The sequence below is a fragment of the Papio anubis genome, chromosome 1, assembly GCF_008728515.1.
Source record: "Papio anubis isolate 15944 chromosome 1, Panubis1.0, whole genome shotgun sequence".
Lineage (NCBI taxonomy): Eukaryota > Metazoa > Chordata > Mammalia > Primates > Cercopithecidae > Papio > Papio anubis.
In genome coordinates this window covers 119,666,442-119,738,530 of record NC_044976.1, presented here as the reverse complement: position 1 = coordinate 119,738,530, position 72,089 = coordinate 119,666,442, and the positions used below count along the sequence as shown (strand labels likewise).

Sequence of the window (72,089 nt, the reverse complement as noted above, 5' to 3'; positions counted from 1 at the left end):
CCCACTGCCTGCAGTTGGCCTGTAAGTCCACAGGACAGGGACCTGGTGCCCTTTGCTCCAAGATCCCCAGGCTGGCAACAAGGAGAAGGTACAGAATCATCATCATTATTGTCATGTACTTCTGTGCGAAGAGACCACCAAACAGGCTTTGTGTGAGCAATAAAGCTTTTTAATCACCTGGGTGCAGGCGGGCTGAGTCCGAAAAGAGAGTCAGCAAAGGGAGATAATGGTGGGGCCGTTTTATAGGATTTGGGTAGGTAAAGGAAAATTCCCGTCAAAGGGAGGTTGTTCTCTGGTGGGCAGGAGTGGGAGTCACAAGGTGCTCAGTCGGGGAGCTTTTTGAGCCAGGATGAGCCAGGAAAAGGAATTTCACAAGGTAATGTCATCGCTTAAGGCAAGGACTGGCCATTTTCACTTCTTTTGTGGAGGAATGTCATCAGTTAAGGCGAGGCAGGGCATTTTCACTTCTTGTGTGATTCTTCAGTTACTTCAGGCCATCTGGGCGTATATGTGCAAGTCACAGGGGATGAGATGGCTTGGCTTGGGCTCAGAGGCCTGACATTCTTGCCTTCTTACATTAATAAGAAAAATAAAACAAAATAGTGTTGAAGTGTTGGGGCAGCGAAAATTTTGAGGGGGCAGTATGGAGAGAGAATGGGTGATGTTTCTCAGGACTGCTTCAAGTGGGATTAGGGGCATCGTGGGAACCTAGAGTGGGAGAGATTAAGCTGAAGGAAGATTTTGTGGTAAGTGGTGATATTGTGGGGTTGTTAGAAGAAACATTTGTCGTATAGAATGATTGGTGATGGCCTGGATACGGTTTTGGATGAATTGAGAAACTAAAGGGAAGATACAAGGTACGAATAAAAGAAGGAGAAAAAACAGGTATTAAATGACTAAGAATTGGGAGCACCTAGGACATCTAATTAGACAGTGCCCAAGGTGGCTCAGCATAGCTCTGCCAGCAAAGATTATTTATTTACTTTAAGAGGGAATTTTGAGTGGCAGTTTGGGATAGCACCAGGAGATATGAGCTGTGATGGCTTGGAGAAACAGTGTAAACCAGCAGTGTAAATGTGAGCAGGGCATTTATGAGTATTTAAGCATGGTGAATAGGAGTATGACCACACAGAAGACAGCAGGGATGACAAGTTTTTTGGGGTGCAGTCCAAGTTGGTCTGGTATCTGGAATGAGACTGGGACCTAATAAAAAGGAGTGTCCACCCAAGAGCTCAAATGGGCTGTAACCTGTAGCATTCTGAGGACAGGCCTGAATTCTGAGAAGGGAAAGTGGTAAAAGTATTGTCTAGTCCTTTTTAAGTTGGTGACTGAGCTTGGTGAGGTGTGTTTTTAAAAGACCATTAGTCCGTTCTACCTTTCCTGAAGATTGAGGATGGTAAAGGATATAAAGGTTTCACTGAATACCAAGAGCCTGAGAAACTGCTTGGGTGATTTGACTAGTAAAGGCTGGTCTGTTATCAGACTGTATAGAGGTGTGAAGGCAAAACCGCCTTCTCAGACCTTGTGGGAAAGGCCTCTACCTATCCAGTGAAAGTGTCTACCCAGACCAAGAGATATTTTAGTTTTCTGACTCGGGGCATGTGAGTAAAGTCAATTTGCCAGTCCTGGGCAGGGGCAAATCCCTGAACTTGATGTGTAGGGAAGGGAGGGGGCCTGAGAAATTCCTGAGGAGTAGTAGAACAGCAGATGGAACACTGAGACGTGATTTTCTTGAGGATAGATTTCTAGGATGGAAAGGAAATGAGAGGTTCTAAAAGATAGGCTAATGGCTTATAACCTAGATGGAAGAGGTTATGAAATGATGACAGAATAGAATGGGCCTATGAGGTTGGAAGGAGATATTTTCCTTGGTCTAAGAACCATTTGCCTTGTGTGGGAAGAGACTGATAGGTGGAAGTTTCAGCGGGGGAGTAGGTGGGAGTGACCAATGTGAAGGAGGAAAACTGCCATGAGGGATAGAAGTCGGAAGGCTAGCTGCTTTTTTAGCCAACCTATATTAAGCATTGTCCTGAGCGATGGGATCTGATGCCTTTTGATGGCTGCTTTTTTAGCTACCTTATCAGCATAAGCGTTATCTTGAGCGATGGTTGGGGGAAGAAAATAGATTTTGGAAGTTGTGAGAACTGTAAAGAGTTGAGCATAGTTTGTGATTTTTAGGGCCTCTAAAAGTATTAAAGCAGTGGCAGCTGTTGCACACAGACATGAGGGCTAGGCTAAAACAGTAAGCTCAGGTTGTTTGAACAGAAAGGCTACAGGATGCGGTCCCAGCTCTTGTGTAAGAATTCTGACCACACTAACCATTCTTAGGAAGGAAAGGAGTTGTTGTTTTGTAGAAGGGATTGGGGTTTGGGAGATTAGCCGGACACAATCAGCAGGGAGAGCACGTGTGTTTTTATGAGAATTATGCCGAGATAGGTAACAGATAAGGAAGAAATTTGGGCTTGACTGAAGTAATGGGGGCTGCCCGTGAAGTCTTGTGGCAGTACAGCCCAGGTAATTTGCTGAGCCTGATGGGTGTCAGGGTCAGTCTAAGTGAAAGCGAAGAGAGGCTGGGATGAAGGGTGCAAAGGAATAGTAACGAGAGTATGTTTGAGATCTGGAACAGAATAATGGGTTGTGGAGGGAGGTATTGAGGATAGGAGAGTATATGGCTTTGGCACCACGGGGTGGATAGGCAAGACAATATGGTTGATAAGGCGCAGATCCTGAACTAACTTGCAAGCCTTGTCTGGTTTCAGGACAGGTAAAATGGGGGAATTGCAAGGAGAGTTTTTAGGTTGTAGGAGCTCATGCTGAGCAGGCAAGTGATAACAGGCTTTAATCCTTTTAAAGCATGCTGTGGGATGGGATATTGGCATTGAGTGGAGTAAGGGTGATTATGTTTTAATGAGATGGTAAGGGGTCCATGATCAGTCGCCAAGGAGGGAGTAGAGGTACCTTATACTTGTGGGTTAAGGTGGGGGGATATGAGGGGATGTGAAGGAGACTTTGAACTGGGGGAAAAGGCAGCAATGAGGTGTGGCTGTAGCCTAGGAATAGTCAGAGAAGCAGATAGTTTAATTAAAATATCTTGGCCTAATAAGGGAACTGGACAAGTGGGGATAACTAAAAAGGAGTGCATAAAATAACATTGTCCAAGTTGGCACCAGAGTTGGGGAGTTTTAAGAGGTTTAGAAGCCTGGCCGTCAATACCCACAACAGTTGTGGAGGCAAGGGAAACAGGCCCTTGAAAAGAAGGTAATGTGGAGTGGGTAGCCTCCGTATTGATTAAGAAGGGGACGGACTCACCCTCCACTGTAAGAGTTACCCAAAGCATCTGTGATGGTCCAGGAGGCTTCCGAGGCGATGGGGCAGAGTCAGTCTTCAGCCGCTAAGCTGAGAAGATCTGGGAAGGAGTCAGTCAGAGAGCCTTGGGCCAGAGCTCCAGGGCCTCTGGGAGTGGCTGCCGGGTGAGTTGAACAGTCCGATTTCCAGTGGGGTCCTGCACAGATGGGATACAGCTTAGGAGGTAATCCCAGGCTGTGGGCATTCCTTGGCCCAGTGGCCAGATTTCCAGCACTTGTAGCAAGCTCCTGGGGGAAGAGGTTCTGGAGAAACCCTGGCAGCTGCGGTTCGTTGTGTGCTGGAGATGTGGCTAGGGTTTGTCTCACAGTGGAGACAAGGAACTGCAACTCAGAAATAAGTTACTACTTGGCTGCCTCTACTCTATTATTGTACACCTTGAAGGTGAGGTTCATTAAGTCCTGTTGTGGGGTTTGAGGGCCGGAATTTAATTTTTGGAGCTTTACTTAATATCAGGAGCAGATTGGGTAATAAAATAAAATGCATATGAAGAATAAGATGGCCTTCTGACCTTTCAGGGTCTAGGGCTGAAAAGCGTCTCAGGGTTGCTGCTAAACAGGCCATGAACTGGGTTAAGCTTTATATATTTGATGAAAAAGAGCCTAAACGCTAACTGATTTGGGAGAGGTCGGATAAAGAAAAAGGAGCATTAACCTTGACTATGCCTTTAGCTCTAGCCACTTTTTAAAGAAGAAATTGCTGGGCAGGTGGGGGAGGGCTAGTCAAGGAACGAAACTGTAAGCCAGACCGGGTGTGAGGAGGGGAGGTGATAAAAGGATTATAGGGTGGGGAGCAGAAGCTAAGGAAAATTGGGACCTGGCTCAGCTTGGTGAGGAGGGGAGAGGTCAGATGGGTTTGCAGAAAAGGAAGACTGGAAAGACTCAGCGACACTTGGGGTTGGGACTGAGGGGACAGGCAGGAGGGAAAGAAGGAAGATTTGGGACGAGTTGCATTGGGAACAGAGACTAAGGAGGGACCGACGTGTAAAACAATGCCTGGACATCAGGCACCTCAGACCGTTTGCCTATTTTACGACAAGAATTATTTAGATCTTTTAGGATGGAAAAATCGAAAGTGCCGTTTTCTGGCTATTTGGAACTACCGTCAAGTTTGTAGTGGGGTTAAGCGGCATTGTAGAATAAGGCATTTAGGTTTTAGGTCAGGTGTGAGTTGAAGAGGTTTTCAGTTCTTGAGAACACAGGCTAAGGGAGAAGAAGGAGGAATGGAGGATGGAAGGTTGCCCATAGTGAAGGAGGCAAGCCCAGAGAAAAGAGAGAGTAGAGACACGGAGAGAAGGAGTTTGGGAGTTCTTGCCCTCCAGAAAAGCGGGAAAGGGGTTGGGGCATGGAAATAAGGGGTTGGGGCGCAAAGATAAGAGGTTGGGGTGTAGAAATAAGGGGTTGGGGCACAAAAGTAAGAGGTCGGGGTATGGAAATACAGGGTTGGGACGCAAAAATAAGAGATCAGGGCATGGAAATAAGGGGTTGGAGTGCAAAAATGAGGTCGGGGCATGGAAATAAGGGGTGGGGGGTTCTTGCCCCCTAGAAGCGCAGGGAAGGGGTAGAGATAGGGAGAGAAAGGGTTGGGATTCTTTCCCCTTCCCCAGAAAAGCAGAGAAGGGGTAGAGACAAGGAGAGAAGGGGTCAGGGTTCTTGCCCCTTCCCCAGAAAAGCAGAGAAGGGGTAGAGACAGGGAGAGAAGGGGTCAGGGTTCTCCCCCTCTTTTTAAAAGAATTTTAATAAAGCTGCAATAAGAGCAAACCCGGGAAGGGTGAGGGAACTCCTGGTTCTGAACCTTCCTGTGCCCGCCCTGCTGTGCACTCAGCACTTTCTGGGCATCATTGCCTCTTCCTGGGCTTTCCTGGACTGGAGACTGAGGCAGGGCAGGGGCAGGGAGGCCTGGGTGGCACCAGCCCAGGGAGGAGGAACAGGGGAAGTAGGGGTTCTTCCCAGGACTCAGGGTGGGGTCGCTCCTGACCTCTTCAGAGGAGGTTGAGACTCTGCAGCTGTGTGCCACACCCCCACCCCCTGATGGGCCACCGCATCCTACAACTCAGGACTCTCCTACCTCACTGCATCCCTGGATCCCTCCCTCTCCCAGCCAGGCCCCACCCTCACTAGCTTAATGAAGTTCCCAGCTGACATTTCTTAATTTCCTAATGATTAACTTCCAGCACGTTAGAACCGGGACAGCTATTCAATCAACATGCAGGTCTGAGATTACTCGGGACTCATTAAGACTCCGTGATTGACTTGTTAATGTGCGAGAATTCAATTACTTTCCTGGCACTGAACTCCTGGCCAGGGCCTGGGGGAGCAGCCATAGGGCAACAAATACCCCGCCCTGGGAGCCCTAGTCTGAGGGAAGAGACAGTCCAGCCCAGGGGCAAGGGGCTGGGGAGGTCTAGTCTGAGGGAGGAGACACAAGTTGATCCCAGGGGAACCCCAGTTCCTCTGAGGAGGGAGACACAACCCTTGTCTTTGGAGAGCCCCAGACTGCAGGGGAGAAGCTACAGCCTCTCTTTGAGCATCTCAACCGTGAGGGCAGAGATGCATTTCTGACCCTTAAGGAGCTTCCTAAGGGGGAAGCCCCAACTCATGTCTTTGGGGGTCCAGGTGTGGGGAGGCACAGCCTCTCTTTGGGCATCCCCCATTCTGAGAGGAACAGCACATCCCTGCCCTGGGATAGCCCCTGTCAGAGGGCAGCCTTGCACGTGTTCTGGGAAGGCTCTGTTGTGGGGAGAGGCAGTCTTGTCGTTGGAGGCCCTGGTCTGAATGGAGGTGAAGTCAAGGCTGGAGGAGTCTAGTCTGAGGCAGGACATGTGGTTCCTTCCAGGGGATGCCCTGGTCTGAGAAGGGGTCAGGCAAAGGACCAGTGTCTCCGTAGCACCAACCCAGAAGCCCAAAAAGACCACACAGTCACAGCGCCAGCAGGGGTGCGTCAAGGAACCATTCTTCTTTGGGAGGGGCCAAGGGACCCCCCTTCCTCAGAGGACAGAGCAGGCCAACCCAGATTTCTTCTCTCCAGGTCTCAGCTCCCCCATCTGTCACTGCCTGGGTCTCTGGTTGTCCCACCCCCAACCCATACCAGTAACCTCAAGGGTGGCCAGTAACCAAGTCCACCCACCACTGCAGACCCAGCAATGCCCTGCCAAGCCCAGGACCTGAATTGTGCCATTGGAGAGAAACTAATTGAGGAAATTGATAAGAGAGGAGGGTCCAGGCCACCGAAGTCTGACAAATGAGGCTGGGATGATGGTGCATTTACAGAGCACCTCCTTGACACTGGCCATTTCCCATACATCGTCTGTAATTCTCCCCACTGTAGAGATGTAGGGACTGTAGTTCAGAGAGGTTAAGTAACTTGTCCAAGGACACACAGCAGGAAGGGATGGAACCCGGCTGGAATCCACGAGGCCTCACTCTGAGCCTGTACTCTTAATCATTACCCTTTACTACACTATCCCCAGTCCCCATAAGTCCTGTTGGCTGTGACCACCAGACTCACACCTGCTGCTGCAGTTCCTGTGAATTAAAACTCTTTCCACAAAACTGCCTTAAGAAGATTCACCAGGGAGAAGTGTGGGCCGCCCAGCGAGTGAAGCACCCTCTGGAGCCCAGTGAAGAGGAGACCCCCAGGGCCTTGTCTCTGTGTGACCTTGGCTGACTCACTCCTCTCTTGGAGACTCACTCTCTCACCTGCAAAATGGGAATAGCAATTTCTCAGTTGTCTGCCCCAACAGGTGGATGGGAGATGTAAATGGGCTGCACATGGGAGGGCTTTGTGAGCTGTGACCCCCCGCCCACACGAAGCAGCATCTATAACTGTGCTGACTCAGGAAACCAACCCCGGCCTGAAGGGCCCTGGCTTCCCCTACCCACACTGGGCTTCCAGGCTGGGTCTACCATATGAGCAGGGCTCTGGGCTTCTGGGTGGGGTCTACCATATGAGCAGGGCTCTGGGCTTCTGGGTGGGGTCTAACATATGAGCAGGGCTCTGGGCTTTAGGGCTGGGTCTAACATATGGGCTTCCTTATCTCTTCTGCAGTTTACCTTGTCAAGCCTCTCTGACTCCAGCATGTTTCATCCTTAAATTCCACTGGCTGGATTCCATAGCACCAGCACCTTGTCTATCTTAGAAAGACTGCCAAGATGGCCCCTCTTGTTGCAAAAGACCATCCAAGGAAGAAACTACAGACTCTCAATCATCTATTTTAGAGCCCACTCCTTTGGGAAGTCCTTCCTAATGTCTAACTAAAATTCACTTTGCTTCAATGTATTTTCACTGCAACCTCTGCCTCCTGGGTTCAAGTGATTCTCAAGCCTCAGCCTCCCAAGTAGCTGGGATTACAGGTGCTCACCACCACACCTGGCTAATTTTTGTATTTTTAGTAGAGATGGGGTTTCACCATGTTGGCCAGGCTGATCTTGAACTCCTGGCCTCACATGATATGCCAGCCTTGGCCTCCCAAAGTGCTGGGATTACAGGCGTGAGCCACCGCACCCGGCCTTGTTTACTCTTTTTGTGGCCCAGTAGGATCCAAGCCTAGTTGACCAAGGACTATCATTTTCTGGCAAAGAAAATTTCTCACGCCCCGTTCACAGAGGGGAGGCTGCCTAATGAATTTTTAAAGCACTGGAGTCTGCAGTTCAAGTACCCACTCTGCCACTTACTGGCTGTGTGATGTGACCTTGGGCAAGTTACTTTGGGGCTCCATGGCAGCTCCAGCTCCTTCCCCTCACCCCAGCTCCAGTCTCCCCCACAGGGGTGAGACTTTGTCTCCCAGGAGCAGGAGGGAGGTGATTTGAAGGAGACGAGAAGAGCCGCTCACTCTGCCCAGAGTAACTGGTGGTAATCCCGCAGCCGGGCCTATCTCCTCACTCCCAGCTGCGCAGACACTGTGGCCTCATCATCCATCATTAGCTGGGCTCCCCTGGTGGCTCAATTGTACAACATGATTTTAGTAACTCTGGCAGGAGGGGATTATTTTTCTTTTGTCACTTAACTCCGATTCTGTTGGAGAAAGACAAGACACGAAAAGAGAGAAAGACAGGCTGACAGAGTAAAATGGGGTACTAGGGACAGAGTCAGGGAGGGAGACGCATCTAGACAGCTGAAGAGGGCAGAGCTAGGGAGAAGCAGGGTGAGGAAGTGGCCCGGTGTAAAAAGAGTGGACAGAGAGAGGAGCTGGGCACTCCTTTCCACCCTGTGGTTCCCAGGGTTGCTCTCTCATCCTGGTCCCCGTCCCTGGCACCAACAGCAGAATGGAGTGGTCAGGTTGCGACATCCCCTCCCCCATCACACAGGCACACTCCTCCCTTGGGCTCAGCTTAGGGCCTTGAGTGGCTGGACAAAGAATCCCAGTGTTGGGGTGAGGGAGGCTAGGAGAGTTCCTGATTTGGGACTTTTAGTCTAAGAGCTATAATTCCTCTGGGATGCAGCTATAGTCCAGTGCAGGGGTTGATAACACACAGGGGCATCCGACAGGCGTGGGCGGCACTCCCAGCCCTGCTACATGCTAGCTGAGTGGCTTTGCTGGCCTTTCCTGACCTTGGTGTTCTCATCTGTACGACGGGCACCTACTTCACACAGTTGCTGGTGAATATAGGATCTGATGGGTGTGCCGCGCCTAACACAGTGCACGTTACAGAGAACAGACACTCTGGGCAGCCGAGAGGCCTCTCAGGGCAGCGTGAGCTGGGGCAAGGAGCACGCAGGGAACCTGTATTCAGACTTCTTGAGGCCTGGCTCCGCTAACCCTGAGAGGCATCCTGCCCCACCAGATACCACCAGCAGAGGCAGTAAGGGGGCCACAGAGGGACTTTGGCAAGATTCAGGGGGCCCTCCAGGGCTGCACCCGAGCCTCCCGCCTGGGCAAAGCAAACTTGCAGAGCCGAGACCCGAGGCCTGCAAAGCTGGGGGCACAGCGCCTCCTGCTGGCCATTAGGAGGAAACTACAAGAGACCTTTGTCTCCCAGTGGCCAGCTAGGATGGGGAGACTGGAGCTTTAGGAAGGCACTAGATTGGATCCCTGGGTCCTTCTCCCTGCCTCAGACCCCACCAAAATCTCCTGGACAGGCCCAGGGGAAGGTGGTGTCCAGGCTCATGGGGCAGGTCACAGTTCTCCCAGTCTGCATATTTCCTTCCAAGTCCCAGGATCTGGGCCCAGCCCTGGAAAAGAAACATCTTGCATTCAAGTCTGAAAGACTTTTCTGTGGACAGGGGGCCACCCAATTTCTAACATGGGGAAGCCACAGTCTGGTTTGGGAGAAGAGACTGAAGGCAGCACCTGGGGGTCAGGGGGTTCTGAGGCGTGCAAGCCGGGGAGCACACAAGCAAAGGCCTGCCCGGAGGAAGAGCCTGGACCTGGGGCAGTCGGGGTGCAGCTGGGGACGTTGCAAGGAAGAGGGACCCCATCGCGAGCCACTAACTCAGGAAGACTCATTTCCTCCGAGGGCCAGGCCTGTGGATGGGTTAGCCCCTGCACTATCTGGTGACCTGAAATGACATCCCCTCTCTAGGTCTGTGGCATGGGTGTGATGGGACAAGGTGGAGGCCGAGGTCTGTGTCCTGGGCCCAGGGCTCATAGCCCAATGGTGCCATCTCTGATTTCTGCTTTCTCACATCCAGGAGGAAGCTGTGCTGCTCTCAGACCTGCAGGTAATTCCTCTTTCCCAGGAAAGGCAGGCAAGCCCTGCAGTGGGCCGAGAACCCTGGGCAGGGAAAGACGTAGGTCTCGAGGGGAGTGGCTCTGATGTCCATCAGGGCCGAGGTCTGAGCAGGGGTGGGGAGGGACTGACCAGCATAGCCACAGGTCAGGCAGCAAAGGCTGGAGGCCCGCAGACCAGTGGAGTGGGGTCCCTATGCCTGAGGAGCATGGGTCAGGGTATCCTAAGATGCTGGAGAACTTCAGGGACCAGATCGGAGCACAGGCATCTGGCCAGCTGAAGCCTTCATCCCCAGGCTCAGGCCAGTGGCAGGCCTTGACTTGTCAGACTGGGACCAGAGCTCCAAGGGCTCACCCATACCTTTCCATCTGTGTGGGGCTCCCCTGGACACCGCCACCTGCCCCTTGACTCCAGGGATCTGGCAGCCCAGAATAGGGTGGGAGGCAGCCTCCACAGCTCCACTTGCCCCTCCCCCAGAGCCTGCTCTCCCTGGAAGCTTCTCTGAACCAGGCATGATGTGTGACATAGGGACTTGCCCTTAGAAGCCCCTGGGGGTGTGGCTGCCTACATCACACACGGGTACCTGGGACCATCGTTGTTTCCTCCTTCTATTTGACAGAAAATGTATCCCATGTCATGTTCCCCTGGTCGCAACCAATCAGTGTCTAAGTCCTACTGATTCTCCCTCCTTGAAATCTCTCAGATCCATGATTTTCTCTCATCCTATGGCCTGGGCCACCTATAATCGCCTCTGTGTCTTGTCCAGTGTCTCCCTCCACACCACTACAGAGGTACCTTCCAACTGCTGTGCCCCTGTCCAGTCACAAAGGACAGCTCCAGGAGCTCCTCTGCCACCTCTCCCAGGCCCACCAGGTCCCTGTGGTCCCCCGAGGGTTTAGGGAATCCTGGAGGATCGCACACTCACGATGGGTAAGGACTGCATGCCCCGGAGGATCACACACTTGCGGTGTGTAAGGACTGTGTGTCCCAGAGGATCACATGCTTGTGCTGTGTAAGGACTGTGAGCCCAGCAGGGACCTCATCCCCTACCAGGGAGCAGGGCACCCCCAAGACACGGCGGACACGGGGCTGGGTCAGTCCTCTGGTCCTAGGCCTTGGCAGGACACTCTAGCAGCCCACAGGCAATGCCCTGGTATGCACCACAGTCGGGAGATAGCCTGCACTGCCAGTATCCCCAACAGCTTCTCCTCCTGTGTCTCCCCATATCAGTGCCAGACCTGTGTGCCCACAGAGCCCCTCCTTGGCCTTTCTGTACTCTAGCGGGAAGCTGATCCCTGCAGGCTGTGTGTCCCAGGCTCCTGGCCTACGGGCTTCTGACTGGATTTGGCCAATCAGAAAGGCCTTGGTGGGAGATTGGAGGATGGGAAGAAGGGCTGGGGCATTTCCCAGCCTCCCTCCCGCCTCAGGTAGCACCTCTGACAGCCACTGTTTTCCTCCTCACTGCCAGGCCCACCACGAGGCTAACTCAGCCTTTGCATTCCAGGAACCTGGCCTCCCTTTGTCTCTCCTGCCTGAGAGTGGCCGTGGCTTCCAGCTGTTCATGGCCTCTGGGTTTGCCTCTCTGTCGCCTGGTTGGTCATTCCCTCTGTAGGGCTGCCCCCCACACAACCCTAGTTCTGCTTCTTTCCTCTCACAAAAATGCTCGAAAGAGAATTTAAAGGATCATCAGAAACCCCCATGACCCCCAGTCCTCCCAATATGAGTGTGCACACGCACACACTCGCTCCCTGAGTGCTGAGGGACAGCTGACCCTTAGAAACAGGAAGGGTCCTGGCTCCTCCGTGGAGGTAAAGGAATATCTTTCCATTTCTTCCTGCTGATTCTTCACCGCTGCTGCTGCCACCACCCCCCCACCAGGACAGGTGAAAGGGCTCCGGAAGAGAAGAAAAATGCTCCCGCCGTGTTAGACTGTCTGCAAGATATCATCTCAGCACCCTGCAGAGAACGTCCACTGCCTCTCCCATAGGCCCTGGGAAGAAAGAGCGAAAAAGGGTGGTCGTCCAGGCTGGACACCAGAGTCCCTCTTCTCAGCTGAGTCCCCCAAGACAATCACTGCCACGCAAAACAGAGGACCTCGTCGTGTGGCCACTCTGCCCCGAGGCCACGGGGAGGAGAAGGATCCTTATTGGCTTTTTTGGCTCCCTGATCTGGAGGCCTTTCCTCATCCTCACTGTGAGGAGATACTCCCCTGTCAGCCATGAGTTCTGCTATTTTCCCATCCACCTAGGTGGGCACTTCCGTTCAAAAGGGTTAAGCTGGCCGGGCGTGGTGGCTCACACCTATAATCCCAGCACTTTGGGAGGCCGTGGCAGGCAGACTACTTGCAGTCAGGAGTTCGAGAACAGCCTGGCCAACATGGTGAAACCCCATCTCTACTAAAAATACAAAAAAAATTGACAAAGCATGGTGGTGTGTGCCTGCTGTGATCCCAGCTACTTGGAAGGCTGAGGGAGGAGAATCGCTTGAACCTGAGAGGCAGAGGCTGTGAGTCAAGATAGTGCCACTGCACTCCAGCCTGGGAGACAGAGCAAGACTGTCTCAAAACAAAAGCAAAAACAAAAAGAAGAAGTGGGATTAAGCCACTGCATGGAGAGCAGGAGGTGCCCAGCCTAAGAGGTCATTGCCCCCATATCACAACCCTGACTCTCACTGGCCTGTCCTCACCTTTCGCCTTCCACTCCCTACAGGGTTGGGGTAACACTTCTCAGGTTCTATCTAGGGGTACCCCCATTGTCCACCATAACGGACCTCATCTACCCTGAGTTACTTAGAGGTACTTTCTCATCCTCTGGGCAGTTGGTCACGTTTCCTGTGGCTCGCCCCAATCTGCCGTGTCCCCCTCTACCAGCCCTTGAACACGAGCAACGTCCGAAGTCTCCCTACCAGGTAAGGGGCAGCTGCTAGTGCTGAGTGGCTTTGTGCTTCCTGGGCAGCCCCAGGTTCTGTAGCAACACTCATAGCCCTTCCAGCAGTGACTGGCATCACCTGGGCTTGTCTTGTTTAGGCTGCAACAAGGGACACTCAAAGCCCAATAGCGCGGTTTCTTAGCTGATCCCAGAGATTGGTGGCCTGGGTAACCCACCCTCCAGCCAAGTGAAGGGCAGCAGCGGAATCCTATGGCAGCAGCCCCATGTGGGTGACAGAATAGTGCAGGAGATGACAGCACACACCTTAAATCGACTGCCTAGGTTCCAGTCCTGGCTCAGCCACTTACTTGCTGTGTAACTCCAAGTATTTCACTTAAACTTACTTGTCATCTATAAAACAAGAGCCAGCCAGGCACACCTGTAATCCCAGCAGTTTGGGAGGCCAAGGCAGGCAGATCACCTGAGGTCAAGAGTTCCAGACCAGCCTGGCCAACATGGTGAAACTCTGTCTCTGCTAAAAATACAAAGAAAATTAACCCGGCTGTGGTGGCAGGCACCTGTAATCCCAGCTACTTAGGAGGCTGAGACAGGAGAATCACTTGAACCTGGGAGTCGGAGTTTGCTGTGAGCTGAGATTGTGCCATTGAACTCCAGCCTGGGCAACAAGAACGAAACTCCAACTCAAAAAATAAAATAAAATAAAAATAAAAATAAAAATAAAAATAAAAACAAACCCAGGAGCCACTGCTAGTTGTTCCACAGACTCTTGAAAAGGTTAAACAAGTTAATACATGGAAAGTGCTTAGTTGGAATGACTTAACACATAGCAAGCAATATACGAACATCATATGAATTTTAAAAACTGTGGCAATGGGTCCCATTGTTTTATTTGTTGAATATGTCTTCTACATGTTTATCAAAATTCCATTAAGCTCCCCCAGTTGACACATGTGCTCTCCTCCCACATAAAACCCACATGTCCTAGCCTCTCTTGCAGCCAAGTCTGGTCATATCACCATGACTCTGGATCTGAGTGTTTTGTTCTTTGGGGTTTTTTTTCGGGGGGGGGGGGATTGGGGGAAAGGGTCTTGCTCTGTCACCTAGGCTGGAGTGCATTGGGGGTGATCATGGCTCACTGCAGCCTCTAATTCCTGGACTCAAGTGATCCTCCTGACTCAGCCTCCCAAATGGCTGGGATTACAGGTGCACCACCCTGCCTGGCTAATTTGGGGGGGGTTATATTTTATTTTTGTAGACATGGGGTCTCACTATGTTGCCCAGGCTGGTCTTGAACTCCTGGCTTCCAGTGATCCTCCTGCCTCAGCCTCCCAAAGTGCTGGAATTACAGGTATGAACCACTAAGCCCAACCTGGATCTGAGTGTTGTGTGGCAACTTCTGGAACCTAACTACAAAGAAGGCTGGGGCTGGCCTTTTGCACCTCTTCTGCACACTATCCTCCAAGCTGTTTCTGGAGCGGCCATCTGCGACCACAGGAAAGAGTCCGCACCTTGGGGATGAGAACAATAAGCTGGAAGGAGCCTGTGCCAGGGACACTGCAGAGCCCCTCTCCAGCCCTGGGCTGCTCCGAATGGGCGTCTACATGACATAGACAGAAGCTTTCCTTTTTGTTTAAGCCCCCAAGCAAATACACTTTCCCAGTAGCCACGAAGATGAAAACAGTGGCCCCAGACTTGGGCATTCCGGCTGGGAACGCCAGTCGGGAACCCACACGCCACAGGACAACTCTCTCACACCACAGGAGCCACTGCGCGTGGCTTCCAAATCCCAGAAGGACAAACCTGGGCATTGTAGGCAAGCCACCTGCCTCAACCCCTGGGCTTTGACTCTTACAGACGAGAAATGTAAGGACTCATCCTCTGTGGCTCACTGCCTCAGTGAGTTTCTCAGGTGGGCCTCTGCCTTTAGAAGTCAGGTTTTGGCTGGGTGTGGTGACTCGTGCCTGTAATCTCAGCACTTTGGGAGGCTGAGGGCAGAAGGATCGCTTCAGCCCAGGAGTTCAAGACCAGCCTGGGCCACATAAGGAGACCCCTATCTCTACCAAAAAAATTTAAAAAAAGAAAAGAAAAAAAAATTCCCTATAAGTGTTTGGGGTCCAGGTGGTGTCTGGTTACATAAGCTCTTTCGTGGTGATTTGCGAGACGTTGGTGCACCCATCACCCGAGCAGTATACACTGCATCCTATTTGTAGTCTTTAATCCCTTGCCCCCTCCCGCTCTTCCCCCCAGTCCCTAAAGTCCACTGTTATCCGTCTTATGCCTTTGGGTCCTCATCGCTTAGCTCCCACATATCAGTGAGGACATACGATGTTTAGTTTTCCATTCCTTTTTAAAAATTATCCAGGGGCCGGGCGCGGTGGCTCAAGCCTGTAATCCCAGCACTTTGGGAGGCCGAGGCGGGTGGATCACGAGGTCAGGAGATCGAGACTATCCTGGCTAACATGGTGAAACCCCGTCTCTACTAAAAATACAAAAAACTAGCCAGGCGTGGTGGCGGGCGCCTGTAGTCTCAGCTACTTGGGAGGCTGAGGCGGGAGAATGGCATGAACCCGGGAGGCGGAGCTTGCAGTGAGCCGAGATCACGCCACTGCACTCCAGCCTGGGAGCACAGCGAGACTCCATCTCAAAAAAAAAAAAAAAAAAAAAAAAAAAAATTATCCAGGTGTGGTGGCATGTGCCTATGATCCCAGCTAGGGAGGCTGAGGCAGGAGGATCATTTGAGCCCAGGAGGTCAAGGTTGCAGTGAGCCATGATTGTGCCACTGCACTCCAGCCTGGGCAACAGAGCAAGACCTTGTCTTAAAAAAATAAATAAATAAATAAAAGAGGAAGTCAGGCTTCTTCCCATTTGTGTTTGACATTCTCTGTCACCTGGGAACAGAAAAACTGAGGCTGAACTCGCTGGAGTTCTGTCCCTCTTTAGATGGTCAAAGTCATCTTGTGGGGCTCATAAGGTCAAAGGATGGTATTTGGGGGCATCTCCATTGTTCCCGCCACCCTTCACACAGTTTCTCATTGTGTGACTTTGTCTGCCCCAGTGCCCACAATGACATGGCAGTGCACCTAGGGAGGGTCCTGAGCCTTCTGGCAGGCCCCTGCCCCTCCCTTTGATCCACACACTCAGAACAGAAGGGAGCGTGAGGGGTCTGGCAGCTCTGAGCAGTTGCTGTCTGACCACTCCTGAAACTCTTGCTTTTTTTTTTTTTTTTTTTTTTTCTTTTTTTCCAACAGTTTCTCTCTTATTGCCCAGGTTGGAGTGCAAATGGCATGATCTCGGCTCATGGCAATCTCCGCCTCCTGGGTCCAAGCGATTCTCCTGCCTCAGCCTCCTAAGTAGCTGGGATTACAGGTATGCTCTATCACATCCAGCTAATTTTTATATTTTTAGTAGAGACAGGGTTTTACCATGGTGGCCAGGCAGGTCTCGAACTCCTGACCACAGGTGATCCACCCACATTGGCCTCCCAAAGTGCAGGGATTACAGGCATCAGCCACCATGCCCAGCCAACTCTCACTCTTTCAAGAGCCCCATTTACCCTGAGGATTCCATGAGTGGCCTGTGAACTAGTCAAACAGAACAGAGCGGCAGCACCCCCATTTCCGAGCCTACACTGACATGTTTGACAGCCCAGGAGCTTGCTGGACCTAAGAACCCTCGGGTCCAGGACGCCCCTGAAGTGAGTGGAATCATCACTCTTCTGTATCATGAGACCTCACCCACCATCCTTCTGGTCTTCACTTGAGAGGAATCCACACTCTCTATGTGTGTCAAGTCCCTGCTGCTTAAGCTCTTTGGCCTCCCTAGAGGACAGCCTGGCAGGACTCGCCAGGCACTCATACCCTAAGGGTATCAGCAGCCACTTGGCAGGATGGCTGGAGGAGTGGATCCCTGTATCCATCACAGGTGCCACAGTTAGGCTGTTAGGGCACCTGAGGATCTCGGGGGCCATCCAAATGACCATGAATGTGCACATCTTGCCACCACCCCTTATCCTGCCCATCAGGGTCCCCTGCATGGAACTATCCTCCTTGCTTCCTTCAAACTGGGTCTTTGATCACTAGAAGATGGGCAGGGAATGGGGATGGCATTATTCATGCTGTATGATTGCGAGGAATCAACTAACTAGAATCATGTCTGGGCGAGAGCAGAGATGTGGAATCTCTCCACAGGAACTAGCTTGTGGCAGGAGGTACTAGCCACTTTGTGACTTGCAGGGCTTTATGTGAGGTGTGTCAGGTTATTGGCCCCATAAACCTACCTAGGAATCTGTTAAATGGGAAGCCATGAAAAGTGAACTACAAACTCTTCCCTGTTGAGGTGGTGATACGGTCTGGCAATGTCCCCACCAAAATCTCATCTTGAATTGTAGCTCCCATAATTCCCATGTGTTGTGGGAGGGACCCAGTGGGAGATAACTGAATCATGGAGGCGGTTTCTCCCACACTGTTCTCACGGTAGTAAGTCTCACGAGATCTGATAATTTTATAAGGGGAATCCCCTTTCGCTTGGTTCTCATTCTCTCTCTGCCTGCTGCCATGTAAGACGTGTCTTTTGCCTTCCACCACGATTGTGAAGCCTCCCCAGCCAAGTGGAACTGTGAGTCCATTAAATCTCTTTTTCTTTATAAATTACCCAGTCTTGGGTATGTCTTTATCAGCAGTGTGAAAACCAACCAATGCAGGTGGTCTGCCTAAAAAGGGTGATCTCATTTCTGGCTGATAGAGGGATAGAGGAAGTTTTGTTATATTAATTCATAGTTGGTCCAGTGGAGACATCACTGCACCAAGACCTCCCTCAGATAAATTATTCCTCTTGACTTCTCTCCTCATACAGAGAGCTGTTTGTGGGAAACGTTGAGGCTATTTTCTTGTTTCCCCTTCAACTCCTAGTCTGTTGCTTGTCTTTTGACTTTGTTTATGGTGTAGTCTTATTGAAGATTTTTATTTTTATGAGGTCAAACCTGAAAGTACCTTCCTTTATGACTTCTGAGTTTGTGCCTTGCTTAGAAAGGCCTTCTTCATCCCAAGAAGACATTTTTCAGGAAGCATCACTCCAGGTCCAGGGGAGGTACCTGAACCCTGTCGAGGGCAGACAGGCTACCAAGACGCTGCAGGGAGGCTCCCCTGGGACATTCTGGAGGCTGATGGAACATCTCAGGGGCCTAGAAATAATGACAGTGATTGTAGCAAAATGTGCGTTCTTCTTTTCAAAAAACTTTTTATTATGGAAAATTCCAGACAGCAGGGTAGCAGAGGACTCTGAGCTCCTATGTTATCCCTGCTCTCACAATTCTCTGGGCAGGTGAAGTCCTCCTTATGTTACACACCCTGCCTCACACTTCCCCTCACAGTCTTTCTGCAAGTGTGTGGCTCACACTGGCCTTCCTGCTCAGATCCACTCTGACACCCAGCTCTTTTGCTTCTCCCTTGTGTCCTGCCTTGGAGCACCCAATCTCTGCCCCAGCAAGGACCTCTCTGATGGTTTTGTTCCCCACATGTCACCTGTTGGAAAAATTCTGCCTTTTCAGCACCAGGCTTGGGCCCAAAGGGACTCCTGATCCCATTCTCGATTTCTCAGAGTTGCTCCACCAGCCCCCACCACTCCCACCCCACCAGGCTGCCAGTCAGAGGAGTGTCCCATGCTGGTCTTCCTGGTTTCCCTGGATCCCCATCCACCATCAGACCATGAAAAGCTTGCAGCCTTGGGGAGCCATTGGAAGGTCTGGGGCACGGGAGTAGGCCCCTCCACTGGGGCACTGGCGATAGGGTCGGGACTGTTGAAACAGGAGCAGAATGACGTAGGCCTGGCCCTCTCTGTCAGCCCTCAACTCGCCCTCCCCAATACCAGCAATCTTTCTAAATTAACCCCTCCCAAATGAGGTTCACAGTCCTCCATCTCAGTGCTCAGCAGGTTCGATGGGCACCTACTCTGGGCCACACACTCAGGGGGCAGGGGCCACACTCCAAACTGCCCCTGAAACAAATCACCTGCCCCATCACCCACAGCTTTGCTGTTCCCTCTGAGCCTGGTGTGGACCACTCCCCTCTGTTCTACTGCCCCACATCCTCTCCCACCTGTACCAGAAGGCGTCCTTCAAAAAGCCAGCTTTGCTCAGCTGCCCCTCTCCTCCAAATCCCGAGGGCACCCTGGGATTCAGCCTATGGTGTCTGCTGCTCAGTTCCTCTAGAGACTGCCTGGGTCGCCCAGTGAGACCGCAGATTGCCCTCAAGGGCAGTGGCAGCCTTCTACCTTTTCATGTACCTGTCCCCCGAAGTCCATCCCCTCCACCATTATCCCCACATATCTTGGCCACACCACTGAAAGAGCCGTTGGTGCAGCTATAGCAAAACCAAAAACCAAACCCAAGGCCAGATGAGGAATGACTCTGACTCTCCATTATCCACCCCTCACGAGAAAGAGTGGCCCAGCTAGGAGTTCCAGGAGGGCTGAAGGGCACAGACTGGGAGGGGCAACTCACTCCAAATGCCCACTCCCCATACCCTGTCTAGCAGGAGCCCTGGACTTTCTCTCCACCTCTCCTCCTGCTCCTTCCCCTGCCCCATGAGGTCAGCACCTGTGACCCCTGATTCCTCCCCTTCTGTGCCCAGAAATAGCTCTTGCGTAAGTCACCTGCTCCTCACTAAAGCTGTTCTCTTTGTCTTTAACATCCTTTGCTTCTCTTCGGAATTCTAAGAGCTTATTTTACAGATGTGCTGAGGCCCAGAGGGGGCTGCAACTAGTTACTGGCTCCCTGGTACATTAGCTGAAGGGCTGGGGCTCCACCAGACACTTGCACACAAGCCCTGAGTGAGAGGCAGAGCTAGGATTTGCACACAGGCAGTCTGGCTTCAGCTCTCAATAGTATCCTATATGGCTTCCATTGACAATGCTATTGTCATAATTTTGAAACGCATGTATTCTTTAACTTTTTCCCAAAACGACACGAAATGGCATTACAATAGGAAAGATTAGTTCATTCAATGGATTCTTACTGCTCAAGAGGAAAAATAGCAATCTTAAGGGTTGCCACAGATGCTGTGATTAATCTGGAAATTTGGATTTGAGCTTCCTGGCAGCAATGGCAAAAACTGAAACACTCTTACTATCAGAAAACAGGAAGCAGATCAGTTCCTCCACAGGGACAAATATTTCCAGGAACAAATTCTGAAAGAGGCTTCTCACATGGGGACTCATGTTGGGACATGGTGTGACATCATAAAATCTTCTAAATCTTCTAAACAATTAGACAACAAGAACAGATGGAGGATTTTCAGTATAAGCAGAGGGTAGGCACTGGGCACTGTGTAGGGCAAGATTGGAGATGACAGGCTCAGGGATCCCAACATATGGACTGCCTGTTGCCTAGAGCTCAGAAAAGCTAGAATTTTCTCTACATGTTTCAGCTCTTGGCTAGATTTTATCTTTTGAGAATAGACAACTGTAGTTGGTCTTCTAACAGCTTTCAAAGTACTGCCAGGGGTGGGGTGGGGGCTGCAGAACCCCAGGCTATGGAAACTAGAAATGCTCCAAGAAGGGTAGTTCTGTTTGGAAAGATGAGATGTCATGCGCACATTCACTTATCAGATCTCTGTTAAAGGTCCCTTTGTGCCAGATGTTGCACTAAGTGGAGTGGAGACCAGTGAAATAAATAACAAAGGATTCCAGCCAGGCACGGTGGCTCACGGCTGTAATCCCAGCACTTTGGGAGGCCAAGGTGGGTGGATCACCTGAGGTCAGGAGTTCGAGATCAGCCATGGTCAACATGGTGAAACCCTGTCTCTACTAAAAATACAAAAATTAGTAAGGCGTGGTGGCGCATGCCTATATTCCTGGCTACTCGGGAGGATGAGGTAGGAGAATCACTTGAACCCGGGAGGGGAGGTTGTAGTGAGTCGAGACTGTGCCATTGCACTTCAGCCTAGGTGACAAAAGAGAAACCTCATCTTAAAAAATAAAAATAAAAATATTTTTAAAATAACAGGGTTCCTAACCTCAAATAATTTAATTCTTAACAAGAAAAAACAAAACAAAACATATGTTTTGAGTAGCTACTACGTGTCAGGCATTGAGCTGAGTGCTTTCCATCTAGTATCTCACTTATTATTTATTTATTTATTTATTTATTTATTTATTTATTTATTTTAGACAGAGTGTCACTCTGTTGCCCAGACTGCCGTGCAGTGGTACAATCTCTGCTCACTGCAACCTCCACCTCCTGGGCTCAAGCAATTCTCATGCCTCAGCCTCTTGAGTAGCCGGGATTACAGGTATGCACCTGTAATTAGCACACCCAGCTAATTTTTGTATTTTTAGTAAGACATGGGTTTTTGCCATCTTGGCCAGGCTGGTCTCGAGCTCCTGAACTCAAGTGGTCTGCCCTCCTCAGCCTCTCCAAGTATTGGGATTACAGAAGTCAGCCACCATGCCCAGCCCCATTTAATATTTCTAACAATCCTATATAATAAGCACTATTATTGCTACCCACAACATAGCACCAGGCAGCAAACAAAGCCTCTCTGAAGGACAGCATCCCCAACTTAGGCACTCAAGATTGCCAAAGAATATACAGTTATCTCTTGGTATCCATGGGGAATTGGTTCCAGGACCTCCACAGATACCAAAATCTGTGGATATGCAAGTCTCTTATCTTAAGTGACATACTGGGCTGGGCATGGTGGCTCATGCCTGTAATCCTAGCATTTGGGGAGGCCAACGTGAAAGGATGATTGAGTTCAGGGGCTTAAGACTAGACTGGACAACATCGTGAGACCCCTGTCTTTAAAAAGTAATTAAAAGTTAGCTGGATGTGGTGGTGTGCACCTGTGCCCCTGTAGTCCTAGCTACTTGGGAGGCTGAGGTGGGAGGATCACTTGAGCCTGGGAAGTAGAGGTTGCAGTGAGCAACCGGATTGTGCCACTGCACTCCAGCATGGGCGACAGAGTGAGAGTCTGTCTCAAAACAAAACAAAACAAAAAGCCATAGTATTTGCATATAACCTACACACACCCTCTCACATACTTTAAATTATCTCTAGGTTACTTATAATACCTAATACAATGCATATACATTACTCTGTTCTGATGGATTCAAAATAGTACTTGGCACACAGCAAATTCAAGTTTTGCTTTTTGGGACTTAGTGGAATTTTTTTTCCAAGTATTTTCCATCCTCATTAGGTTAAATCCAAGATGCAGAACCCACAGATACAGAGGACCAACTATATATATAAATCCACAATTTAAAAAAAAATCACCAAACACACAAGAGGCAACTGTTAGCAGAAACAACATACAATAGATATAGATCCCTAAGGATAACAGAAATTGTAATTATTAGAATTACAGTAAATGAAATAACTATAACTGAAGCTTTTAAAGAAATAAAAAATGAAATCACAAAAGTGATCAAATCACAAGAGATAATTTTTTTAAATAGATCTGGAAAAGAACAACATAGAACTTTTAGAAATGAAATAACTTGTTGAAACATAAAATTCAACAAATAAGTTAAACAGCATATTAGACACAGTTGATGAGACAGAGTGAGAAGATTAATCTGAAGACATTACACAATTTTCAGCACAGAGACAAGCAAATGGAAAATATGAAAGAGAGGTTAAAAGCAATAGCAGGTAGAATAAAAGTCCCAGAAAGAGGATAGAGGGAGAAAGAGGGAGAGGTAATATTTGAAGAGATAATGGCTGAGAACTTTCCAGAACTGGTGAAAGGCATGACTTCACAGACACTGGAAATGTAATATACATCTAATAATGTAAATAAAAGGAAATTCACAGCTAATCACAGTGTGGTGAAACTGCATAACACCAAAGACAGAGATCTTAAAAGCAGCCACATAGGAAAGACATGCCACTCACAAAGGAAGGATAATTAGATGACAGGACACTTCTCAAAAGCAACAGTGAAAGCTAGAAGACAGGGACGAGCTTCAAAGTTCTGGGAGAAAATAACTGTCAACCTAGAATTGTGAACTTAGCAAAACTATCTTCCAAAGCTGATGGTGAAATGGAAACATCTGGATTTTTTTTCAGAGAAAGAAAAGCAAAAAGCATTTACCAACAGCAAATCTTTACTGAAGAATGTGCTACAAGAAAAGAGGGAAATTATGCCAGAAGGAAGGACTGGCATGCACAAAAGAATAGTAAACAAATCAATTGATAAACAGATAAATCTACACAAATATTATATAAAATAATGACAACAGGCGGGAACAGTAAGGAAATAATTCAAAAACTGCACCAAAAAGAGAGTATGTAAACCTGTAGGGGAAGATCACAGCCAAAGGGTTCAAAAGTCTTCCTATTATTTAGGAAGGTGGTTGAGATACTAATAAACTGAGACTTCTTTAGGTATGCAGGATAGAATTTCAAAAGCAATCAAAAGAATCTATCTATTTTAATAGAAATATAGAAGCAATCTATCTATTTCAAATAGAAATATACAAGTAGGATATATAAATTCCAAATCAATAAAGGAGGTAGAAAAGGATAGAGTAAGAAAATAAACAAACTCAATAAATCCAAAGGAAGGAAGAACAAGTAGCAAGAGAAAGAATAGGGGGAGGGGGAATAGGATAAGAAAGATAACAAAAATAACTCAAGATGTGTCTGTAATCACAATAAACTAAAACTCTACGTGTGCTATTTAAAATACATTGTTAGATTGGATTTTTAAAAATCCAGCTCTGTGCTGCATATGGTATCATATCTAAAACACTAAAACATAGATAGATTGAAAGACCACACAAACACTAATCAGAAGAAAGCTGGAGGCCAAATGCGGTGGCAGAAGCTTGTAATCCAAGCACTTTGGGAGGACGAGGTGGGAGAACTGCTTTAAGCCAAGAGTTTGAGGCCAACCTGGGCAACATAGCGAGACTCCCATCTCTACAATAAAAAATAATTAGCAGGCATGGTGGTGTGTGTCTATAGTTCCACCTACTCGGAGGCTGAGGTGGAAGGGTTACTTGAGTCAAGGAGTTTGAGGCTGCAGTAAGCCATGATCACACCACTGCACTCCAGCCTGGGTGACAGAATGAGCGAGATCCTGTCTCTAAAAAAAAAAAAAAAAAAAAAATTAAGAAATTTTTTAAAAAAGGAAGCTGGGAGAGCTACACTAAAATCAGAATAAAAACAGACTTTAAGATGCAAAGCATCTTAAAAGGGATAGAAAAGTTAGCTTTTTCTGGAAGGCACAGCAATTCTTAATCTACATGTAAAGTAGCCTCAAAAATTAGAAATTAGCAGTGTGGATCCTGACAAGCTAATTCTAAAATAACTTAGGCAAGCAAAGGCACAAGAATAGGCAAAACCGAGGAGAAAAACAAGGTGGGATAGCATGCCCTATCAGATATCAAGACTTATAAATATAATGTAATTGAGACGGAATGAGATTGACACAGTAGACCAATGGAATAGAATGAAGAGCCTCAAAATGAGTCACAAATATATGGCAACGTGATATATGTCACAGAGGTAGTATTGCAGATACATAATGCATTTTAAAATCTATATCTAGGACAATCTGAATAAGATCTGAAATCTGAATAAAGTCTGTAGACTAGCTAATAATATTGTAGAAATAATGACTTCCATACTGTGGTCATATGTGAGACGATGTCCTTGGTTTTTAGGAAACACGCAATGGAAGAACTTAGAGTGAAGGAAGATCACATACACAACTTACTGTCAAACAGTTCAGAAAAAAACTTTACGTATGAACACATGTATACACACACAGAAAGAGATAAAGCAAATTTGATACAATGTTGGTAACATTTCAAGGATTTGGGTGAGGAGTATACAGGAGTTTTCTCCCACTATTCTTGCAAATTTTATATAAACCTGTTATGTCAAAATCAAGCACTTAAAATCATATGTGTATATAGTTATACACACTTATAGGTACGGTTAAAAATTGCAATTAGAATTTTACAACGGTGTATATACCTTATTCATCAATAAAAGTTTACCTTAAGAGTTCAATCCAGACCAGGCATGGTGGTTCACACCTGTAATCCCAGCACTTTGGGAGGCCAAGGTAGGAGGATTGCTTGAGTCCAGGAGTTTAAGACCAACCTGGGCAACATGGCCAGAACCCATCTGTCCAAAAAATATATATTTTTTAATTTAGCCAAGCATGGTGGTGTGTGCCTGAGGTCCCAGCTACTCAGGAGTCTGAGGTGGGAGGATCACTTGAGCCAGAGAGGCCGAAGCTGCAAGGAACCATGTTTGTGCCACTGCACCCCAGCCTAGGTGACAGAATGAGACCCAGTCCAAAAAGAAAGAATCCAACCCATGAAGCTCTGCTGGGCAGGGAGATGGATGGACAGGACTGCACAAATCCTGGAGCACAAGTGAGAGAATCTTCAGTGAATTAATGCTGGGCTCCCCAGCAGGGAAGAAAGGAAGGGAAGTGAGGAGGAGGTGATAGATGAGGAAATAGAGGGAGCAGAGCCTGGAGGCCTCTCTGAGTTTAGAGAGCAGGAGCTGTCAGGGTGAGTGGGTGAGAGATGGGCAGAGGGAGGCCTATGGTCAAAGAGGAGGTGTTGGATGGAAGGTTCTAGAGGTTGAGCAGATCCAGGTGATGGCAAGGTCCATGATGTAAACAAGATATTGGGTGTCTAAAATGGAAAAGCCCTTAGAGATAACCCAGTCAAGGAATTGAAAAGCAGTGTGCGAGCACAGCACCCTGTGGCCAGTAAAGTTCCCCCAGATGGTGGCAGGATGGGAGTAGAGAGAAAGACTATGAGGGGATACCTGTGTCAAGAGATAGAAGCCGGCCAGGTGTGGTGGCTCACGCCTGTAATCCCAGCACTTTGGGAGGCCGAGGCGGGTGGATCACCTGAGGACAAGAGTTTGAGAACAGCCTAGCCAACATGGTGAAAACCCATCTCTACCAAAAACACAAAAATTAGCCAGGCATGGTAGCAGGCACCTGTAATCCCAGCTACTTGGGAGGCTGAGGCAGGAGAATCGCTTGAACCCAGGAGGTGGAGGTTGCAGTTAGCCGAGATCATGCCACTGCACTCCAGCCTGGGTGACAAGAGCAAAACCCCATCTGGAAAAAAAAAAAAAAAAAAAAAGGAGAGAGACAGAAGCCAAGTAACTGGAGGCCAGCAGGAGGGTGATGGGGAGCCATAGAGGGTGGTGCAGCTTCACAGGACAAGAGCTTTAAATGAGGATACTGAAGTCACATCTGCATATAACACATCTGGAATCAAGAAGAAATCCAAACACATTTCTAGATCCTGTCATTTCTGGTTCCTGGAGTTTGGGAGAAGGGGCTGCCTCCATTCATAAGGGCTGCAGAGAAATAGTGTGGTATCCTTAGGGATGGCAGGCATTCAGAGGTCCTGTGAGAAAGTTTGCTTGTCACACACCATTCTAGCCTGGGGCTTTGTTTACACACTACCCTAAGGTCCAAGTGCAGGACCTGATTGGTGGTAGGTGCTCAAAATTTTTTACTGGATTAATGACTGGATGGGTGGATAGGTAAGTGCATAGGTGGTGGTTGGGTGAATGAATGGATGGGTATGATGGGTAGATGGATGGATGGATAAGTGGTGGATGGATGAATAGACATATGGACAGATGGATGCATGGATAATGAATGGATGAATTAGTGGGTGAATGGATGGGTGGTAGGGTGGATGGATATATGGATAGACAGATGGATGCATGGATGGTGGATGGATGACTGAGTTGGTAGTTATGATGGATGACTGGAAGGATGGATGGGCAGATGGATGGAAGGACAGATGGATGGAAAGATGGACAGATGGATGGATGGATGGATGGATGGGTAGGTGGATAGATGAATGAATGGGTAGGTAGATGGGTGAATAAAGGGGTGAGTGAGAGGATGAATAGAAAGAAGAGCTCGTGGGGCATGGGAGTGGGTGAATTAAAAAGTGCATGAATTGAATAAACGGGACATTGCAGGAAACACAGAATAGCCTGAGAGGTCAGAAAGGTGATAGAGATAACACGTCCAGCCTCGCCTCAGTCATCTAGACCACTCATAAGAACAGTATAACCACATGGAGGTTGCAAAAGCCACCATCCCTCTGCTCCCTGGTGCCCCCCAACCCAGAGGCTTATCTATGGGCGGGAGCCCCCATCTGTATCCCCAGGTTCCAGGCTGCAATGGCAGAGGACATGGGACCAAGGGAGCAGACTGGCTACCTCTGGGAACCCCTCTTCCTTCTCAGGATCCCGATCAGACTCCCCAGGAAGCAGGGGAGAATGCAGGCCTTAGGCTCTGATCCCAGAAGCTCTGGACCTGCCTTTGCCTCTCTCTGTCCTTACACAGGTCATTTGACTTCTCTTGGCCACTCTTCCTGGCAAGAATTGTAGGAAAAATGGCCCTGTCTTCTCCCTTCCACCTGCCCATCCCAGTGCTGTGGGGACATAAATCAGCTGTCTGATGGGGAAGGAAGCCTCAGACCCTAGAAAGATGAGTCCAGCTCCCTCACCCAAGGAAGCCCACGAATAGGGCAGAAACTAGCCTGGCCTAGCGACTCTTTCCTGCACCCAACTCCATCCTCCAGCCACAGGGTTGTAGAGGGAATAGGTTTCCTCCGAGCCAAGGTAAACATCTGAGCTTTATCTCCCTTCAGTTTCTGATTCCCCATTATCCTGACCACCAGGACCATGCCCCTCCCCAGCCATACCATGGCAGGCCAGGCCTGGAGAGCAGAGATAAGGCCCTCCTGGCCAGAAGACCACAAGCAGGGGATTAGAGGGAGGGGAAGTTTTCTCTTCTGCCCACTCAAAGCTAGAATTCTGCTTCCTTCCCCAGAGGCACACTCCAGGAGAGCATCTGGGCAGCCATCCCAGCCTCTCTGAGACTGGGGAGAGGGCCTGGGGTGTTTTGCCCACCAGTATTCAGTATCAGCGATGTCCTGATTAATTCGTTTCTCATTTGGGGGCACCAATCAAAGGCAGAAAATCCTGCTCAGCTGAGCACCAGGGAAGCAGGAGAATGCAGCGCTGGTTGCCACGCGTTGGAAGAGACTCCTTTAGACCTCTCAGTAGGTAACTGGATGGCCACAGGGGCCCCAAGGCCTGAAAATCCAGGTCCAACATCCAAATTGTACAGCAACCTTTCATGGACAACTCCTCCATGCCAGGCCTCATGCTGGGTACTGAGGTTATGGATCCATCCCAGCCTTCACAGAACATCTGGGAGCAATGCCTAATGCAGCCTAGGAAATCTGGGAAGGCTTCACAGAAGAGGTGACATGCTACTTGGATTTTGAGGGATGAAAGAGATTTCTTCAGACATAGAAATAAGGGAAGAGCATTCCGAAGCAGAGGGAAACTATGGGAAAAGGCCTGGAGCTATGAAAAAAGTAGCACATGATTAGATGATGATGGTAACTGGAATGGTTGAAGTGTCAGGTTCATGAAGCGGAAGAGGGCCAGGCGCGGTGGCTCAGGCCTGTAATCCCACCACTTTGAGAGGCTGAGGTGGGCAGATCACGAGGTCAGGAGATCCAGACCATCCTGGCTAACACGGTGAAGCCCCATCTGTACTAAAAATACAAAAAATTAGCCGGGTGTGGTGGCACATGCCTGTAGTCCCAGCTACTTGGGAGGCTGAGGCAGGAGAATCGCTTGAACCCGGGAAGTGGAGGTTGCAATGAGTCAAGATTGTACCACTGCACTCCAGCCTGGGTGACAGAGCAAGACTCTGTCTCCGATAGATAGATAAATAAATAAATAAATAAATAAATAAATAAATAAATAAATACAAAATTACCCAGGTGTGGTAGCACATGCCTGTAATCCCAGCTACTCGGGAGGCTGAGGCAGGAGAATTGCTTGAACTCAGGAGGCAGAGGTTGTGTGAGCCGAGATTGAGCCATTGCACTCCAGCCTGGGCAACGAGAACGAAACTCTGTCTCAAAAAAAATAAAAAATAAATTAATTTTTTTTAAAATGAGGAAGAGGAGTTGGAAAAGGGAGTATCAAGAGATGAGGCTCTTGGATCTACCCAAATAATCCAAGATAATCTCCTCATCGCAAGATCCTTAACGTTAATCACATTTTCAAAGTTCTTTTGACATGTAAGAGACATATTCACAGGTTCCAGGGATTAGGACCTGGACAAAAAAGAGAGAGAGATGAGGCTCCAGGGTGAAGAAGGATTCAGGGTCTGGTTTTAAAGGGCCTCAAAGGACTTGAGGAAGACTTAGAACTTTATCCCATGGACAGCGAGGAACCAATGGATGGATGATTTTATTTTTTTATTTTATTTTTTGAAGGAATTTTACTTTTGTCGCCCCCGCTGGAGTGCAGTGGCACAGTCTTGGCTCACTGCACCCTCCATTTCCCGGTTTCAAGTGACTCTCCTGCCTCAGCCTTCCAAGTAGCTGGGATTACAAGTACCTGCCACCACGTCCGGCTAATTTTTGTATTTTTAGTAGAGACGGGGTTTCACTATGTTGGCCAGGCTGGTCTCGAACTCCTGACCTCAGGTGATCCACCTGCCTTGGCCTCCCAAAGTGCTGGGATTACAGGCATGAGCCACCGTGCCCAGCCAATTTTCAGTTGGGTGGTGACATACTGGAATTAGTAATTTGGAAGAAGCTCTCCAGCTAAGTATAGCAAGGGTGGTATCCCAGAAATGAAGGCAGGGAGACCAGGAGGAAGCCAAGACATCATCCAAGGAGACAATAATGATGGCCTGACTTCCTGCAGGGGCCGTAAGGTGGGAGAAAAGGGGCAGATCCCACGGGAAGGAGCAACAGACCGGATGTAGGGGGTAACCGGCAGGGAAGGTGTTCAGGACCAGTTCAAGTTTCTGGATTCACCAGGACAGAAAAGCTCGTTTTCAGGAGAAAACATGGAGGAGCTCAGCTGGGAGGCGTGTTTAGTTTGGGGTGTGTGTGGAGCTTCAAGGGGAGCTGGGGGTCTGACAGTTAGGACTATGAGGTGCTGCTCAGGGTCATGCAGCATCAATGTCATCTGTGGGTCTAGAATGCAGGCCCTCCCTCCCCACCACCACCACCACCACCATTCCCAGGCCTGGGCCACCTGCTACCTCTGTTACGGCACCCATTCCAGCCTCCATGTCTTGGTTCTCACTGTTCCCCTGCCCAGCATACTTCCCTCCTCCATACAAGTCCCACCCATCCCTCTAGTTCCCACTTTAACCCAGGGGTTAGAGCAAAGGTCCGAGGTCAGAGGTGGATGGGGCCTGAAAGAGGGGTGGTGAGTGTGGCAGAAAATGCAGAGGTCTCATTTAGAGCCCAGCTCAGCCTCAAAATGGCTGTGGGACATGGGCAGATTACATTCCCTCTCTGGGCCTCAACTTCCCAACCTTTCAGAGGTGAATAAGGAAAGATCCTTGAACCCACGGATCTGGAAAGCGCCATAAGGTAAAACACTGTCAGGACACTAAAGGTATATCACAGGACACACTACAAATGAGGGGATAGCTTATGAAAAAAGACTTAGTGACCCGGCAAGGTGGCTCACGCCTGTAATCCCAACACTTTGGGAGGCCAAGGCAGGCAGATTGCCTGAGGTCAGGAGTTTGAGACCAGCCTGGCCAACATGGTGAAACCCCTTCTCTACTAAAAATACAAAAATTAGCCAGGTGTGGCGGTGGGCGCCTGTAATCCCAGCTACTTGGGAGGCCGAGACAGGAGAATTGCATGAACCCGGGAGGAGGAGGTTGCAGTGAACCAACATCGCGCCACTGCACTCCAGCCTGGGCAAGAAGAATGAAACTCTGTCTCAAAAAAAAAAAAAAGAAAGAAAGAAAGAAAGAAAAAGAAAAAAGCGTTAGTGGCATTTTCTCTGGGCCTTGAAGAATGAGTAGAATTTCAGCAAGTTGAGGTGGAGGTGAGGGAGGGCACTCAGGGCAGAAGGAATAGCCTGAGCAAAGGCCAGGAGGCAGAAAGTTCAGGGTGGGTTCAGGGAAGAAGGAGTGTCCAGTTTCTTTCTAAGTCAACAGCTCAAGGTTTTATTTTTTATTCCGGCTGCTGCAGCTCCATTTCCTGGTGCGGGTCCCCAACAGAGAATGGAGCACAAAGGAGATCAGTAGAATCTCGCTCCTAAATATTGAATTACACAGAAGGGAAAAAGGAAAGCAACTTCACTGAACACCTACTATGTGCTGATTACCATACTAGGCATTGTATTTCTGATAGCTCATTTAATTATCACAAAATCCCTGGGAGGAGTTATTATCGCCATGACAGATTAGGAAACAGAGGCTTGGAGAAGATAAACACCATCTCCAAGGCTCTGCAGTCCAACAGATATGCTTCAAGTATCCCCTGTGTGTCCAGCACTGCACTGAGGCTGGAAAGACAGAGGTGAGAATGTGGTTTCTGCCCTCAAAGAGTTCACAGTATAATGGAGGAGGCATGTGACCAAGAGCCTACCACAGTATTACAGGATGAATGGGGAGGAGGGCCCCTGATTCAGCTTGACTAAGGTGTGGAAGCCCAGAGGGATGCTGAGCTCAAGCTGGATGCTTGAACTGGGTCAGGAACAGGACTTAGCCAGTGGGAGGTGACAGGTGCTCCGCAGAAGAAAGGCACAGGGGGCTGGGCGCGGTGGCTCACGCCTGTAATCCCAGCACTTTGGGAGGCCGAGACGAGTGGATCACGAGGTCAGGAGATCGATACCATCTGGCTAACACGGTGAAACCCCGTCTCTACTAAAAATACATTAAAAAAAAAAAAAATTAGCTGGGCGTGCTGGCAGGCACCTGTAGTCCCAGCTACTCAGGAGGCTGAGGTGGGAGAATCACTTGAACCTGGGAGGCAGAGGTTGCAGTGAGCCGAGATTTCACCACTGCACTCCAGCCTGGGTGGCAGAGCGAGACTCCATCTCAAAAAAATATAAAAATAAAAAAATAAACTGACTGGAAGGCCAGGTGTGGTGGCTCACATCTGTAAAACCAGCACTTTGGGAGGCTGAGGTGGGCGGGTCACTTGAGGTCAGGAGTTCAAGACCAGCCTGGCCAACATGGTGAAACACCATCTCTACTAAAAATACAAAAATTAGCCAGGCATGGTGGTGGGCACCTGTAATCCCAGCTACTTGGGAGTCTGAGGCATAAGAATCACTGGAACCTGGGAGGCAGAGGTTGCAGTGAGCCAAAATTATGCCACTGCATTCCAGCCTGGGTGACAAAGCGAGACTCTGTCTCAAAAAAAAAAAGAAAAGAAAAGAAAAGAAAAGAACTGACTGGACATGGGAATGTGGAGAAGGGGTTGTAAGGAATGACTCCTGCCTGAGTCCCTGAGCTGTGTGACTAGGGAGAGGAGGGAATGGTGGCTAATTCACCATGACAAGGTATGTGGGGATTGGAGACAGATTTGGTGAAGTGGGGGAAGATTCATCCAGTTGATCATTCATTCAACAAACACACATGGAGGCCTTACTGTGTGGCAAGCAGTGTTATAGACACTGGAGATAAGGTTTTGAACAAAACAGACAAAAACTGTTGCCCTTATGGAACTTTCAGTCTAGTGGGGATTGAGACAGCCAATATCAGATGGTAAAAAGGGATATGGGGGAGAGAGAGAGAGGGAGTGGGAGGGAAGGGGCTTGTAAATTTTGAAAATGGTGATCAGAGAAGGCCTCGATGAGAAGTGACATTTGAGCAAAGACCTAAAGAAGGGGAGAGACCAGCCCATGTAGCTATTTACCGGGGAAAGAGTCCAGGCAAATGAAACAGCAAGGGCAAAATCTCTGAGGCAAGAGACAGCATAATGTTGAAGCAGCAAAGAACACAGAGTGGCTGGAGCAAGGCAGCAAGGGAGAGAATAACAGGAGAGGGATCCAGGAGGTAATGGGGGTACCAGGTTGTGTAGGGCCTTGTAGACCATTGAAACGGCTTTGACTTTGACTCAAAATGAGACAGGAGCTGTTGGAAAGGTTGGGATGAGGATGGCCTGATCAGACTTCTATTTGATTGATATCGCACTGGCTATTGAAGGAACTACAGACAGGTGGGGGAACAAGGATGAATGGAAGCAGAAGAGCAGGGAGGAGGCTATTGCGATGATCTAGGCAAGAGATGAGGGTAGCTTGGAGCTGGCTGGTATTAGTTTCAGTGATATTTATATTTTCTAATATATTATCATACAAATATTTGAATGTAGAGCCAAGTCGAACTTTACAGTGAATACCCAGGATTCTGGTTATATTTTGAAAGAAGAGAGTCCATGGGACTCACTGAGCGAGCAGAGCCTGTGGGATATCTTGGGAGGGTTGCAGCAGGCAGTCAGGTCGTTTGACCTGGAACTTATGCTGCAGCCCTGGTCTGCAGCATCTCACCAGACCCAGATGCCTAAAAACGATTATATGTTAAGGACAGTCTGCTGGTCTGTTGGTACCTAACCTTTACTGGGTTATGAATCCAATAAACTATGAGCAGTTTGAACTTTTCTGAGAAAATGCAAATAAAGTTATTTGTAGTTGCAGAGAAATCATGAATACAGACAATAAAAGACATCAAATGTAGTTAATTTCACTCAGTTACAAAATATTCAGTGTTGCAGGACCATTGTGGGTAAACATTACTGATTTTTAGTGAACATATAAAGACCCTGTGCCTCACCAAGACATCCTCCTGTCTTTCTCCCAAAATTCCTGTCTCTCCATCTGCCTGGTCTATGGGCAATGCACAGACTGTGTAATGAAGAGGGGAGTAGTGAGTATTGGGTTATAAATTTCCCTGGAACCTGGAACACACCCTTCTGAATACTGTGAAGATTTGGGTCCCAAGGCTAGAGCTGAAAAGAGGTTTGGGGCCGGCTGGGTGAGCCTTCCAGCCCGCGTTTGCCTCCAACTGATGCTCCCCCAGGCAGGGGACATAGGGATGGCACCCAGCCAGGTGGGAGCCTGGACTCTGCCCAGCCTCAAAGCTTTGAGCTCAGGAAATCCGGAGGCAGGGGAGGGGGACATCATTGCCACATTCCCCAGCCCTTTAAGACCCCCGAGGCAGGAAGGCTGCCCGGGCCTCACCGGCTTCTCTCACAGGCTCCTTCCTGGGAGGAAAGGGCTGCCTGTGCCCTCAAAGACTCAAGGGAGGGCAGGAGGGAGGTTCGGAAGGTGTTGCAATCCCCAGCCCCCGGGGCCTGTCAGAGGCCGAGCCATTAACGACGGAGCTCGGGGAGAGACGCTGGACTGTAGCTGGTTTCAGGAACTTCTCTTGACGGGAGAAGAGAGACCAAGGAGGCCAAGCAGGGGCTGGGCCAGAGGCTCCAACGTGAGCAGGGGATCCCTAGAGAGCCTTGGGCTTGATGGAGAGCTGGAATCCTGAGGCCACTCCCCCCAGTTCTGCCAAGTGTTCATGTCCGGGGTCCTAGGCCTGGGGCCAAGGATTCCTCCTTTAGAACCCCAGCCCTGGACACTGAGTCTCTTTTCACAGGATGTCCCTACTTTTGGGGGTATTGCACCAGGGAAGTCACTCACAGCCAAGTATCTCCTTGGGGACACTGAGCTTGGCTGGGGACAGGCATAATAATTCTCCCCTCCCCATGCCTCTGTCTCTCAGGACGTGTGTGTCTGTGAGTTCCAGCCGCACAACCCCTCCCCATCTGGGTCTCTGTCTGTTTCACTCTCTGTTTCCATCTTTCCTCCTCAGCTTCTCTCTGGCTTGCTGTCTCTTTGAGCTTCTCTGTCTCCCGTATTTCCTGCTATCTCTTGAATCTTAAACCCTTGGTAACAGACTGCTTCCTGGGCTCCAGACCTCCGAATGCCCTCCACTCTCTGGGTCGGCACACACTGGGCCCTTTTTCTCTGTCTCTCGACATCTCTCTGGCCTCCATCGTCCTCTCGGTGGGTCTCTCTGTCATTTCGGTCTGTGCAGATTTCAGTCACTGCCTCGCTCTGTCACTCTTTGTGTCGCTCTCTCTTTTTCTTTATCTACAGCACATATGGAAAGGCCTCTCCCCTCTGTTTATTCCCAGCACCCCGCTCCCTCCCCACCCTTCCCACAGAAACAATCTTGAGGTGAGAGTAGAAACGGCAAGGGAGCGAGGGGTGTGAACTGGGGAAGAGAGTGTGAGGGGAGAGGGTTGAGTATGATGAGGGAGAAACAGAAAGAGGGGATGTGAGGATACCCAGCCAAGCAGGCATCAAGGTGTGCTGGGCTGCAGGAGTGAGCACCTGCAGAGCCCAGCGGAGATGGCCGCAGTGACAGGAGGACCAGGGGGCCAAGGAGCTAGGAGGAGGGGATCCAGAAATGGTGCCATCCTCATCAGCTTCCCTTATGTCTTGATTACTCTTCGTTCTACCACCCCAAGGTGGTTCTCTCCAACCTCCTTCCTCTTCGATTGCTCTCACACAGAGGCCATCATTTCACAACATCGTGCTGGGCCAGAAGAACAGTAACCAGGTCTCTTCCCATACCAAAGCAGCAACTATTTCAGGATCTCATCTTCTGCAGCCATTCCACCACGACATGGAATGAGATGGGAAATGAAGAATGCCAATCACTGAAGGGGTAGTCAGGGGCCTCTCATCAAGATCCCTGCCCTTCACCATTCTTTTGCCAACTTCATCTTCTCATCAGGGAACATAAGGCAACTTTCTTTAATAGCTTTTAAGGTTTCAAACAAAGCATGGCCAAGTGCTAAGCAAACTCCACAGGGATGCCTCCCACAGGGAGACACAGGAAGTATAAGGCAGGTTGACAGGAGGTGGGAAAACACTGAAGGTCTCTGAGTAGGGCTTTTCTAACACTAGGAAAGGTGTGACCACCTCCTTGAGATGACTTATAGGTACTAGGGAATATCTTCCTCTCTACAAAATATCTCTCCTGAATGTCTTTTTGTTGTTGCTGCTGTTGTATTTTTTACAAAGTCTCATTCTGTCACCCAGGCTGGAGTGCAGAGGCACCAACTTGGCTCACTGCAGCCTGCGTCTCCCAGTTTCAAAGGATTCTCATGCCTCACCCTCCCGAGTGGTTGAGACTACAGGCATGCACCATTATGCTTGGCTAATTTTTGCATTTTTAGTAGAGCTGGGGTTTCACCATGTTGGCCAGGCTGGTCTCCAACTCCTGACCTCAAGTGATCCACCCACCTAGGCCTCCCAAAGTGCTGGGATTATACGTGTCAGCCACCGTGCCCAGCCCTGAACATCTTTAACAGATGGTAAAGACCTTCCTCTGCACCTTATTGTGAAATTGGAAAGAGAAATAAGAATGCCTTTGTCAGAGGATGGTATGAGTAATAAAAGCCACATACTCACACCCATCACTGACAAAATGACAAGCCTAACATGGTTTATATGACTATGAAAGCTCAGTGTGTGAATTAATAAAGTCTCTTTCTATTGTGTAGAAGAGTATAAAAGCATATAGTCCCCTAACAATACAAACTTTTGCCCCCAAAGTAAAGTCAAACATTCAAGTAAGGGAGAGGAGACATAGGTCAAGGTTTTAATCTATACACACACCAGTGAGGCTACTAACCCAAAGGGCTCTTATATACCTAGAGAAGCTCCAATGGCTACCATGGAGTTATGCTGGGAAGAGGGCATGCTGGTGGCATTGCTGTTAGATTCAGCCTTTTCTCCAGCAGATAGCCTCGTTGTTTATTTAGATTGGATTACAACATTGACACTAAACTAACAGAGATCGTAAAAATACCTTAGCGCTGCACAAAGATGGAGAATCCTGGCTATTCACCAAAGGGTTGCCAAGACCAAAGTCTTGTCTTTATGGAAATCCCCTGATATTCTAGTAGTCAGATGGCACCTTATGGGAAAGCAAGCACCTGAGGGGAGATGGAGACTGGAGCCTGAAACCCAGGAAGCATTGTAATTGCACCTCCAAACATATGGACAAGCCTGCCAACATTCTTGGGACGGCTAGAATAGCTTGGGAAAACTGTTCAGGAACTATAATTATCAAGAATATTTCAGGAAGGCTGGGCACGGTGGCTCACGTCTGTAATCCCAGCACTTTGGGAGGCAGGGGTGGGTGAATTGCTTGTGCTCAGGAGTTTGAGGCCAGGCTGCGCAACAAGGCAAGACCCTGTCTCTACCAAATAGGCAAAAATATAGCCAGGAGTAGTGGCATCATCTGTGGTCTCAGCTACTCAGGAGGCTGAGGTGGGAGGGTCATTTGACCCCAGGTTGTAGGTTGTGGTGAGCGAGATCATGCCACTGCACTCTAGCCTGGGTGACAGAACAAGAGACCCTGTCTCAAAAAATATATATATTTCAGGAAAGATAAGATGTCCCGTTTTAAAGAAGGAGATCTGTTAAACGGATTTGCACATGTGCTGCAGCAGTGGCAGAGTCTGCCATAATCTCTTCACTCTCTCCATTCTGGCCTGCTTTGAGTATAGCAGCTTGCAGATGACATTCGGGGCCAGAGGGACTGAGGTAAGGACAGGAACAGAGCAAATTACCTGACCCACCAGGGACCTGTACTTGAGACTTGATCCCAGAGCTGTGTTCAGCCTAATCACTTTTTTAGGGAATTAGTGAATCTTTAGGGCCTGCCTGCAGAGAATAACATCTCTCAGTTTAGACAGAGGTGGCGAGCATGTAGAATGTAGGAGCTACGGAGAGATTGATGGAGCTTTATTTTTCTTATCAAAGGAGCACTCACTGGCTAAATCCAGAGCAGAGGAGTCTTCCTGTGCATCAGAGAGGAAGGCATTGCTGCTGGGAAGCTAATGGGAGTCATGGCGGCTGGAATGAATCAAATACTGTTCATCTAGTGAGTAGTACTTCATCCATTTCTTCCTCCTGGACCTCCCCCCTGATCCTGGTGGAGTAGGCAAGACAAGGGATTAAACCAAGGCAGCCTGGAACCACAGCTTCATAGCTAGTTCTGATCTGAAGCTCATGGAAGAGGCACCAAGACCAAAGGGACCATCATATCAAAGAGGAAGTATACAATCCACTTTTGACTGGGAGTATAGTGAGTCGAGAGTTAGTATAGAAGTGAAAACAGCAAGTGATCAATGCGTTGACCTCATCACACACAGATAAGGCAGCAGACTCAACAACTACTCTAAAATACACTCAGGGCACACAGGACACAGAGACCCATACTATTGGCTTCAAAATGCTGTGTTCAGGTTTTATTTAATATGATGTGGAGTGGTCCATTGAATACTGGCTCTTGAGACAACGTAACATCCCAGGGCTTTTGCAGATTTTAGACCCCTAGCTCTAAATACTTGGTATGGTTTCAATTTATTTTTCAAGGTAATTTTCTGGCTATAAAATATCTGCCAACATAATTCAGGACAACTGTGCAGAAACCAGATAGGCATCTCACTGTGGTTTGTAACCATATAGGTTTTAAAGATACAGAAACCAGGGATCCCTGGTTAGTTTACTTTTCGGTAAGACTGACTAGTTAACTAAGTGTGAGAAATTACTAGGAAATAGGAACCAATACAAGAACTGCAAAGGGAACAGAGAACCGTTTTTAAAAGGACACATTGTATAATCAGTCAACAAAAAAAGGAACAATCAGCAGTTTCTGCTATTTCCAGATCTGGGACCTTTAACGTCTTGAGCCCTTGCTTCTGGAACCCTCTCTAGATTTGAGCTCTTGCTGCTGGAATCCTCTCTAGATTTGAGTCCTTGCTTCTGGAATCCTCTCTAGATTTGAGCCCTTGCTTCTGGAATCCTCTCTAGATTTGGTCAGTCTATTATCAGCCCCTTCGTCATTCAGAGTTACCTGGGAGCCAGTAGCTTTTGCCTGTCTTCATTTTTCTTACCATTGTGATATTCTGCAAACCAAAATTAGAAAGAGCTGGTCAGAAATTAAGCAGGTCCCATTTCACACATTGCACACACGGGGCCTATATGATCAGGGACATAACACTTTACATGTGTGTTCAGAATGCTCTGTGAGAATTTTTGCAGGAGGCCTCAGGTTGTGTCTTTAGAGAAGTGGCCTGGCGGGCTTGCCTGGGCCCACTGGACAGGGTGTTCCTGATGTGGTGAATTATCACCATGACATCAGCTGCCTGAAGCAGAGCAAAAAGTTTAAAATGTCTTTTGTTCCCCAGCTCAAAGAATACTTGCCTGGCTGCCCTTTGGACTTCTCCAGTTGTAACTTTCCTTCCTTCCACAGGCTGGTTGCCAAGACCATGACTGTTTCTCCCCTTGCTACTCACACACAGAACCTGCTCCAGTCTCGGAGAGGACATATAGCCCTGTCCTACCGCTACTCCAAAACCAGAGGACTGCCCAGGTGCCTTTAAGTCTGTCCCCGTTGTGCTTCCTCCAATGTTCTTGGTGGTAATTCTTTTTCTCTTCTTCTCAGTTAGTGAGAATTGGGGGTGATTCTATGAAAAATATTCCAGTATAAATCAACTTTTCCAACATCAGCTTCTACTATATCCAGTGGCTAAACTTACCCCAAAAGATTTGGACAGTTTACTGGGACTTGAAAATAAATAAATAACCCTGAAAGAGAAATACACTTATGAAAATTAAGACACTACTTCAACTGATCTGTACAGCAGCCGTGGAATTGTGATTTGACCCACTTTACAAATGAGGAAACAAGGCCGGGCGCGGTGGCTCAAGCCTGTAATCCCAGCACTTTGGGAGGCCGAGACGGGCGGATCATGAGGTCAGGAGATCAAGACCATCCTGGCTAACACGGTGAAACCCCGTCTCTACTAAAAAATACAAAAAACTAGCCGGGCGAGGTGGTGGGCGCCTGTAGTCCCAGCTACTCGGGAGGCTGAGGCAGGAGAATGGCGTAAACCCGGGAGGTGGAGCTTGCAGTGAGCTGAGATCCGGCCATTGCACTCCAGGCTGGGCGACAGAGTGAGACTCCGTCTCAAAAAAAAAAAAAACAAACAAACAAATGAGGAAACAGAAAATCAAGAAAGATCAATCACTTGCACAAAGTTAGTAAATACAGCGCTGAGGCTAGAGCCTAGGTAATTCTGATTCTTAGCCCAGGGGTCTTCCCAATCTAACAGGCTGCCTTCTCTCATACTGTTCTTTCTGACCACAAAGATTGAACGGAGACTTCAGCTTCTGGCCAAGTTGGAGTAATAGGGACCAGATTTGTCCTCCACCTTAAACAACTAAGAAACTGGAAAAAGTATTTTAAACTGTAGCTTCAACATTGGATATAGTGCAGTACAGTACAGTGATCCCTGAGAGAGAGAAAATAAAAGAGGTGAGTCCTGTGACTGCTCCAGTTTCCTGCCTGAGATTGTCAACTGCAGAGCAGGGAGGGAGGACCCAGGCAGAGCCTGGTAGTAAGCTTGAAGAAGTCAGGGTGGCTAGACATCACAGGACAGACTAGAGAATAGATTGCTGCACAGACAGAATGCCTTGGATAGCTGTCTTCAATCTTCAGCTAAGTACTGATTAGTACATGTATTTGAGGAAATTATGCAAAGCAGGGAAAATAACTTCCCAAAAGGAATAATCTCTGTAGCTCACACAGAGCTTGCAACACTTGATGTTTCCATCAGCTAGAGTGAAAATCCCTTTTAGTAGAGGGAGCATTGGTTAGAACAGGAGTCCCCAATCCCCAGCACTGGTCCATGGCCTGTTAGGAACGGGACCGCACAGCAGGAGGTGAGCAGCCAGCCAGAAAGCATTACTGCCTGAGTTCTACCTCTTGTCAGATCAGCACTGGCATTAGATTAGCATTGGAGCACAAGCCCTATTGTGAACTGTACATGCCAGGGATCTAGGCTGCACGCTCCTTATGAGACTCTAACTAGTGCCTGATGATCTGAGGTGGAACAGTTTCCTACTGAAACCACCCAACTCCCAACCTCTACCATCCCACCCCCACCTTGTCTGTGGAAAAATTGTCTTTCATGCAACCAGTCCCTGGTGCCAAATCTGTGGGAGATCACTGGCTTAGAACCTTCAAAAGAGTGTTGCCCCCAGTGTAAACTATGGACTTTGTGTGATAATGACACGTCAATGTAAATTCATCAACTGTAACAAATGTACCATTCTGGGGAGAGATGTTGATAGTCTAGGAGGCTATGCATGTGTGCAGGCAACGGGTATATGGGAAATTTTTGTACTCCCCACTCAATTTTGCTGTTAATCTGAAACTACTCTAAAAAATAAGGTCTATTTTCTTAAAAGTCATATTGCCTCCATAGTGGGAAAAAAATAGCCGTTGACTAATAGCTGTGCTTATCCTGCCTAAAAAAATTTAAAAGCCAGCTTGAAAAGATGCAAATTGTTTTTAAATAACTTTATTGTATATTAAAACAAAGCTAAAAGAATTTTAACACAAAATGCAGAGAAACGGAAAACTATATTCCATGATGAGAAGGAAAAAAATATCATCTACTTAAACTGACTTAGAAAGGACACATCAGGTGAGAACTAAAAAACAATAGAAAGGACACAGATGACAGAATCTGTAGACAAGGACATTGAAACAAATATAACTATATTCCTTGTATTAAAGAAGCTAGGCCAGGTGTGGTGGCTCATGCTTGTAATCCCAGCACTTTGCAAGGCCAAGGTGGGTGCGTCACCTAAGGTCAGGAGTTCGAGACCAGCCTGGCCAATGTGGTGAAACCCCGTCTCTATGAAAAATATGAAAATTGCTGGGCACGGTGGCTCAAGCCTGTAATCCCAGCACTTTGGGAGGCCGAGACAGGCGGATCACGAGGTCAGGAGATCGAGACCATCCTGGCTAACACGGTGAAACCCCATCTCTACTAAAAAATACAAAAAAAACTAGCCAGGCAAGGTGGCGGGCACCTGTAGTCCCAGCTACTCGGGAGGCTGAGGCAGGAGAATGGCATGAACCTGGGAGGCGGAGCTTGCAGTGAGCTGAGATCTGGCCACTGCACTCCAGCCTGGGCGACACAGCGAGACTCCGTCTCAAAAAAAAAAAAGGAAAAATATGAAAATTAGCTGGGCATGGAGGCACATGCCTGTAATCAAAGCTACTCAGGAGGCTGAGGCACAGGAATCACTTGAGCCAAAATCTCACCACTGCACTTCAGCCTGGGCAACAGAGCAAGACTCTGTCTCAAAAAATAGAATAAAACAAAATAGAGGAAAATATGAAATGATGAGGAGTTACATAGAAGACCTTAAAAAAAGACATACATTAAATTTAGATGAAAAATAAAGTCTGAGATGAAAATACACTGGATAGGATTTACAGCAGATTAGATGATGCTAAAGAAAGATTAATCAATTCCAAGACATGGAAATAGAAACAAAGAGAGAAAAAAAAGATACAACAAAAATAAACAGACCATTAGTCAGCTGTGGTAAAAATTCAAAGCAGCTAATACAAATATAACTGGAGTCTTTGAAGAAGAGGATAGAGAGAAAGAATAGAATGTATATTATACATATTTGATATATATGCCATATGTAATATATTGTATATGCCATATGCAAGACGTATATGTCATTATTATTCAAATTTGATCAGAACTATAAACATGCAGATGCAAGAAACTAAAGTAAAACAATATGTAAAAGATAAAACTATACAAGGTCTTATCATAACCAAACTGCTTAAAACCAGTGATAAATAGAAAATCTCAAAAGCAGCCAGTGAAAAAAGACATATTATGTACAGAGGAACAAAAATAAGAATTACGGTAGACTTCTTGTTGTTAACAATGTAAGCCAGAAGACAGTGGAATATCACTTTTCAAACACTTTTTAAAAACAAAAACTGTCAACTAGAATCCTACATCCAGTGAAAATATCTTCCAGAAATGAAGGTGAGTTCTTATGCTCATTAAGATGAAGTAATCCACTATACTCTATCCCTCTTACTGATTGAAACTGAGAACTCTCAGGCCAGGCACAGTGGCTCACACCTGTAATCCCAGCACTTCGCGAGGCCAAAGCAGGTGGATCACTTTAGCTCAGTAGTTCAAGACCAGCCTAGGCAACATGGCAAAACACTGCCTCTACAAAAAATCGTTAAAAATTAGCCAGGCATAGTGGCACATGCCTGTAGTCCCAGCTATTCAGGAGACTGAGGTGGGAGGATCACTTGGGTCCAGGAGTTTGCTGCTGCAGTGAACAAAGATCACGCCACTGTACTCCATTCTGGATTACAAAGTGAGACCCTGTATCAAAGAATAAAAACAAAATAAGTAATAAAAGGATTCTGGTCAATGTCTTAATATACTTCTTGCTGCAAACCAATTTTATACTGTCATCTTTTCTCCCACTGGGGAAGCATGTTAGTTTCTTTTTTCTGTTTGTTTGTCTGTTTGTTTGTTTTGAGATGGAGTCCCGCTCTGTCACCCAGGCTGGAGTGCAGGGGCACGATCTCGGCTCAATGCAAGCTCCGCCTCCCGGGTTCACGCCGTTCTCCTGCCTCAGCCTCCCAGGTAGCTGGGACTACAGGTGCCCGCCACCACGTCCAGTTAATTTTTTGTATTTTTAGTAGAGACGGTGTTTCACCATGTTAGCCAGGATGGTCTCGATCTCTTGACCTTGTGATCTGCCCACCTCGGCCTCCCAAAGTGCTGGGATTACAGGTGTGAGCCACCGCGCCCGGCCCCCGTTTCTTTGTTTTTTATAGACAGGGTCTAGCTCTACTGCTCAACCTGGAGTGTGATGGCGTGATCGCAGCTCACTGCAGCCTCAAACTCCCAGGCTCAAGGGATCCTCCTGCCTCAGCCTCCTGAATAGCTGGGACTACAGGCACATGTCACCACCCTCAGCTATTTTGTGTGTGTGTGTGTGTGTGTGTGTGTGTGTGTGTGTGTGTGTGTAGACAGGGTCTCACTATGTTGCCCAGGCTGGTCTCAAACTCCTGGGCCTAAGTTATTCTCACACCTTGGCCTCCAAAAGTATTGGAATTACAGGTTTAAGCCACCACACCTGGCCCATGTTGGATTTTCACTTAACTTGAGGATGTTTGATATTCATAACTTCTAACCCCACTCTCCTCTTCTATGTGTGGGGTGCTTTGTGTTATCATCTCTATATACATATTTTGTGCTTGTCACTTATGATTTTCATTCTAACTCCACAGGTTTTTTTTTTCCAATTTGTCACAATCACTGAAATAATTTATGTATATCTCATGTAGTGGCCGCCTAATTTGGAATGACTTATGAACTGTTACAATATGTTTGAAGCAGTTTTTATGGAACACTAATGATTTGCATTGAGCCAAAGTCATTGGCCTGAGGATATATCCTCAGACAGAGCATGGTAAAAATCAAGGTCATGAGTCTGTGGTGGTTGGTGGTGATCAACAGCATTCCTGTGCAATGGGGTTTAGTGGGATAGAAACTGAGGTTTTAAAGACAGGCATAGATAGACAGAAGAGAAGTGATCCCTGATGTACCTCTTCACTTCCTATGTATCAATTCCTCCCTGGTTTTGTGAGACTGAGATAGGGAGACTCTTATGGAATATCTGTCCTTTCCCTTCAGCTGCCTGACTTTCCTGGGCTACTGGCCTACACATGTATAACCATGGTCACCTCCACATTCATGACAAACAGAAGGAAGCAGGACCAACAAACTGCATACCCTACATGCTAACCTGAAACTATAGTGTGTGATAGTATTAGTTTTGAGATATATCAGAAACTATATTATTTTAGTCCTTTTAAATTTATTAAGATTTATTTTAAGGGCTAGCATATGGTCTATTCTATAGAACGTCCCATGTATACTTGAGAGGAAGTGTATTCTGTTTTGTTGAATGGAGTATTCTATAGATGTCTGGTAGGTTATATTGTTTAAATCTTTTATTTCTTTATTGATCTTCTGCCTAGTTGCTCTATCCATTATTGAAAGTTGTGGTATTAAAGTCTCCATCTACTGTTGTTAAATTGTTTATTTCTCCCTTCTGTTTAGTCAGCTTTTGCTTCCTGTGTTTGGAGGCTCTGTTAGATGCATGTGTATTTATAATTGTACTCTCTTCCTGATGGATTAACCCTTGTATCATTACAAAATATTCCTCATTGTCTTTGGTAACTTTTTTGTCTTAAAGTCTCTTGTTTATTTTGTCTGGTATAAGGATAGTTGTTACTGAAGCACCAGAGGTTTAAGTCTTGCTGCTCACTGCACAGAAAGCCAATCACTCAGTCAACTAGTATTGCCAGGGCAGAAGGCTTTCATCAGGTACTGCAACTTAGGAGATGGGAGATCAGTCTCAAATCCATCTTCCCGACCAATGAAAAGTCGGGGTTTAGATAGCAGGGAAGAAATGTAACTACATACAGAAAAACAGGAATTAGGGAGAGGTAAGAAAGAGGAATTGGTCAACAGGAAGCAGGTGCCCACTTAGGCATTTATGATGGGGTGAGGGGTCTGACATCTTATTGTGCAAATGTGGTACTCTGGTAAATTTCAGTTCTTTGCTGCTATCTGGAAGGCTCATGGTTGGTTTCCTGAGAAAGGAACTCACATAATACAAATGTAACTTTCTCAAATTTCAAGACTTGAGAGGGTCAATTTCTATGTTTATTCCAAAGAAACCGTAAACATCAGTTCCATGGGACAATTAGGTTGGTTTAAAAGTCACTTCAGCTTTCTCATGGTTGCTAATTACATAATTATGTTACATTGTATGTCAAAGGGATTTTGCAGACACAATTAAATTAATCTAAAATAGGGAGATAAGACAGGTTGATTATCTAATCACATGTGCCTTTAAAGTCTGGGTCTAGAGGTCAGAGGTCAGCGGTCTAGCAAGTCAGAGAGATCCAAAACATGCTAGTGATTCAATGAGGAAGAAACTCTTCATTGCTGACTTTGAAGACGGTGAGTGTCACAAATAAATAAAGTCCTCAGTCCAACAACTTCATAATTAGTGCTACCTGCAAATATGAGCTAACAATACTTTTAAATGCATTTACAATATGTGGTGAACAGATTCACATTGTCTCTGCCTGCTCTTCTCTTTCGCTTTGTCCCTGCATGCTACTATGTCTGTCTAGATGAGGGGACACAAACACCAGGGCTTTGTGCAGCCTTCTCTCTTCTCTTGGAATGCTATGGCTCTCTAGAACCAGATAGCACTGCTGAAGGTGGTTGAGTACAGGCAACTGATGGTGTTAGAAGCCATAGGCCATTGATTAATCCAGGCTCTAACCTTCACCCACCTCAAAGTCCTAAGAATCCTCCTTATAGCTTCCTATCAGATTTATACAGATTATTACCCACAAACCTTGCTCTTTCTTGGACCCCTAAGGCCAGGACTTCTAATATCTTCATCACTTTTGAGGTATCTGGTAACTCTTCTTTCTGGAGTTTCAGTTACTTCATCACCACTGCCGAGTGAAAAGTTACCACATGACCAGCCCAAAGCGTCATATGCAAGTCAGGGCTAAACAGTAGCTGGATGGTATTTTGTCTAGATCAGCCATGGGTGTTGTCAAATGTGACAAGAATATTATTTCTAAAAGTTCTACACTACAGAAACACACTAGAACTTACTTCCCACATTAAAAGACAACCTGGAGGAGTGGCTTTTATATCTCAGGCCAAGCATTAATCTTTCCAGGATTACAACTTGGCTCCCAAAGTTGCCAAGCTATTGCTTAGACAAATTATTTAATCTCCGTTATACCAAAATCATTGCCAGGTCCCCACAATTTGCACCTGGCTGCTACACCTCTATGAAGACTAGAATTACCTATGAGTAAGAGTCCAAAATAAGCTTTCTAAATCAATTCAGAGCTGTCTCACATAATTTTTGGTTTACAATTGATAACCATGAAGGAATTCTGAGTGGAGGTGCCCTGACCTTTGACAAATCTCCTATCGGTGCTTGGTACCAACTTGAGCTATCTTTTTTTTTTTTTTTTTTTTTTTTTTTTTTGAGACGGAGTCTCGCTCTGTCGCCCAGGCTGGAGTGCTGTGGCCGGATCTCAGCTCACTGCAAGCTCCGCCTCCTGGGTTCACGCCATTCTCCTGCCTCAGCCTCCCGAGTAGCTGGGACTACAGGCGCCCGCCACCTCGCCCGGCTACTTTTTTGTATTTTTTTTTAGTAGAGACGGGGTTTCACCGTGTTAGCCAGGATGGTCTCGATCTCCTGACCTCGTGATCCGCCCGTCTCGGCCTCCCAAAGTGCTGGGATTACAGGCTTGAGCCACCGCGCCCGGCAACTTGAGCTATCTTTATTGCTCAAACCAATAGGACAATTTGCTGAGGCCTCAGAGATCCACCCCCTCCAGAGAATCCCTGATTTCCCAAAATTTGGTTGAGATCTAAGGTTTATTTTGCTGTACAGCTCATTTTCTGGAGTTTTACTTGCTTCCAACAATGAAGGCAAGTTTTCCTGCTTCCGTGGTGATGGACAGCAGGCAATTCCTTTCTGGAGTTTCAGTTCACTTCTGACAGGGAAGGGGAGTTTGATTTTTCCTGCTTCTAGGATGGTACAGAGCAGTCTTCAGCCTGGGCCCCATTCCTATAAGTAACTGAATCTGTGTTTTGTCTTGGAAGTTCTCCTAAATGACCTAAGTTAAGATTAACAACCAACTGGTCATAATTTCTTCTTACCATGACAGTGCTCAGCAATCATACAAATTGTGTGATCATTAATTTTCTTAACTTTTTAAAAATTATTTGTTTGTTTCAGTTTTTGTTGTTGTTTCCTTCTTTTCCCCATTGGGTTTGACCAGTTCTATCTGACTTGATCAAATCCAAAGGAAAGTTCCAAATTATGGGGACAAGGCCTCTGAATTGGATACATCCCTGTAGAAAAATAAATAAATAAATAATAAAAATTTAAAAAGAGGGAGAGCAGGGGGAAACAAACAAAAAACAGAAAAAAGAGAAAAAAAAAGAAAAGAAAGGTTTTGACTACCTGAGTGGCCTAATTTATATAACAAGGCCACGTTTGCTGGCCAAACCAAACTAAAAGAGCAATGGTTGTCACCTCACACCCAGGCTGCAGTTCAGTAGCTAAGGTTCTGCCCATTTTTTCACCATGACAACCTGGGCTCGGTTCCTAAATCAGTTTCTCTCCAGTTTGATACTTGTGTTACTTTTGAACATTTTTTCCAGGGAGCTTTCTTAGCAGGAGCTTTGTTGGCTTTCACCCCAACTGTTACAGAACAGCTTGACCGAATTCAAAATCCAGAAGGTCAGAGGGTATCCTGGGAAGATGGTGGAATGAGAAGCATCTGGAATCTAGACAACAACTGCACTGGCAGGATCTGTCTGATGTAAATATTTCAGAACTCTGGAGCCTACTGAAGGCTTGCAACTTCCAGAGGAAGGCCCAGATGGTAGACTGTAGGTAATTTCAGCCAATTTCAGCCCTTAGCACAATAGCAGTTACCCAACACTACCTCCAAGGCAGTCAGCTTGTGTTCCTACGGTAAGCTGCACACATCTTTCAGGATCCAGAATTGGCAAAAAGGATGCTGTCTCCAAATATTGGGGGTCTGGGCCGGGTGCAAGGGCTCATGCCTGTAATCCTAGCACTTTGGGAGACTGAGGTGGGTGGATTACCTGAGGTCAGGAGTTGAAGACCAGCCTGGCCAACATGGTAAAATTCCATCTCTACTAAAATTAGCTAGGTGTGGTGGCAGGCACCTGTAATTCCAGCTACTCAGGAAGCTGCAGCACAAGAATCACTTGACCGAGGAGGCAGAGGCTGCAGTGACCTGAGATCATGCCACTGCCCTCCAGCCTGGGCAACAGAGCAAGACTCCATCTCAACACACACACACACACACACACACACACACACACACACACACACATATTGGGGCGCTGTTCTCTAATGGCTGACTGCAGCACAGAGACAAAGAGGCTGGAAGCTACTGTTGTACCTCCCCCCATTGTAGCAAGCTCCTCAACCCAAGCTGAAGCAACTTCCAGAAAGTTTAAAGGGATGGTTCCCTTTTTTCACCCTCCCTCAATTTTCCTCTTTTTCCCCTTTTGGGAGTCAGACGTTAAAGGATAAAATAATCAAGAATAACTGCATATATAGGTAAAATGAGGGAATGACCACACACCAGGGAAAGGTTCAGGCTCAGAAAACATCTGTGAAGACCACAAATTTATACCTCAGGCTGATCCTTGGCATAGAGACAACCTACAATAATAAAAAAACAAAACAATAACAACAACAAAAAAAGCAAACCCTGAGGAAGGGGGAGAATCTAATTTCTAGAGTTAACCACACTAGTAGATTCAAATGTCCAGTTTTCAACAACAACAATAAAAATAAATAAAAATTAAAAATGAACCAACAGAAACTTTTACTGAAAAATGCCTGATAGTCAATTTAAGATTAGGTCATGGGGGGAAAAAATGGAAAGAAAACTAATAGATAATTAAAGGAAAAAAAAAAAATCCTGCCGGAAGTTCTACTTGGCAGACTTTAAAAGAGCTGTCTTAAAGGCGCCCAAAGAACTAAAGGAAGATGTAGTAGAAGACAAGAAAACGATACATGAACAAAATGAAATATAAATAAAGGATAAAAAATCAAAAAAGAAAGAAAAAGAAGTGCTGGATCTGAAAAGTAAAATAAGTGAAATAAAAAATTAACTAGAGGGATTCAAAGTCAAATTTGAAGAAATCTGAGCAGGCAGAAGAAACAATCAGTGAACCCGAAGATAAGGCAATGGAAATCATCCAGTTTGAGGAACAGAAATAAAAAAAGATTGAAGAAAAATGAACAAAGCCTAAGTGACCATCAAGTGGACCAACATATGCATTGTGGAATTTCTTTGTTGTTGTTGTCGTTTTTTGGGGGGGGTTAGGGGATGGAGTTTCACTCTTGCTGCCAGACTGGAATGCAATAGTGCGATCTCAGCTCACGGCAACCTCTGCCTCCTGGGTTCAAGTGATTCTCCCACCTCAGCCTCCCAAGTAGCTGGGATTGCAGGCATGCACCATCACACCTGGTTAATTTTGTAATTTTAGTAGAGGCAGGGTTTCTCCATGTTGGTCAGGCTGGTCTCAAACTCCTGACCTCAGGTCATCCTCCCGCTTCGACCTCCCAAAATACTGGGATTACAGGCGTGAGCCACCGCACCCAGCCTTGCATTGTGGAATTTCTAAGGAAGAGGGAGAGAAGGGCAAGAGAGAATATTTGAAGAAACAATGGCTGAAAACTTCCCAAATTTGATGAAAGACATTAATACAAACACAGTAGCCTAACAAACCCCAAGTAAGAAAAACTTAAAGAGACCTACACCAAAACACATTATAATCAAACTTTCAAAAGTCAAAAACAGAGAATCTTTAAATCGGTAAAAGAAAAGCAACTGGTCACATGCAAGAAATCTTTAATAAGATTATCAACAGGTTTCTCATCAGAAACTTTGGAAGCTGGAAGGACAGGAAATCAAAAGCTGCCAACAGCCAGGAGTGGTGGCTCATGTCTATAATCCCAACACTTTGGGAGGCCGAGGCAGGCGAATCACTTGAGGTCAGGAGCTCAAGACCAGCCTGGCCAATATGGTAAAACCCTGTCTCTACGAAAAATATAAAAATTAGCCACGCATGGTGGTGGGTGACTGTAATCCCAGCTACTTGAGAGACTGAGGTGGGGGAATCACTTGAACCTGGAGGCAGAGGTTGCAGTGAGCCGAGATGGCACCACTGCACTCCAGCCTGGGTGATAGAGTGAGACTCTGTCTTAATAAACAAACAAACAAGTGAATAAACAAAAGCTGTCCATGAAAGGGAAAAGGATCAATAAATGGGTATTCCAGAAAGTCAAAAGCTACGCAAATATCAAGCCAAAATAAACTGGTTCCCTGACTGGAAATTGAACCCAGGCTATGGCAGCAAAAGCACAGAACTTTAACTACTGAACAGCAAAGTAGTGCAGACTTTATTGTGAATCCTGGAAGGGATCCAGAGCAGGCAGTTTGAGCTTATGAAGAATTTTAACTTTGTTTTGGGTCAAATTTTGCTCTTCAATTTAGTCAAGAGAATTTTTTTCCCTACACAACACAGATAATATTGTCAAGAGAATTTTTAAGGTTAGCCATGACACTAGTATGTGCCTTTCCTTTAATCTGATCTTCCTATCAATTGTTTAAAATAAGAGATCTCTAAAATCTTTTTTTCTTTTTTAATTCAGGTGTCTAATTTAAGGGATCCATCTTCAGTCCACTGGCAACTAGAATATCCAATGGTGTAATTATTCCAATAGCAATTCAACCAAATAGCCTCTTTGTGGAAAGCCCAGGATGTCATTTTCCAGGTTAACTTCCTGGGAAGGTTATAGAAGAGGCAATCCCAAAGATTCCCCTCCAAGAAAAAAGTTCAATGTAAGGAGTAGGCCACAGATGGTTAAGAGTGATGTTTGCCTCCAGTAACCCACAAATTTTGGGGGGCTTCCAGTCACAGACCTGTGAATCTGTGATACCATGTAGGCCCTCTTGAGATTGAGCTTTCCTAGGACTAATCAGGCAACAAGAGTTGAGACGACAAAAGCCTCAAAGGGATGGGATTTCTTAAGACAAACCCCAAGAACTTGACATAGTCAGAACAAAAAGTGTGCTCAGGTTCTCAGCCATTTTCAGACAGGCCACCTACTATGACTTGAAAATTACCACCTCTTACCACATACCGAAAACCAAGAGAAAGAGCTCCCACTTGGTCACAAGTCAAGCTCTCAAGGACATCAAATAAGATGAGAAAGAACCTCAACCAGTACCCTCTTTTATGACAGAATAACACATAGAGACAAAGACAAAGGAACAGACAATTTCTGGGAAGAAAGGGATTAAACAATATGAATTGGTACCACAAAGTACCAAAAAGCACACCAGAGTCACTACACCCAAGACTAGTCACACAAATCCTTTTCTCCCATTAATCAAGATTTTGGAGAGGGAAAAGAAACAGTGATTTTTCCTGTCCACTTGATCAGATTCCACATAGAGAAGGAGGCCGGGAGCCTGGCTGGTAAAAATTTATTACCCTATGACAACTGATCTGATCCTGGGTTCTTCACTGCAGCTTCCAGAAGAGCAGAGCTGTGTTATCCTGCTTACAGCTCCAAAACTGTAAGGGCCTATGGAATCCCTCCCTCTTAACCCTCTGAAATTTCACTCAAAAATCAAGTCACAAAAGGCAGATTAACTGGAGAAAAGGCATAAAATGTACTGACATGTACATGGGGAGGGCCACAGGGAGATTACCCTACCCTATCCACAATGGGATGCATAAGCTTATATAACATCTCGAGGTAACAGAATGAATGAGGGCTCAAAGCATGGCCAAAACCAGGTACCATCAGAGTTAGAGGTATATCCATTTATTGTGGGCAAGACAGGTTATGGGAGGGAGAGAAGAGGAGGCTTGGCTAGCAAAGTTGGTCTTAATATGTAAATGAAACCTTACAGGTAGCAGCGCTCAGAGAGAATAAACCCTAAAAGTTTCTTTCAGACCTTTACAGGTGTCAGGATTTCAGTTCATCTTTCCTAGATCTGGGCAAGGAAAGACTTAGCTGCATCAATGCAGACTCCCTACAGATGCAAATCTCTCCAACAAAAGACAACTTTGCAGGGCTACTTCTGCAGCTGGCTCTCTGAACAGACATCTTAAAATATGTCAAAGAAATGTACTTGGGGGTAAAATATTTTTAATTCCTTCACATCTACAGCCTGATGCACCTGCCGTTTCAAAGCACCATTGTTGGTGACAACTCCATTCTTCCCTACACTCAAGCCAAAAAAACAGATTCTCCTTGAGGCTAGTCTTTTTCTCATAGCACACATACTATTTTTCAGAAAAATTCTGTTTCCTGTTTGGTTAATTACAGACTTTGATCTGCCCAATCTTTCTCTTTCTTGGTCTCTGAATTTTGGCAAAGGAGTCTCCTGATACAGGCGAGATTGATTCTAATGACAAGGCTCAAAACCGTCAGACATTTAAGAGCCTTAATCTCGGGGTCAGGTTTGGGCCGCCCTTGAACCTTTTCTTTGGCCCACTCGTCAAAATCAGCCTGGTCAGGCCTGTCTTCAAGGCCCAGGGTCAGGGCCAGGTCCTCCCGATGCTTCTTGAAGCTTCTCCAGCGGGTTAGCAGCCACCCTCCCCTTCCCTGTGACCTGCAGAGAAGCTTCAGGGGGCATTTATTCAATTTGCTAGGAGCCCATGAGGCGCAGGTGCGAGGTGACTCTGTGGTTCCCACCGCACCCGCCGCCCTCCTTGGTCCTGTCGCTGTCTCTGGCGGGCAGTAACGTTCCGGGTGAGCCTGGGCTTCGAAGATACCCAGCCAGGGAGGGACCGGTAGGGAAGGGCACTGGCCCCTTAGGTCCTTCACAGTAGGGATCCGAAAAAGGTTTGAAGAAATAGAAAAGGAGAGTTGGGAGTAGATCAAAGGGAAAGAAAGAAATCCTAGGAGATTTCCTATCTGAAAGCACCACGAAGAGAAAGTCCGCTTCGTCTGGGTCAGGTCTTCACGTCGCTGGTGAACCGAGTTCTGGTCTCTATTGGAGACCAAATTAGTTGACTTTGGCTTGACTGCTAGTGAAGAAGCCACGCTTTGTCCTCCCCTGTTTAGCTCTTGATCCTGAAGCACTTGATTTTCTCTCCTGGGAGACAATCAATCTTCGATGGATTCCAGGGGTGCAACTGAGAAGTTTGTTTTTAATGCACCTACTTGAAGTAAGAATATTTTAAAGTATTTTTGCAAAGAAAAACGTTTCCTTTTGCACTGAAGACATTCAGATGTGAGGAAAATCACTCGGCTGGGGAAAGCAAATGCTATTGAGAATGTCTCACAAACATAAATTACACATCAGCAGGTAGGTTTGACCCTCAGGTTGGGCACATTTTAAGCGCACTGTTGGCGGAACTTAAGATGAATTAACGACATTCATGATTATTATTTTTAGTTTTTTAGTAAAATTTAATATTTTAAATTTAAATACACATTCTGAAAATTATATAACCAGCACAAGAAACCGGCTTTATGCCATATTTACAAACACAGGAAAGAAAGATGATATTTTAAATGACAATGCTTCACAAATGGCAACATTTTAAAAGTACCTAGACAAAAAAAGTTAACCTAGAATTCTATGCAAAAATAAAATTTCAAAACTGTGAGTGAAATATGGACATTGAAAAACATACAAAAGCTAAAAGAATTCACCGGCCGGGCGCGGTGGCTCAAGCCTGTAATCCCAGCACTTTGGGAGGCCGAGACGGGCGGATCACAGGTCAGGAGATCGAGACCATCCTGGCTAACATGGTGAAACCCCGTCTCTATTAAGAAATACAAAAAACTAGCCGGGCGAGGTGGCGGGCGCCTGTAGTCCCAGCTACTCGGGAGGCTGAGGCAGGAGAATGGCGTGAACCCGGGAGGCGGAGCTTGCAGGGAGCTGAAAACCCCCCACTGCCCCCCAGCCGGGGGGACAAAGCGAGACCCCGTCAAAAAAAAAAAAAAAAAAAAAAGAATTCACCAAACCACGCTACAAGAAATCTTAAGAGTCCTCCAGGCAGAAGCAAAAGGATCCTTGATAAAATGTGGACCTATACAAAGAAACCAATATTGGAAATGGCATTTAGAAAGCATGTACTACACGTTTTCTTATAATTTAAATCTTTTTAAAAATATTTGATGTAATAAATAAAAGTAATAATAATGAATACCAAAGCTTATAATGCATAAAGTAAAAATACATAATACTAGGATAAAGGCCAGAAGGGGAGGTATAATGACACTTGAAAGCAGACTGTGAGAAATTAAAGATGTATCCCAGAAACCCTAAAGCAGCCACTGAAATAAGAAAAGAGTTATAGCTAATAAAGCAAGAAGGAAATAAAATGGAATGAAATAAAAGCTGTGTAAACACTATGCTGGAACAACTGCTCTCCAGGCCTCCACCCTATAGAAATATACCAGTGGGCAATGAGAAGTGTACAAGAATGATGACTGCAGCATTATTTGTAATCATAAAATAATAGAACCAATGTAATTTTAAAGATATATGAAAAAGGGTTTATTTATTTATTTAACAGACAATTGAACAAACAAACAATGGAAGCAAGTCCTTTGCCAAAAGGAACACAGAGGGTCATGATGATGCTACTCCTCCAAGGATTTCAGGGTTCCCAGACGCCTAGTGCCAGACCCTGCTCCTCGCAAGGGGACCCACGAGCGACCCTCGCCACCATCCCTGCCCTGGTGGAGCCCCCGTGCGGGACACAGGATCCGAAGATGGCAGCGGAAGCGCCACAGCGGCCTCGAAAGCGACTGGGCAGGGTGGGCACAGGCTCCCTCACCGGATGAAGGCGGCGAAAAGAACGGGAAGAACCATCCCGGGAGCCCACCGGGCGTTCAGTTTCATTTGGTACCCGAGGAGCCTCGGGCTGGGTCGCCGACTGGGGAGTTTCTGGGAGCTTCTGAAGAAGGAGAGGGGCAGGGCCGGCGAAGGCCATTCGGCTCTCCGTCTGGCTCCAGAATCTCCTAACACGCAGGTGTCCAACGTGACCAGGGCGACTCACCGCTCTAATCTCTCTGGTTTTCCAAGGCCTTGCTCAGTAGTCCTGCCGGGCGGGCCCTGAGAATAGAAGGGAGGGAGGAAATTTAGTGAGTGCGGCCTTCCTCTATTGCCCAGCAGAGTGAGTAGTTCTTGTCTCTGTAGCGCAATCGGTTAGCGCGTTCGGCTGTTAACCGAAAGGTTGGTGGTTCGAGCCCACCCAGGGACGCCTAGTTGGAACTTTTAAAGCATGCACGCATTGTCAATCACTACATAAGTGGGGAAGATTTTATCTTCCCGGAGTACCAAGCCACTAATTTATGACTGATCCATGTCAAGGGCCGGCCCACCGGCCCGACCAGATTTTTTTTTTTTTTTTTTTTTGGGACGGGGCCCCGCTCTGTCGCCCAACCGTGCCCTGCTAATTTTTTGTGTTTTTAGTAGAGACAGGGTTTCACCGTGGTCTCGATCTCCTGACCTAGCGATCCGCCCGCCTCGGCCTCCCAAAGTGCTGGGATTACAGGCGTGAGCCACCACGCCCGGCTACCGGACCAGATTCTTAACCGGGTATCTCCTGAAATGCCGGGTTTCCACCAGTGTAACTCAGGAATCCTGAAACAGAGAACTAGGAACCCACTTCTGGTGTGATAAAATTCTAATTCAGTCCGTTCTACGCTTAAACGAGTAATTTATGTGCCTCCATTTTTTTCATATTTTAGTAATAGGAGTCCAGTAGTATCTCCAGGATATGCCTGGATTTACTGATTGTTCTATCAATAATGTGACCAGTGGAATCACTCATCATGTTAGTGATCCTCTCCATCATTTTTTGAAAACAGTATTTTTTCCTCAGTTTGTGCATTATTTAACCCTTTTCAAAATGTTTTTGTTAGCCAGGCATGGTGGCATGTGCCTGTAATCCCAGCTACTGGGGAGGCTGAGGCAGGAGAATCATTTGAACCTGGGAGGTGGAGGCTGCAGTGAGTTGAGATAACTACACTCCAGCCTGGGCAACAGAGTGTGACTCCATCTCAAAAAAAAAAAAAGTATTTGAGATGAGGTTGGTTTCATGGTTTTAGGATTACAAAGAATGCTGCAGTCACTATTCTTGTACACATATCTTTGGTCATTGTGGAAATGTCTACACTACAGATATTTCTATAGTGTAGAGAACTGTATGCATCATTGATACATTATAGTGTTTAATGCTTCTAATTTGAGTACATTCTGCAAATGTATCTTTCACGGGAGCAATACCTAATAACATTCCAATATGAATATTTATAAGAGGAAACATGTGCAGATGTGCAATTCAGCTTCGTGCCTCTCCATGGGGCCCATGTTCATAAAATGGTGGCATTAGCTATCTGAGAGTGGAGTTTGCGGCCCTCTGATGTCAAAAGCTGAAGCAGAGGACATGAAAACCCTCACTGCACATCCTCTGTAGTCTGGCCAGAATCATTCCTAGGTCGGTGGTCTCTTATCAGGAGGAAATGCTGCTTGCTTGCTTGGTCAAAACCACAAAAGGGAGGGAAAGTATTAGGCTGTTGGTTGATAACAGTAGTGAAGCAAGTCTTTCCAAAGGTAACCCTTAGGAAAAAAAAAATCCTAATTCTTAACCAGATGGTGCCGTGCAGTTCCAGGCTCTTGGTGTCCCAAACAAAGAACTGTACATGGCACATACAAAGCAGCAAAGCAAAACAAAAGTTTATTAAGCACAGTAACACTCTCGGAGTGGGGAGAGTGGGCTGACCTCTGGGAGATGAGATCAGTATTAGTTTGGTGTACTTTGGGTCTTTTTATGTGTGTTTATTTTTCTTCTCTTCACAAGGATGCCTCATCTTTAGCCAGTGTTTGCCTTTAGATTGATAGGTGGGTGGCTTACTTTGGCCCTTGTGTGCTTGCTTGTTGCCTCCATCCCATAATTTTTAGTACACACATGAGTTTTAATGAGCTGATTATCATATGAAGTCATGTTAAGGATACTTTTTTTCTCGAATGCACATGCCTATCTCTGAGGAGCTGCCCCTTTACTGGTTTGGATCTTGCCAGCCATGAGGTCCTTGCTTGCTGTTTTTTGGGGTTTTTTTCTTTTTTCTTGACAGAATCTCTCTCTCTTGCCCAGTCTGCAGTGCAGTAGCACAATCTTGGCTTCCTACAACCTTCTCCTTCCGGGTTAAGTGATTCTCCCACCTCAGGCTCCCAAGTAGTTGGGAGCACATGCTCACACCACCACCCCCGGCTAATTTTTTGTATTTTTAGTAGAGATGGGGTTTTATCATATTGGCCAGGCTGGTCTCACACTCCTGACCTCAGGTGATTCACCCACTTTGGCCTCCCAAAGTCCTGGGATTACAGGCGTGAGCCACCACACCTGACCAAAAAAAGAATTTTTAAAATTATTCTTTTAGGTCAGGTGAGGTGGCTCACGCCTGTAATCCCAGCACTTTGGGCGACCAAGGTGGGTCAATCACGAGGTCAGGAGTTGGAGACCAGCCTGGCCAACATGGTGAAATCCCATCTCTAGTAAAAATACAAAAATTACCCAGGTGTGGTGGCTGGTGCCTGTAAACCCAGCTACTCGGGATGCTGAGGCAGAAGAATTGCTTGAAACCAGAAGGCAGAGGTTACAATGAGCAGAGATCACACCACTGCACTGCAACCTAGGCAAAAGAGCAAAACTCCGTCTCAAAAAATAAAATAAAATAATAAAATAAAATAAAATAAAATAAAATATTCTTTTAGCCGGGCAAGGTGGCTCATGCCTGTAATCTCAGCACTTTGGGAGGCCGAGGCAGGCGAATCATGAGGTCAAGAGATCGAGACCATCCTGGCCAACTTGGTGAAACCCCTTCTCTACTAAAAATACACAAATTAGCCGGCCGTGGTGGCAGGCACCTGTAATCCCAGTTACTCAGAAGGCTGAGGCAGGAGAATCGCTGGAATCCGGGAGGCGGAGGTTGCAGTGAGCCGAGATCACACCACTGCACTCCAGCCTGGAGAAAGAAAGAGACTCTGTCTCAAAAAAAAAAAAAAAGAAAAGAAAAGAAAAAGAAAAATTATTCTTTTAAACTTGTGTCATGGCCAGCACAGTGGCGCACGCCTGTAATCCCAGCACTTTGGGAGGCTGAGGCGGGCGGATCATGAAGTCAGGAGATTGAGATCATCCTGGCTAACATGGTGAAACCCCGTCTCTACTAAAAATACAAAAAATTAGCCAGGCGTGGTGGTGGACACCTGTAGTCCCAGCTACTCAGGAGGCTGAGGCAGGAGAATCGTGTGAACCCGGGAGGCGGAGGTTGCAATGAGCCAAGATGGCGCCATTGCACTCCAGCCTGGGCAACAGAGCGAGACTCCGTCTCAAAAAGAAAAGAAACAAAAAGAAAAAGAAAGAGAGAAAGAGAGAAAGAAAGAGAAAGGAAGGAAGGAAGGGAGGAAGGGAGGGAAGGAGGGAGGGAGGGAGGGAGGGAGGAAGGAGACAGAGAGAGAGAGAGACAAAGAGAGAAAGAGAGAAAGAAAGAAAGAGGAGGAAGCTACTGATAGTCCAGTATGGTACACTGTGATAGACTGAAAAAAATGGTGGTTATATTTTGCAGCTTCTCTCATCAAGAGAGTCTATTTCTCCCCTGTTGAATCTGGGACTGGCTATGTGATTTGCTTTGGGCAAATGTTGGTGCCTTCCCAAACCTGACAGAAGAGAGGCTTGCACATAGGGGGATTGCTTGCTTTTTGCTTCATTTGAAATCCTGAGACCATGATCTGAAGACCGCCCCCAAGCAAGCCTGCTGGAGAGATCACATGAAGAAAAAGATCCATGCATCCCACTTGTTCCAACCAATCCAGCTATACCCCAGATGTGTGAGTGAGGCCATCCTAGACCATCCAGCCCCAAATGAATCAGCTTGGACCAGAAGAATGTCCAAGCCAACTCACAGAATCACTAAAAATAATAAATTATTGTTATTCTAAGTCAATAAGCTTGGAAGGGTTTATTATGCAGCAAAAGTCTATCAAAAGGGTGATGGTAGCTGCAGGAAATAAATATATACCTTTAATTTTATATGCATAAACATCTTTGGGATGATACCTCCAAAATATAAATTCCTATATTGAAAGAGCACACTGAGTACCCAGCATGGCGGATGAAAATAGATCATGAAATTTCAAAATAGTAGGAACAGGTAGAAGATTCTATAAGCTTTTGGGAGGGGAGATGGGAGACCAGTTTAAGGCAAACAACAAAGAATCAGAATGGCATTACACTACAGTGTTGATGTGCTCCAGTCTATAACCATCAGGAACAAACTTGTAGTCAAACCTGAGTATACTGGCTCATTGCAACAGAGGAGACAGCAAACACTATGGGGAAATTGTGGGACAATTCTTCCTTTGGGAATCTTGGTATTTTTATCTAGAAAGTGGGAGGAATGATTGCAGGACTAAACACATAATTGGTAAAGAATCAACAGTCTGGACAGGCACGGTGGCTCATGCCTGTAATCCCAGCACTTTGGGAGGTCGAGGTGGGCAGATCACGAGGTCAGGAGATCAAGACCATCCTGTGAATGGTGAAACCCCGTCTCTACTAAAAATACAAAAAATTAGCCAGGCATGGTGGCAGGCGTCTGCAGTCCCAGCTACTCAGGAGGTTGAGGCAGGAGAATCGCTTGAATCCGGGAGGCAGAGGTTGCAGTGAGTCGAGATTGCGCCACTGCACTCCAGCCTAGCCACAGAGCAAGACTCTGTCTCAAAAAAATAAAAAATAAAATAATTAACAGTGACTATTAGTAGCTGGGAAAAGGGGATATTTGATCATATTATGATATTATGGTTTGGACAGTGTTCTGTTTGTGATCAAATATGATTGTGAAATAGTCTTTCTTTCATCTTGGTGAGAGGGTAACTTTGTCTGATATTGGTGTTGTGAAATTTTTAGTTTTAACCGGAGAACATCATGGCCTAGGTGTTTGTCAGACCAGCTCTAGCTGACAACAGAAGAGGGTTACTTTTTTCTTTCTCAGAAACAACTATGGAAAACAGTAAACAGCAAGGGTCCGGTGCGGTGGCTCATGCCTGTAATCCTAGCACTTTGCAAAGCCAAGGGAGGAGGATCACTTGAGGTCAGGAGTTTGAAACTGTAGCAGGAGGAGTCCTAGACAAAATCCCTCAGACACCTGATCGTGGAAGGTAAGAGCTTTGTTCAGGTGAGAGCATCGGCAGACTCATGTCCTAGAAACGGAGCTCCCTGAATAAGTAATTCCTGTCCCTCTTAAGGGGCCGTGTGAGGGGGTCATGATTGATTGAGCAAGCGAGGGGTACGTGACTGGGGGCTGCATGCACCGGTAATCAGAATGAAACAGAGCAGAAAAGAGAGTTTCATAATGCTTTTTTATACAATGTCTGGAATTTATAGATAGCACAAGTGGTGAGATCAGGGGTTGAATTTTAACAACCAGGCCCGAAATGTGGCGCCCGGTTATCTGACCGTGATTTTCACTTCTGCCCATTCTTTCAACCTCCACTTTTTCAGCAAACAAGAAATTAAGAATAAGACAATATGAGGAGTGGTCTCCTCTCTCAAAACCAGCTTGGCCAACATGGTGAAACGTCGTCTCTACTAAAAACAAAAAAATTAGCGGGGCGTGGTGGTGGGTGCCTGTAATCCCAGCTACTCGAGGCCAAGGCAGGAGAATCGCTTGAACCCGGGAGGTGGAGGTTGCAGTGAGCCGAGATCCCGCCGCCCCACTCCAGCCTGGGGGACAAAGAGAGGCGAGACTCTGTCCAAAAAAGAAAAAAAGCAATGCCTTTAAAAATCTGAGAGAAATTATTTCAGCCTATCTCTTTATATCTCTATCTAGTAAAATATCAGTTAAGTATATGGGTAAAATAGATGTTTTCAGACACGCAGTGTCTCAAGAAGTTTATTTCTAAGTTAACCACTTTATAGGAGGTTTTGGAGGATATGCATCATCAAGAGGAAGGAGCGAGTGAGGAATGAACCGCCTTGAGATCCATGAAGCAGGGGATCTAACAAAAGAGAGAGGCAATGGAAATCCCAAGATGGTGTAGTAAAGAGAGATATTATGATAACAGCTCTGAGATAAGCCTGAAGAGCAAGTCATCCAGAATGGAGCAGGTAGAAACATGCTAGGAAAAATTTCTTTCTTTCTTTATTTTTGTTTGTTTGTTTGAGAAGGAGTCTCACTCTTTTGCCCAGGCTGGAGTGCAATGGCGCAATCTTGGCTCACTGCAACCTCTGCCTCCCGGGTTCAAGTGATTATCCTGCCTCAGCTTCCCGAGTAGCTGGGATTACAGGTGCCTGCCAGCCTCAGTTTCCCTAGGAGCTGGGAGTACAGGTGCCCGCCACCATGCCCAACTAATTTTTGTATTTTTAGTAAAGATGGAGTTTCACCACGCTGACCAGGCTGATCTCGAGTTCCTGATCTCAGGTGATCCACCTGCCTGGGCCTCCCAAAGTGCTGGGATTACAGGCATGAACCACCACGCCCAGCCAGGAAAAATTTCTTGAACAAACATATAAGCAAGCAAACCAACAAAAATGATTGTGTGTTTCTATGTGTTGACGGGAGATTTACAGAAATGAGGAGAAATTGGCTAATATTAAGTAATAAATACATGGAAAACTAACCAAATGGAAAAATAACATTATTATTGCCAAGGTAAATACTGTAAAAAAAAAAAAATCACTATCTAGAAGCTAGGAAGAGGACTCTCACCAAGAGCCAAACTTGCTGGCATCTTGGACATCTCAGCCTCCAGAACTGTGAGAAATAAATGTTTAAGTCACCCAGTAGATGGTATTTTGTTATGGCAGCCTGACATAACTAAGACATCCAAACCTCTGAAAGAATCAAAATAAGACTTTACCTATATCTATTTGAGAATCCATCCTCTATTTCTGTTTTCTTAGCTTTAAAGAAAACTTGAGGGGTGCTACGGCAATAGATGTAGGGACCACTGCAACAGAATCTTGCAGTGCAGGAGAGAGATTGGACTCAACTCCTATTTCTGTTTCTTACGACGTTTTCTTTAGCTACTTGCCTATCCAGTTCACCAGACAGTGTTTCATAGCAAGTACCATGTACCAGCATAGACCAAACAATTCCACAAAAGCAGTAGAATAGCCAATATTATTAAGTTCCAACAATAAAAACCTAAGAATGCAATCTCTCCTCTTGTTGCCACAATAAAATAAAAAGATCTATTATATAAAGTCTCAATTAGATGAACATTTAAAATCTCCCCTTTTCAATTTTTATTTAGCTAAGGACCAACTCTGTGCCAAAGTAAAGGTCCCGCTCTGGAGGGTTAGGTCCGAGTTCTTCTTCAGCAGCTGAAGTCCAGGCTCTCTGTCACAGGAACGGTGGAAACACCCATTGTCAGCACTTTTACAGTGAACCACTTTCCCAGAATTCCCAGGGGTCAGGAGAACAGAGGAGAACAGCGTAGCACCAGCTCCTTACCTGTGAGATTCAGGGCTATGTGTGAGACCAGCAAGCAATAACATTCCCCAAACAAAAGTGAAGAGTTTGTGCTGCTATTAAATGTCAGATAGTGTGGCCAAGGAAGGAGCATTCTCTTAGGGTGTGGGACTATGACTAGGCCCAACTTCATTAGAGATCAATTAACCATCAATTAGAAAAATTGGAAAGGCACAAATACTCTGACCAGGCAAGTCCATTTCTAGAAGTCTGTTTTAAGAAATCCTTGCACAAATGATGAAAGGTATTTGTAAAAGGATGTTCTCTGAGTTATTTTTTATAAGAATAAGCATTAGACACAATTTTGTGTCCATTAACCAAGGGCCATTTAAATATATACTGATTCATCCATACCATAAAAAGATAAGCAGTTGTTTAAAAGGCTGAGTATGAAAGTTGTGATGATGATGCCACTGAAAATAATTACAGCAGCTAACGTTTAATGAACATTTATTAGGTGCTTAAATGCTTTATGTGTATTTCTCATCAAATGTGTAAACCAAAAGTAAAATTCTAAGGTCCCCCAATCATCTGAATGGACCTCTCCTCTAGGTCAAGGGTATTCCAAAGTTAACCTGAAAAACTAGTTCAGGCCATGATGGGAAGGAGAGGTTGGACATGCCTCTGTATACCCTCCTTCCTTTTGGAACTCAGGAAAAGCCAACCAGCATTAACATCAACACAGACCTTAAGTCTCATAAGAAACATTTACAATCTATTTTCTCTGAAGCCTGCTACCTGGAGGCTTCACCTGCATGATAAAACCTTGGTCTCCACAACTTCCCTATCTAACCCAGAAATTCCCTTCTGGAATAATAACTCTTTCAACCAATGACTAATCAGAAAAATTTTAAATCTGCCTATGACCTGGAAGCCCCCCACCCTCTGAGTTGTCCTGCCCTTCCAGATTGAAGCAGTGTAAATCTTACGTGTATCAATCGATGTATTCTGTCTCCCTAAAATGAAAAAAAGCAAGCTGTACCCGACCACCTTGGGCACATGTTGCCAGGACCTCCTGAAGCTGTCACTGGTGTCTCCTTAACCTTGCAGAGTAAACTTTCTAAATTTATTGAGACCTGTCTCACATACTTTTGGATTCACAAATGTTAGATTAATCCATGAGGGAAGCATTATTTATTTATTTATTTATTTATTTATTTATTTATTATTTGAGATGGAGTCTGCTCTGTCTCCAGGCTGGAGTGCAGTGGTGCAATCTTGGCTCACTGCAACCTCTGCCTCCCGGGTTCAAGCGATTCTCCTGCCTCAGCCTCCCGAGTAGCTGGGATTACAGGCACCCACCACCACACCCCACTCATTTCTGTATTTTTAATAGAGATGGGGTTTCACCATGTTGGCCAAGCTGGTCTCAAACTCCTAACCTCAGGTGATCTGCCTGCCTTATCCTCCCAAAGTGCTGCGATTACAGGCATGAGTCACCACGCCCAGCCAGGGGAAGCACTGCATTTTTTTTTCTCTTTTATAAACGAAGAAGTTGAGGTACAGAAAATTCAGTAATGTTTTAAAAGTCATGTCATGAACGAATCAAGATTTCAACCCAGAAATTGAGGCTTCACCACCAGTGAAGATTGGGGTTTTCTTGAAAGTTTTCAATTATTGGGAGTTTTGGATTTCCAGGAATGTGCAATTGTAAAAACCCAGCTTCAGGAAGTGATGAAATAGGTGCAGTGGATATGGGGTAAGCTCTGAAGTCCCAGGCTCAGGCTCTATTGAAAAATTACTTTTGCTGAAATATTCCAGTTTTTAGGACCTTCCATGGAACTTAAGCCTTTGCGCAGCATATTTTGGCATCTGATTTAAAGCTAGTAGAGGTCCGGAGGATTCCCAGGATTAAAGTCTTTAAACAGAAAGCGTGAATCTTACCTAAGTAAAAGCTGCCTGTCCCTGGGTGGGCTTGAACCATCAACCTTTCAATTAACAGCCAAATGCGCTAACCGATTGCACCACAGAAACTCTAATGGGTTGTGTCTTAAACTCATTTGCTGATACCAGAAATGGCTTTTTAACCTCTGGCTGCAGATAATCTCATATGTTTGTGGCCTGTCCAATCCCGCGCACTCCAGAAACCCAGAACACGGGAGACAATGAAGCCAAGAGTCGAGTCTTTGGGCACGTTTGGACATCCTACCCGGCCAGAGTCAGCTGGGGGACTCCAACAGCCAAACGGCCGCCTGCTTCTCACCGTCTGCTCCTCACTGCTTCCCCCGCCTGCTCTTCACTGTCTCAAAAGTCGCCGGCCCCTCCACAGGCGACAACTGCAGCCTCTCCGGCGGAAGTCACTCGCTTTCCCATTCTTAGCCCCGCTTCACACCTTGCGCTCACAGTCATTTCCTCCCGGCCTGGGCCAGTGGACGTGCGCGTGGGAAGAACCAGAACCCGTGATGTCCTCACCACGCCGCCATTGGGCCTTCCTAGGTGGAATCCACCACCCAGGGACCTGGAGTTTACACAGGCTGCAGCCCAGAGCCCAGAGCCCGCCTAGCACCTAGTAGGCGCCCAGTAAATGCTCGGTGAAGGAAGGCATTCCACAGCAGGGGTTTAGGAGAACCATGAATTCCTGTGTGAACATTAAGCCTTTAGTCCTACTAGGAAGTCTGGAATATGGAGACCTGAAGTGTTTCTCAAAGGCAGCTGTTCTTGTATTCCCAGAGCTGGTTTAGAATTCAGCAAAGGTCCCTGCTCTGTGGATCCCACCTCTGGAGACCAGAGGATGGTGCGGTGCGGGGCACCGCGGGTTATCATCCTTCCCACGCTCACGTCCACCGGCCCAGGCCCAAAGGAAATGGCTGTGAGGGCAAGATGTGAAGATAGTTACAAATACCAGCTAGGGCCAGCGACAGTTGCAGAAATGAGGACTTGTAATAGTTATGAGTATTTCTTCATTATTTTGAGATGAATACAATACTTTTCTTGAGAATTCTCCTCTTCCATCATCCTAGCTAGGGTATTCATTAATAGTTAATTTTAAAACTCAACATCTAGACTGCTGCGATGCGCTACCATGAAACGCGGACCATCCATGAGCGGGTCACGCAATTCCGCCTGTAATCCCAGCACTTGGGGAGGCCGAGATGGATGGATCACAGGCCAGGAGATCGAGACCATCCTGGGACTAACACGTGAAACCCGCCCTACCAAGAAATACAGTACCAGTCACAGGTGGCATGGATGCCTGTAGTCCCAGCCACCACAGGAGGCCGAGGCCGAGAATGGCGGAACCCGGGAGGCGGAGGCTTGCATGAGCTGAGATCCCGCCCACTGCACCCAGCCCGGGCGACAGAGCCCAGACCACCTGAGGGAAGATTATCTAAAGATAAATAAAGGATTTCTATCCTGTTAGAGGTTGGTTATTTTCTACTGAATGAGAAAAAGTATGATTTTCCTATTGTCTTTATATGAACCTTAAGTATGGTTTTACAAGGAGGAAAAAAGAGGAGGAAGAAGAGAAAGAAGAGGAAGAGGAGGAAAAAAGGAGGAGGAAGGTGTACATTGATGCCACCTTGAGAAGAAGTGAACTGTGGTGGAATTGTAATGTATCAGTTTTGCTAAGCTTAATGCACGTTTCCCAGATTCGCCATCTTTAGATAGCTCTGGGTTAGCCTGGGCCACAGGAGACATTTGGAAGATAGAATTCAAGTGGCTGTTATACGCTTTTGTATACTGGGAAGGGTATTGTTACAGCTCAGGCATGATCTTCAGCCTCCCTGACTCTTGGACTGGTGGGTGTTTTGCTTCTTGATCTAACATTAAGGTTAGAAATTGCAGGATTCCAGCTGGGTTTTGTTACATTCAATTTGGTTTAAGTTCCCATATTATTAGGAAAGCCTTAGGGCGCTTCAGGAAAACAGTTTTAAAAAAATCAAATTTGGAAAATATCAAATGGAATTATAGGCAATAAGCATAACCCAGTGGAACCATGAATCAAACTCTCTAAAGCAGGGTTGTCTACATTTTGGCTTCCTTGGGCCACACTGGGAAAAACAAAAACAAAAACAAAAAACAAAAGAACACTAACTGCAATTGAACTGTGCCTGTAAAGCTTGTAAACAAAATGTGTCTGTAAAGCCTGCAAACAGGCCGGGCGCGGTGGCTCAGGCCTGTAATCCCAACATTTGGGACGCCCAGGCAGGTGGATAACTTGAGGTCAGGAGTTCAAGACCAGCCTGGCCAATATGGTAAAACCCTGTCTCTACTAAAAATTCAAAATATAAGCCGGACCTAATTTTTTGGTGGCCTGCGCCTGTAATCTCAGTTACTCGGAAGGATGAGTATTCTCTGACTGAGGCAGGAGAATAGCTTGAACGCGGGAGGGAGAGATTGCAGTAAGCCGGGTCCCGCCACGCATTCCCATGGACTGTTTGCTGTCAAATATTTACAATTGGCTCCCATAGGGAAAAGCAAAGCTTAGTTTTATTTCTATAGAACAAAAAGCTTAGTTCAGACGGATCCACCATATTTGCCCGCGCTGACAGACTGTTGGGATTACAAGCGTGAGAAACACTACCGGGCAATATCTTTAGTTTTCATGTTACAGACGGGAACAAAAGTCTGCTCTTGCTAGCCTCCATTGCCTACATGCCTACAACAAAGAAGAAAAACCTACTGTTAAAATAATCTAGGGAAAGCAGCTGGAACGCAGTCCCCACTTCACTGAAATTACGCAAGTCGGCTTCCCACATTTGGGGAAATCGCAGGGCCAGCACATCTCGGGAGTGCACGGATAAGCCCCGCCCCTGCAGAAAACCACCTCTGCGGGATCATCATGGTATCTCTGCTAGGTGGGTATGAGCTCCTGCACTCCGCCCTCCTGCCACAGCCTCTTTGCTGCCCCCACCTTTACACACACGGTCACTTGCCCCGCGCACTCCCGAGTCCTTCTTGCCCTGACAGACAACTGGGACTCTCAGGTCCGACCAGCGGTCCTGAACCTGCCTCCATGGCACGGGAACGCTCCTTCGTGGTGAAGCAGCAGGTGGGGAAGCAGCAGCCCCTGCGCTCCCTTATCTACATAGAAGTCGCCCTCTCCGTGATGTCACCAACAGTGCCTTTCCCAGTCCCCGTCTGCCTTTCTGCCACTCAGCGGACCAACCCGCTGCCGGAGCCCACAAGGGGAAGTGACGTCTGCCTCTCCCTTTTTCCCTCCCGCCCCCGCATCTGTTCTCTTCCAAAGAAGCTGGTCGTTAGCCTGTGTTGAGTAGCAAGCTTTCGGCGGCCAGATGGAGCCTGGGAACCCTTCTTCAAATACTGGCTTTTAATTCGCAGACTAGAACGTTTAGGATTACAAAAGAAACCGGTTCTCTTCACATCCTTATCTTTGGGATGTAGCATTCTGCTTGAAATTGGAAGCCGCTTAATATCAGAGAGAAACCATATTTATGAAAGTAAAGAGGCTGCTCAGATGACTGCAAACCAGCCTTCCTTACTGATTTTATCACTGGTAATGTTATAAAGACAGTTGTCCAGTTTCATGAATCTTGTAGTTTTTTTTTTTTCAGTATTGTAGCAAAATATGAAATTCACTTCATAACATCAAAACAAAAAACCCACACTGATGGCAAAAAAAAAAAAAAGCAAAAATGAGAGAGAGACCTGTCCTATAGCCATACTTAGTGGGTAAAAGCTAAAGAGTTCAATTTCTGCTCATGATACTTAATAGAACATAGGGAACATGAGCCAATAGCTCAGTGGGTTCAGATCTGCACCAAGTACTTGTTGGATGCAGGATTCTACTGTCTCCAATAATATGTCTCAGATGGACTAATTTTTTATTTTATTTTATTTTATTTATTTATTTTTTGAGACAGAGTCTCGCTGTGTCTCCCAGGCTGGGATGTACTGGCGCGATCTCGGCTCATTGCAACCTCCGCCTCGCGGGTTCACACACACCACCACGCCCGGCTTTTTTTTGTTTGTTTTTTTAGTAGAGACGGAGTTTCGAACTCAGTTGATCAGAAGTAGGTGAGGTCAGAAAACACATCCTGGGAGAGGCTGGCACAATGCCCAGAACCGCCATCGCTAGGCCTGGGATTTTCTTCTGTAGTGGATACTAGTACTCATGTGGTGCAGGGACAAAACCAATTAGATACTTCTGGGAGTTAAAAAGAGATGAATTTACATTGCCATTTGAGAAGGGGTATTAAGGAATTTGCCAGGGTACTGACGCGTGTCAGGTGTAAACCGCAGGTTGAGAGAGAGCTAAGTATTTTCTGTCCATGAAGGTGATCAGCCGGGGCCTGAAGAAAGAGGGAAGGGGGAGGACGCTGGCGCCAGAAATGGGAAAGGGCTGCTTGGGGGCGGGAAGGATGGGTGGGATGCTATCTAGAAAGCTGCCTGGCAATGGATGTAGGATGTGGAAGCAAGACATCAAACAAGAAGCTGTCGCTTGAATAAAGTCTGAAGAAAGATCAGATATGTAAATGGCAGGAAATAGTAGGGAAACTGGACCCGGCTCCTCGTAAAACTTCCTGCCTTACATTTCAGGGAGGATCGCAACGCATTTTGGCCAAGACATGTGAGACTGCGGTTCTGACCTGCGGGCCTCAATGAATATGCACTAGGGACCTGGGCGCTGGGAGAGCCGTTCCCCTACACAAAGTAAGCGTGTTATATATACAACCTAGCGGGGACACTAAGAGCCCCAAAGGCCCTGTTTTCTTCCCAGAGAACAGCGCCCGTGTGCGTAGTTTGTACCTGGCTCTATGAAGTGAGGCATCTCCCGCTAAAAAACCTACAAACTACCGTGGGGCTGCAGCAGCAGCTTCTACAAAAAAGGTGACTGGGGCCGGGAAAACACGAAGATTTTACAGATCGTGGAGAACCTGTGAAACACTGGAGACTATGGACTAATCTTCTGAGAAGGGTAGCCTGCATATAGAAAGGGAAAAGTTGTGCAGCCTCTTTCATGGTAGTTAATTTGATGCTGTAAGGGTTGATGCTTTATTTCTTCTGATAGAGAATTGATATGTTATTTAATATTCTCTTCTAGCCTTCTAGAGAATAATATTTATACGCTACATAAGACAAACTCCCAGCACGCCAAACCCATTCCTGGAGCCAACAACTCCAGGTTTTAAACGCAGTCCCCACTACCACAAATTATGCAGCCGAGCTCCTACATTTGGGGAAATCGCGTGGCCAGCACATCCGGAGTGCAATGGATAAGCCTGCCCTGGGAAAACCACCTTCGTGATCATCATGGCATCTCCCCTGCCAGGTAAGCATGAGCCCGCACCCGCCCCGCCACAGCCCCATACGCCCCACCCTCACATCACTGACGCACACCCCACACCCCGAGTCCCTCCGGCCCCTGACAAGACAACTAGGACTCAGGTCCGACCAGCGGTCCTGAACCCGCTCCCACAGCACGGGAACTCCTTCGTGGCGAAGCAGCAGGTGGGGAAGCAGCAGCCCCTGCGCTGCCTCATCTACATAGAAATCGCCCTCTCGGTGATGTCACCGACAGCGCCTTCCCGTCCCGGTCTGCTCTTCCGCTTCACCCTCCGCCACTCAGCGGACCAACCCGCTGCCGGAGCCGGGGGAGGTGACTTATGCCTCTTCCTTATTTTTCTCCTGTCCCCGCCCCTCGTCTCCCCAAAGAAGCGGGTGCTTAATCTGTGTCCTGTGGAGGTCCCCTTTGGCGGCCAGCTGGAAGCCCGTGCACCCTTCTTCAAATAATAGCTTTCAATGAGCAGACTAGAACGTTTAGGATTACAAAGGAAACGAATTCCTTTCAAACCTGGTTATCTTTGCGATGTGGCACTGTGTGCATATCTTCGTTAAAACGCATCAAAGGCCACTGCACTCCACCCTGGGCGACAATAGGTGACTGAGTATCAAAAAAACAAAAACATTTCCCCCTCACCCCCAAAGCATTAGACGTCAAGGCTGACCGCGATGTCTGTTCTCTTGAAAGTTCAACATCAAAATACTTGGAAATTAAACTAAAATAGTAGAAGCAAGAACAAAAATTAAGTTGAAGATAATGTCAAGAATATTTCCCAAGAACCAAAATAAGAATGTAAAAACAGGAGAGAAAAGTTCGGGAAGGTAAATGTCCAAGGTCCAAACGCGATTAGCATGCATTTCAGAAAGAGGATAGAAAAAATCAGTACAATTCAAAACACTTTCCATACCAATAGGTTGAAACTACAGTGAATTTAAACTATTGAATAACGATATTGAACTTTCAAGAGAACAGACATTCCCGCCAGCCTTGACGTCTAATGCTTTTGGGAGGAGGGAAGACTGTTTTTGTTTTTTTGAGACACAGTCACCTCTTGTCTCCAGAGTGGAGTGCAGTGGCCTTTAACGCGTTTTAAACAAGATGTGCACACGGTGCCACACCGCAAAGATAACCAGGTTTGAAAGGAATCGGTTTCCTTTGTAATCCTAAACATTCTAGTCTGCTCATTGAAAGCCATTATTTGAAGAAGGGTGCACGGGCTTCCAGTTGGCTGCCAAAGGGGACCTCCACAGGACACCGTATCCGCTTCTTTGCAGGAGACAGGGGGCGGGGACAGGAGGGAAAGAAGTACCCGCTTTGTAGGAGTACACAGAAGTACCCGCTTCTTTGCAGGAGACAAGGGGCGGGGACAAGGGGCGGGGACAGGAGGGAAAGAAGGGAGGGGCATAAGTCACTTCCCCCGACTCTTACAGCGGGTAGGTCCGCTGAGTGCTCCTGTCTTGTAAGCAGTTCTCGTATTTTCACCGTCTCTGACACTATTAACTGTACAATTTTTTTCTTCTGTACACAAAAAAAGTTTGTTTCAATAGTGTTATGGGTCGGGCGTGGTGGCTCACGCCTGTAATCCCAGCACTTTGGGAGGCCAAGGTGGGTGGATAGCCTGAGGTTAAGAGTTCAAGACCAGCCTGGCCAACATGGTGAAACCCTGTCTCTACTAAAAATACAAAAATTGGGCGGGCATGGTGGTGGGCGCCTGTAATCCCAGCTACTTAGGAGGCTGGGGCAAGAGAATTGCTTGAACGCAGGAGGCGGTGGTTGCAGTGAGCCAAGATGGCGCCACTGCACTACAATCTAGGCTACAGAGCCAGACTCCATCTTAAAAAAAAAAAAAAAGTGAAGTATGTATCTTCTACAGTATACTCTTCCAACTTACCAGATTCTGTCATTGACATAAGATGCTGCATCGTTACTTGTGTAAGGGGTTTAACACTACTACTATATATAATATATATAGTGTATATATATATATAGTATATGTATATTATATATATATAACACTACGGTTTATTAAAACA

General features: G+C 46.7%; 2 non-coding genes and 1 pseudogene across 2 annotated transcripts; 1 reads left to right on the top strand and 2 right to left on the bottom strand.

The window, feature by feature from the left end:
- Nucleotides 1-55,463: 55,463 nt before the first annotated feature.
- Nucleotides 55,464-55,537, top strand: TRNAN-GUU. Its single transcript has one exon. It is a non-coding gene; the product is annotated as a tRNA-Asn (tRNA).
- Nucleotides 55,538-67,446: 11,909 nt separating this feature from the next.
- On the bottom strand, nt 67,447-67,617 carry LOC116271851. The gene has a single exon (XR_004180604.1). It is a non-coding gene; the product is annotated as a U1 spliceosomal RNA (small nuclear RNA).
- A 2,261-nt stretch (nt 67,618-69,878) lies between these two features.
- LOC116271830 lies at nt 69,879-70,052 on the bottom strand (annotated as a pseudogene).
- Between the last annotated feature and the right edge of the window lie 2,037 nt (nt 70,053-72,089).